General features: G+C 44.3%; 3 protein-coding genes across 5 annotated transcripts; 1 reads left to right on the top strand and 2 right to left on the bottom strand.

Annotated features, from left to right (window-relative positions):
* Nucleotides 1-367: 367 nt before the first annotated feature.
* LOC306933709 (transcription initiation factor IIB-like) lies at nucleotides 368-1,327 on the bottom strand (the record flags this gene model as incomplete). The annotated part of the gene is made up of 1 exon (XM_079516019.1): nucleotides 368-1,327. One exon carries the CDS (start codon nucleotides 1,325-1,327, stop codon nucleotides 368-370), a length of 960 nt encoding a protein of 319 aa, XP_079372145.1.
* Nucleotides 1,328-3,216: 1,889 nt separating this feature from the next.
* Nucleotides 3,217-8,271, bottom strand: LOC306933169 (uncharacterized protein). Its single transcript, XM_079515255.1, has 2 exons — nucleotides 7,947-8,271; nucleotides 3,217-5,843 (listed from the first exon to the last, which is right to left on the bottom strand). The coding sequence occupies exons 1-2, from the start codon at nucleotides 8,113-8,115 to the stop codon at nucleotides 5,002-5,004; spliced, it is 1,011 nt and encodes a 336-aa protein (XP_079371381.1). The 5' UTR covers nucleotides 8,116-8,271; the 3' UTR covers nucleotides 3,217-5,001.
* Nucleotides 7,428-57,299, top strand: fgf5 (fibroblast growth factor 5). 3 transcript variants are annotated; one of them, XM_079515256.1, is made up of 5 exons: nucleotides 19,947-20,727; nucleotides 38,488-38,575; nucleotides 41,606-41,720; nucleotides 43,846-43,949; nucleotides 56,481-57,299. In XM_079515256.1, the coding sequence occupies exons 1-5, from the start codon at nucleotides 20,486-20,488 to the stop codon at nucleotides 56,880-56,882; spliced, it is 951 nt and encodes a 316-aa protein (XP_079371382.1). In that variant the 5' UTR covers nucleotides 19,947-20,485; the 3' UTR covers nucleotides 56,883-57,299. The 3 variants fall into 3 exon arrangements, with proteins under 3 accessions (XP_079371383.1, XP_079371382.1, XP_079371384.1); XM_079515257.1 differs by lacking the exons at nucleotides 19,947-20,727; nucleotides 38,488-38,575 and adding an exon at nucleotides 7,428-7,538; XM_079515258.1 differs by lacking the exon at nucleotides 19,947-20,727 and having other exon boundaries at nucleotides 38,539-38,624.
* The last annotated feature ends 3,649 nt before the right edge of the window (nucleotides 57,300-60,948 follow it).

Genomic DNA, 60,948 nt, shown 5'->3' with positions numbered 1-60,948 from the left:
CGTCTGTGTGTACCCAATATCGATGATTTGTTTGGCGGAATGTGATGTATGATGACGTTTGTTGATAGGAGCGCCCCACACCTCACACAAGTGTGATTCTTTTATACACCATTGACTCTGCAAAAAGCACTCGTGACAATGCATGGAGGATATATCTCCTTAGTATACTGGCAGTGTTCACAAGGAATTCGCTGCTCATCAATCCAGTGGATTTAGCAAGATTAGCTACAGAGACCCTCTTATAGACAGCTAGTCCCTACACAGCCATGCCGTATCGGTCCAGGGCTTTACGATTATAGCTACGGACACACACGTGCACTGAATAAAGATCTATTTTATCTGGACGGTTTGCCTCATACTGGCATTTTCACAGTTGGGGCAGCTTGTCCACCACGCGCGTGTCAAATCTAGGGAGGAGGTTTGCGGCATGAGGGTAAATGAGCTGGTAGGACTGTTTGATCGTGACGTCCGCCACGCCGACAACGTCTCCGATCTCTATCTGGGTCTTCTTCTCGGCCGAGGCCTGGGAGGCCATGTAGATGGCGGCCGCGGCGATGGAGATGGGGCTCTTGCCGGCCAACAAGTCCAACTCCACGATCCTCCCGGCGATGAAGGTGGCGGCCATCTGCACCTGCTTCGACAGGCCCAGGTTGGTGCAGAAGCGCGACATGAAGTCCCCCGTGGTGATGAGGTCCACGCTGGTCTTCAGTGCCTTGACGATCAGCTTGAAGCACCGGCCGACCTCCTTCTTGGAGATGCGGGAGACGGCACAGATCTCTTTGAATGTTCTGGGAACTCTGTCCTGTCTGCAGGCAATGTACAGGCAGGCTGAGGCGATGGCATCATTGCTGCGCCCATTCAGGATCCTCTGCTCGTAAACCTGTTTGAACAGACAATTTGTTTTGTCTACGATGTCCGTCGGTAGGTGGATGCGGTCCGCCATGGTGGCGATCTCTCTGAAGGCATTGAGCATGGCCCGGTTCGAGCTGCTCAGGTTGCGGCGGTTGTGGTACTTGGAGTTGCCGAACTCGTCGAAGCTGGCCGCGCCCGTTCCCCTGCTGATCGAGGTGGACAGGTCGTCCTCGTTGAGAAGCGGGTTCTGGGAATATCCCACCCTGGACGGGTCTTTGGTGGCTTTCTCGTCGGTGAAAGTCCGCCACTCCGAGCCCACGTCGATCACGCGGTCACACACCACGAGGCCACACTGCGTGCAGATCATGTCCCCTGCTCGGTAGTCCTCCACCAGCTGGGCGTCAGGGTGGTTCTTACACTGAACCTTGGAAAAAGACCTGGCGCCCTTTTGACGGCAGCCACTTGTCGACGCCATGTCAATCCCTTTCTCTTATCTCTTATATATATACACAGTATATACTGTATATATTAATTAAATATCTATCCCTGGCTGTATGTTGGTCGTCCTCTGACCATATACAATACTACTCAAAGGGACTGGTTGTCCGAGTCTAGGACCCGATGCAGTGGTGTCCGGTAAGAAGTTAACCAAGATGTCAACCCTGGTGATTAAGAAGTGGATATGAATATCTATCTATATATAATGCAGCGATGCCTGTGTTGTAAGGCCAAATACCCTGACTCGTACGGAAGGTGCTGTCGGGCGTTGAACAAGAACTTGGCGGTTGAACGCAATATAGTCTGGAGAAGCTATGTCTCAGAGATAAGCAAGAAGTGGAGTGAATACTGCTTGCATCTGAACGCAAGGAGTAATGACCAGCCTTTATATAGTGCTTGGCTGGATGCTTGTGACATCTCTCTGATGTCACGATAAGTCAGCTATATCCAGATATGGAGTTTTACATTAGCATCTTTTTTAGTTTCTTCGAAAGCCTGCCTGCCTGCCCGCCTCCATATGTGGCGCTCTGAACCTGGGGTATTTGAAATGGCGAAGAAATGTATCATGATGCTCAGGAGGACCCGGACCCACCGACTCTCACTCTCCAGCATGCTTCCCCAGCTTGTTGAGAGTGAGATGACTTCAGCATCAACAACGTTGATGCGCGTTCATTGCCAAGACTACCCGCCGTTTAGTCATGGCAGTCATGCAGTGTTTTGTTCAGTTACGGCCCTGGTACATGTGTGGTTGAGAGCTTGTAGATCAGCTATTTTTGCAGACTATCATTGTACAATGAATATTTATGTAGAATCTTATTCGATTTATTGATATATAAGAAAAATAAAACCTTGCTTCTTTATTATTCTATGAACTTACATGAGCAAGATTAAGTGGTGAAATTAATTGGTTCTAAATTTCGGTTTGGATATATTTTTGGAGAGCAGCCCAGATGATGTATACTTTTTATATAAAACCTTTACATGCCCATTACAGACTTTTTAAAAACATTTTTAGACACTCCAGAAAAACATGCACATGGGCAAAAAATTATTATGCAGGTTTTGAAATCTGTGATCAGTGTGATGTGATTTTACGCAGTGAATTATGTGGTAAGTTGCGAAATATGCGGGAAGTGTGCGCGATTATGCGCCCTTAAAAACATACATACATATACATACAGACATACATACATATATACATATATATATATATATATATATATATATACACATACATACACACACACACACAGTACACACAATACTCCTGGATAATCTGCACCGTTTGGCTAATTATGTCGTAAATTATGCGATCACATACATTTTTCTGGAGTGTCTAAAATCTAGTATCTAGAGTAGCCAATTACTTTGCCCGTTAGTTACAGTAGGGTTAGGGTCGTTATGCCAATTCATTGACAGGAGGTATGATCAGAGGAGAATGGTGCAGGTTGAATAGCATTTTGTACACTATACTCCCGTGCTATAGTTTTATACAAAGATAAGATGAATGCATTTTGCAAGAATTTCACTCTATTGCTTTTATTCTATGTGAAACAATCACTAAAATGTACAGTGACAGTGAAACATTCTCTGTAGTAAAAAACACTGCTTTCTACAACAGTTCTCTCATTTCCACCAGGAACACGACGGGAGAAAATCTCAAAAGGAAAATTGTCAGTCTTCGCGGAATCTTTGTGACATATCTTTGTCTTTGTGACATGTGTCACATCAGGGGTGGGCAACTTTGACGATGGAGAGGGCCACTATATTTCCACACTCACTCCCTAGGGCCATATATTACTGTTGTAGCAAAAATAGCCGATCTACAAGCTCAAAACACGTCGCAGCGCGACGCGTTTTGAGCTTGTAGATCGGCTATTTTTGCTATATTCGAATTGAAATCTTGAATTTTTGCTATTTTTTAATTGGAATCCTGAAAATTAACATTTTTATGTAATTTCAAATGCCTTTAATTATACTTGTGTTGAAGCATTGAGCTACTAATTTAGACTGAAGTAATTAAAGCGGGTCATGTTTGCATGTCGTAGAATTGTAAACAGCTGAAACCAATATTATATCATTCTGACATTAACCTGAGGGCCACATTAAGTGAAGGTGGGGGCCGCATGTGGCCCCCGGGCCGCCAGTTGCCCACCCCTGTGTCACATGAACATAATGTTAATCTACAGTATGTGTAAACCTGAAGGTGTCCAAATGCAGATTAAATGGTTGCTTTGTCTACTTAAAGATGGAGTGTCGTGATTTCCTTTTCACTCTAAAACATGATCATCAGGTATTATCATTATATCTTTTACATTTTTTGTTGAAATGTCGTTTTTATGTGGACAAGCCCACCAGTTCTTTAAGTTTGCCTGGTTATTCACCTGAACTGAAGCCGTAGCCACAGCTGTTGTATGATGAAGGGGGAGGGATCATATTGTGACTTATATCACTTTTTTTCATTGGTACGTTTGACTGTCAAGGTTTCAGCCTCCAGGAAGGAACCCTAAATACCCCAGCAAGCCAAATTACGTCATGATGACATTATGATGACGTCCTCCAGTGACGTTCAGGACTAGGCCAGATCACAGTCCATATGGGGATGATCTTTACGTCATTTCCAGGACGTCTTCACCAGTTAAAATAATATAGCTTATTCTGGGCTAAATCTGACTAGTTATGATATGACTTAAGTTGATGTGGCCTCTATCAGACTCTCTCTGATTCATCCAGGGACATCTGTCTTAGTGGGCAGAATTTATGTTGGTTGAAATCAGGTGATATTCTGGGCCAGATCTGACTAGTCTTGATTTGGCCCCAATAGAGACGTCACTAATAAGTCAAGGTCCATCATTGCACATAACAACCACACCAAGGGGTCTAATGAAGTACTGTCACCTCATAAACACATGACATAACAACCACACCAAGGGCTCTAATGAAGTACTGTCACCTCATAAACACATGAAAACCTGGAAAAAAATAAATGCAGCACTCCATCTTTAACTAAAACAGTCCTGTTTGTAGTATTATCCATAATATATGGTATAACAGTAAACACAACTGCATAGCCAGACATTAGATTAAATCTAAACACAAACTAGAAATGCAGCAGCAGAAACTACCTGAAATAAAAATACAAACTGAAAATGTTGTTTCCATTGATTTTTTGAAATATTGACTTCTCACCAGTACACCAGTACCAGTATCTGATTGTAGGTGAGCAACCGGGGCTCACAATAGAGTATGTTTTGTGCTAGTGTGCTTGTAGACAAATCCACAGAGCGCTGCCCTGTAATTGCACTCTCATTATTGCCGCTCAACACCGCAGTTATTTGTCTATTGCACTACAACTACACAAATACACACAAATTAACTCATTGACTGCCACAGTCGACATAGTGTGTTTTTTTGTTTTTATGCTAGATACCAGTGCTCTTTGCTAACCTGAGTCACTGTTTGATTCTCAGTAAAACAAAGGTATCCTTGGCTTGGCACTGCCAAATAATGTCACTGGTAGGCTGTCCACAGCCCTCTTCTGAGACACAGAGTAGACACAAATGGTGCCATATTATCATGAGCATTAGTTGAGGACAAATTATATGAAGATACTAAGATAGGTTGAAAATGGGTCCAGTCGTCCTGTAATATTTACATAATCATTTCCCCTGTATGAGTCGTTATGTGTCTCTTCAGATTTGCAAATACAGAAAATCCTTTGCCACAAATTATACAATTAAAGGGTTTCTCACCTGTATGAGACCTCATGTGTGTTTTAAGATTTGCATTTAGACCAAATCCTTTGCCACAAACTGTACAGCTAAACCGTTTCTCCCCTGTGTGTATTATCATATGTCTATTCAGACCTCCTCTGTGATTAAACAGTTTGCCACAAACGGTACAGCTAAAGGGTTTTTCCCCTGTGTGCGTCATCATGTGAGTCTTCAAGTTGTACGTTTTACCAAAGACTTTGCCACAAATGTTACACATAATGGACGTGTCCAAGGCTGGACTGCTCATGTATAGAGTTTGTTTTGTTGATGTCAGATCCTGGGACAGGTTGTTGCTCATAAACAATCCTTGTCCTTCCACGTGTTGCGTCTTGTATGATGTCATTGTGTTTACAGCTGTCTGATCTTCCCTGGTCTCCCCCCACACATCACTGTCTTCGGTGTCAGATTCAGAACAGTGTGAAGAGAGGAGCTGAACATCACTCGCTGGTTGTGATGCTCCTCCACAGTCCTCTACATAATAAGCTTGTGTTTTCATGTGTTCAGCAGCTGAGGTGCTGGCTAGAAGTTCTGTCTCTCTGTTTTCCTCATCACCTTCTGCTTTCACCGCTAGTAGTGGCAACGATGACCCATCAGCCCCCTCTGGTCTTTGAAGGAACTCCTGTTCTTCTTTAATCTGTTCCTCCTGGACCGGACTGGGGCTCCTCTCCTGCTGTCCAGGAGAAACCTCATCTTTACCAAATGGATCTAATGGAATAGAAACTGAAATAAACAGTAATCTGTTACTCTCTTACAATTACCTTATTATGTAAAATAATAACATGTATTCATACAGAGACTCTCAATGGGCATTCTAATTACACTGTCATGTGCCAAAGTATAACACAGGCTTTAGGGGCACGTAACTGAAATTGACAGTTTTCTGAAAAAGCTATGTTTCTATGTCAGTGGTTCTTCGATTTTTCAAAAATAGCAGACCTACAAGCTTGTAGATCTGCTATTTTTCAATAGCTAAAGCATAACATAATGGTAACACCAAAAGGGGTTCCCGCCCAAAATGGGTTAAATAATAATAAGAATCACACCCATGTGAAGTGAGGGGCGTTCTTATCATCGTACATCATCATCATGCATCATCTCATTCCGGCCAATCAGAATTTGCGTCCTCACTCCTCACCTTCGTCTTCAATGTTTGCGTTACACAATGATTGTGTTTACACAAACACTCAAAATTGTCCATTCATTGTCTGTGGCATTCAATGTTTGTGTTGGGAGTTAGGACAAAAGTTGTGTAACACACACCAAAAGCTGGACATAGGAGGGCCTATCGCCCCTCTAAAAGAGGCTGAATTATCAACGTTTTTGAGGGGCGCTAGCCCCTCCTACGCCCAGTTTTCCGGGTTTGTGAACACAAACATAGGCTGTTGAATGGCTGATCACCCCATAGCAATGATTTGATTGGCTGAGCAAAGTACAGTACTACATATTGAAGATAAAAGTGAAGACGCCAAAAGTGATTGCTCGGAATGACATTTGTGATGATTTGATTGGCTGAGCACGGAATGTGATGTATAAGAGCACGCCCTCACTGGTGTGATTTTGATAGTTATAATTAGATGGTTACAATGGATCACTAGTATTTTTAGCCCATTAATTTAATCTGATCTTTTTAATTAATCTTAAATGTAATTCATCAGGTTCCCAATGGAGACACAACAAGTCTAATTTGTGTCTCCATAGGGAACTATACTGCCGGTGTTTTTCATTTACTGTGAATAAAACAGCTTGGAAGGCACTCATTGTATCAACTCAAAGTTGTGTTATTGATTAAATTAAAAAAAGTCTACTATCCTGCCAATAAATATCGTTATTGATTGATTGATTGAAATATGTATTAACCGTTTGCAGAATTACAGTACATTTCAAGCACAAACTCAATACAAAGGCTGTTAACTGTGAGTGGACGACCCAATTAAGCATTACACTTGTTTACAATAGGGTCCACCATGTTCAATTCATCAAAACATTTAGAGACGTACAAATAGACACTTCTAAATATAGACAAAGAACAGAACAGGAATTCATCATAATGGTAGTAGTTACACTACTACACAGTACACAATCATGTTTAAAAATAAGCCAATTCTCAGAAAATGTTCTTTGGTAGTTGAAGAACTCAATGTTTGGCTGTTTCGCATGTATATATTTATCTATAGACTATCGCACACGTGCACTCACAGAGTAACGTCAGATCAGCGACACGCCCCCTGACGCTCGTTACGTTCCCTTCCGTTTTATGAATGGAACAGTAGCCAAGATGGCCCTGACAGAGAGACGGCAGGGGAGAGAACAGTGGTCGGGAGTTTACTACAGTCCGCGCAGTGCGTTTGTATGAATGAAGACCAAGCTGTAATCGGATCCTGGTGGAGGAGAGAAACCCTAAGAAGTGAATCCTTGGTGCGTTTTCTCTCACTGACTGGTACCTACCTGCCTAGTTATAATATTCTGTGTGAATTTACTGAATTACTGTTTATTGAGTGAAGGGCTTGCCTTCACTTTTGTCCAAACGGGACTAAAATTGTGTTTATGCATTTTGCCTAACTGGCACCCCAATGCCGGAGCGGTTGTGCAAAGACCCGCCCCCAGCAGCACTGTTTATTTGTGCGTGTAGTATTTTTGTTGACAAAGTTGTAAATGTCAACAGTATACAGCCTATATCCATATTCCATGCAAAAGCAAGCAGCACGCTAGCAGACTAGTTCTGTCTTTCAACAATTGTATTATTATTTTCACTATTACATTACCTGATCATCTTCTTCTTAATTAAAATGTGATTAATATTATGAAATTGTTACAACAACAAACCTGAACCGTGAGCTCTGATTGGAGCATTCATTAGATCCATGTGTCTTCGCTGCAGCTCTATGTGTTGTTGGTATTGGACCAGGGTTCTGACGAACACAGCTAGGATGTCCTCGGCGACGGCAGTCAGGCGTTCATTGACGAACAGTCTCAATGTTTCTATATCAGCCATGTTCGGTTTTAACAGCAGTAAAGACTTGGCTTTAATGTGTGTGTGCTGATAAAACTACTAGAGTTACCAGACAGATGTTTATCAGAGATTGAAACGAAACGGAGCTGCAACACACTAAAGACTGATATCAAAACAAACACAGGCACTTCCTGACCGACAACGTTTCTGCGCATGTCAGGTATCTTCTTCTCTCGGTTTAAATGGCGGGCGGGTTACTACCAATAAGGGTGCATACCGCCACCTACTGTATGAAGTATTGCATTCATTGATTGAAGTATTTATTAACAGTTTGGAGAATTACAGAATATTTCAAGCACAACTCAATACAAAAACTGTTAACTGTGGACGACACCAGAAAGCATTACACTTGTTTACAATAAGGTCCACCATGTTCAATTCATCATAACATTTAGAGATAAACACTAAGCACATTTTCGTTCAAAGGAAGTCATTGAAATTTGTATTGTGTTTTTATGACATAAAAATACACAAAGATGGAAAATATCCAATTGTTTTGGCATACTTTTCATTTACCTACGTCTTTAGGTATTGAACCTGCCCACTTTCTTTTCTCTCTTTCAGTTTATCTTTTCAGGTTTCTGTATCTCTGCAGGTCATTATCTCTGGTCTCTATCTCTCTGTATCTATGGTCTGTATCTCTGCTGGTCATTATCTCTGGTCTCTATCTCAGGTCTGTATCTCTGCTGGTCATTATCTCTGGTCTCTATCTCAGGTCTGTATCTCTGCTGGTCATTATCTCTGGTCTCTATCTCTGCTGGTCATTATCTCTGGTCTCTATCTCTGCTGGTCATTATCTCTGGTCTCTATCTCTCTGGACTGTATCTCTGCTGGTCATTATCTCTGGTCTCTATCTCAGGTCTGTATCTCTGCTGGTCATTATCTCTGGTCTCTATCTCAGGTCTGTATCTCTGCTGGTCATTATCTCTGGTCTCTATCTCAGGTCTGTATCTCTGCTGGTCATTATCTCTGGTCTCTATCTCTGCTGGTCATTATCTCTGGTCTCTATCTCAGGTCTCTATCTCTGCTGGTCATTATCTCTGGTCTCTATCTCTGCTGGTCATTATCTCTGGTCTCTATCTCTGCTGGTCATTATCTCTGGTCTCTATCTCTCTGGACTGTATCTCTGCTGGTCATTATCGCTGGTCTCTATCTCAGGTCTGTATCTCTGCTGGTCATTATCTCTGGTCTCTATCTCTGCTGGTCATTATCTCTGGTCTCTATCTCTCTGGACTCAGGTTTCTGTATCTCTGCTGGTCATTATCTCTGGTCTCTATCTCTCTGGACTCAGGTTTCTGTATCTCTGCTGGTCATTATATCTGGTCTCTATCTCTGCTGGTCATTATCTCTGGTCTCTATCTCTCTGGACTCAGGTTTCTGTATCTCTGCTGGTCATTATCTCTGGTCTCTAGCTCAGGTCTGTATCTCTGCTGGTCATTATCTCTGGTCTCTATCTCTGCTGGTCATTATCTCTGGTCTCTATCTCTCTGGACTCAGGTTTCTGTATCTCTGCTGGTCATTATCTCTGGTCTCTATCTCTCTGGACTCAGGTTTCTGTATCTCTGCTGGTCATTATCTCTGGTCTCTATCTCTCTGGACTCAGGTCTGTATCTCTGCTGGTCATTATCTCTGGTCTCTATCTCAGGTCTGTATCTCTGCTGGTCATTATCTCTGGTCTCTATCTCTGCTGGTCATTATCTCTGGTCTCTATCTCTCTGGACTGTATCTCTGCTGGTCATTATCTCTGGTCTCTATCTCTCTGGACTGTATCTCTGCTGGTCATTATCTCTGGTCTCTATCTCTCTGGACTGTATCTCTGCTGGTCATTATCTCTGGTCTCTATCTCTCTGGACTGTATCTCTGCTGGTCATTATCTCTGGTCTCTATCTCTCTGGACTCAGGCAAACGGACAGCATGAGGACATTTATTGAATTGTATTAAAGGGGCATTCCACTCATTTTCAACATTTTACTATGTCATTAATATACCTTAGAGCTGTTGTGTGGAAATAATAAAAAAGCCCCCCCATTCTGTTTCCTAGAACTGTAATTATGAAAAAAAATCATTAACATGGTGAAACACATCTTGATGACATCATCAAGATGTGTTTCACCATGTTAATGATTTTTTTCAGACCTCTAGTTCTAGGAAACACAGAATGGGGGGGACTTTGTTATTATTTCCACACAACAGCTCTAAGGTATATTAATGACATAGTAAAATGTTGAAAATGAGTGGAATGCCCCTTTAATAATAATAATAATAATAAACTATATTTATAGAGCACCTTTCATGACACGAGTGCAGCGCAAAGTGCTTTACAGGAAAAAATACAAAAGACAGACAACATAAAAATCAAGGCACAGTCAAAATACATTCAAAATACACAGGGCTCCATTTTCGTCACCGCTAAACCCCTTATCCCTAAACTCTTTTCCTTTTTTTTTGTATTATTTTGCAAAACATTTTTGAATAGTTAAAATTGCCAGTCTACAAGCTTTTCAGGCTATCATTTATAAACGTGGGACTGGAGACCCTCAGCCATTCGCTGGGCTAAAAATAAGAACTCTGGTACGGCTCATCTTCATCCTCAGTTGGTGATGGAGGAGTGCATGGCTTTACCCGAGGGAAGCGCCGGGAGGGTGGCGGGGGTTTAAAGGCAGGCGGGGGTGTTGAAGGAGGAGGCAGCTCTCCCTGTGTGGAGGGAGGGCTCATCATGGAGGTCTGGAGCCGAGGGATGCACTGGGGGGGTGGCGGGGCAGGAGGAGGCAGCTCTCCATGTGCGTAGGGAGGGTACATCATGGAGGTCTGGAGCCGAGGGAAGCACCGGGGGGGTGGCGGGGGTTTAAAGGCAGGCGGGGGTGTTGAAGAAGAAGAAGTGGTTGATGGAGAAGGAGGAGGTAGCTCTCCCTGTGTGGAGGGAGGGCTCATCATGAAGGTCTGGAGCCGAGGGAAGCACTGGGGAGGTGGCAGGGGTTTAAAGGCAGGCGGGGGTGTTGAAGGAGAAGGAGGAGGCAGCTCTCCCTGTGTGGAGGGAGGGTACATCATGGAGGTCTGGAGCCGAGGGAAGCGCCGGGGGCTTGGCAGGGGTTTAAAGGCAGGCAGGGGTGTTGAAGGAGAAGGAGGAGGCAGCTCTCCCTGTGTGGAGGGAGGGCTCATCATGGAGGTCTGGAGCCGAGGGAAGCACTGGGGAGGTGGCGGGGGTTTAAAGGCAGGCGGGGGTGGGGGTGTTGAAGAAGATGATGTGATTGATGGAGAAGGAGGAGGTAGCTCTCCCTGTGTGGAGGGAGGGCGCATCATGGAGGTCTGGAGAAGGGCCGCGGCCACTAACGGGACATACAGAATAAGAACAACAAACATGTTAGGAGATATTATTTAATTGGAGCTCACAATGAGATGTGCTGAATAGTGCATGTTTAAAAACTAAAAAGAAAGGCCCAAAAGGCCTCACAGGTTCACACATTGGAGGGCCCCGTAAGAATTTTCACTAGGATAGATAGCACCTGTTGATGCTGTTTGGATGTGCTTGAGGCTGCATGTTTATCATTAACCATAATGTGTGTCTGTTTCACTTGCTGTGCTGAATGCCCTATTGCAGATCAAACTTATCCCTAATGGCAAATCTACTGACACATTCATCTTACATTTATTATGTGCATCATCATCCCTTCTTAACTCATTCTGTGACACGGTCATGCACAGTCTAATGGCGTTCGACTGCGCATGGAAGTCGACAACTGCCGATGTCTTACCTCCTTCGCCGTGGAAGGTCTGCTCATCGAAACCATCTACTTGTCGTCCTCCTGTCTGTGAACATTTTGAACAATGTGGAATTGATATGAGTATAGGTCAGTGATGAAACCCTTTCCTCTCACAAACAAATGTTCAGTGGAAGCTTAGACTAGTAACGACAACTCAGAAACGTCTCAAACATCAATGATATACAAAGTGGAGTTAATACCTGCTGAGGAATCACCATCGCTGTGGCCTCTGCCTGGTCTCTCAGTCCTCTGCGGCTCTTTCTGCATCTGAGTAGACATCTTGAGAGAGAGGGAGAGAAAAGCATGTCAACAATATTGTTTAGTTAAATGATTAAGGAATATTGTTTAATGTTTCAATTAAAAAATGAAACATAATAGAGAGATTATAGAGAGATTGTAACACTGCACCTGATACAATGATATATTGCAGTCAGAGCCACAACACCAGCCAGAACCGCAATGACGAGTATGACAGAGTATGTCAGAAACTCCATCTTTTCCATCTTCCATCTTCCATCTGAGGGCAAACAAGCACAAGTTTCACTATAAAATCACATGAAAGACAAATGTGTATAAAAGAAAAGTGAAAATAAATGTTTCCAGCAGCTCAGTACAGTGCTTACAGGCTACAGACTATAAAAGTAACAATAGTTCATACCTGTGACTATGATGTACTTTTTACGTATAGTGTTTATTCGATGAGGGCGTCCATTCCGTTGCCCAGTAACTCCAATTTGATACAATCCAGACATGGAGATGCTGAGGTCATTGATGCGGACACTGCAGTTATTTTTGCTGAGATCTGGCTCCAAGAGCCCAAACGGGCCCTTAGCTGCATTGGCATCCTTGGAATCGAAGATGATGTCATCCTTCCCACATAGAAGTTTAGATTCACACTTCATCAGAATTACAGACGTGGCTTTGACATCAGCACCATGCCTGAAACTACAGCCAATTACAGCACTGGTCCGACGCTCAGCTGTAATGGGGTCTCCATTGTCGTAGATGATGTCATCATCAGCACTGGTCCGAGGCTCAGCTGTAATGGGGTCTGCATTGTTGTAGATGATGTCATCATCAGCACTGGTCCAACGCTCAGCTGTAATGGGGTCTTCATTGTCGTAGATGATGTCATCATCAGCACTGGTCCGAGGCTCAGCTGTAATGGGGTCTCCATTGTCGTAGATGATGTCATCATCAGCGGTCATCAGTGGTACCTGTACGTAGCCTACTGTAAGCAAATATCTTTTAATTATATCATTTTATATTCTTATATTCTAAATATTTCATGATGAATTGTGAGATGGTTAAAAACAAAACTTAACTAAATATACATTACAAACATAACTAAATATAAAGTGTACTGTACACTGTACATGTTTGTGTGACTGTGACAACAACACTATAAAGACTAGCCTACCTGTGTCACTTATCACAACAGCATGGAGCAGCAAGATGAGAACCAGAGTCTTCATTCTTCTACTGTAGTTCCACAGTCCACCGTCTTCCTTTAAAAAGCACACACATAATCTGTAATTAATTCAAATGTATTACCTGGGGTGATCTTATTGCGACCGAAGGTCCCAGTTAACTATGGAATCTTGGGTTTATCGTAACTCAAAATCCCCATACAAGGGGCGTTTTTCGTCACTCAAAATCCCCATACATGGGGAAAGTCCCCATATATTGTGCCCAGGCCCACCCCAAAGTTATTAGTGCAGCCGGCAGCCGGAGTTCTCAACAGGCCCGGAAATTAAGGCTCGGCCCTACCTGGGCCCTCATCAAACCCTGTACATTCAAGACACTGCCACCGCTGCCACCCTTAGACCTCTATATATGGAGCTGACCAGCCTGACCTGACCTGACATTCCATATGTTGATCCGACCAGGTGAGGTCAGATCAACATATGGAATGTCAGGTCAGGTCAGGCTCATCAAACCCTGTATACTCAAGACACGCAACATATTTATGGCGACCTCACCCTTTAGGGTGAGGTCGCTTCTCGTCCTCAGGCGTCTTACTGGTTATTATTATTATTATTGCTGTTAAATCAAGCAATTAGGACATCGGAGGTGCAATTTGAACTTTTATTTTGTTGACAAACTGCACAGCAATCTGAGACTTTGTGTGTGCGAGGTATTGAGCATATGATTAAATAAAGAACAAAAGGCGAGTGTGCTACTGTATGTGTAATATTATGATGTCTCGAACATGTTGTTTCAGGGACATGTGGTATTTTGGCCATTGCTATGGTTGGCCACTAGAGGGTAATGTAAACCTATACATGATGGACCAGAGAGATTCCTTTGCAGGAAAGGCCTGCTGCCTGTTACACTGTTACATAAATTCCTGCTGCCTGTTACACTGTTACATAAGCCTGTTTGATTCCCTCTGTGGGAAGGAGTAGTGTACTGTGATCATTACTTCATACATTGTGGACATACATTGATTTACATTTTACATTTTTATTCCACATTCTATGACAGGCTACTTTTGCCTATAGTTGTGTATATTCGTACGTCTCTAATTGTTTTGATGAATTGAAAATGGTGGGCCCTATTGTAAACAAGTGTAATGCTTTATGGTGTCGTCCACTCACAGTTAACAGTTGTTGTATTGAGTTGTACTTGAAATGTACTGTAATTCTGCAAACTGTAAATAAATCAATCAATCAAGAGGTGAAATATGAGATGTATATGAGTCACTTAGACTTTTATCTAACTAATAGTGTGTCCTATATATAATTTAATTTGATATAATTTGAGGGCGAAATGTCTCTTCTCTCACAGAGGGAGGGAGGGGGAGAGAGAGGTAGGGATTGGGTCATATCCCTGATGAACGGGTTTGGAGTCTTTGGACTAGTATAAATGTTCTTTTGGTCCTGGACCACCTAAATATACCAACCTGAAAAACTAGTATGATAAGTAATGGGTTGAGTTATTTTCTCATAAAATCAGAACCGGATGGAGACCTTTCATTCTGGGTGAAGTGTTGTTGAATCAATGGGAGAGAATTGAATAGCCTACAGTGTGCAGAGATGACCTTGCTTTACTTCAAATCAGATATTCACCCTGAAACATTGTTGTGTATGGAGACAAGCCATTTCACACTCACAAGGAAACACTTTCAAATCAGCTTTTCACAGACATTTAATTTCTCATCAGGCCTTGAAGGTATGGGGGGATCTGCCACTGGCACTGCATCAACCAGGAGCCAATAGAGTGAAGGTATGGGGGGATCTGCCACTGGCTCTGCATCAACCAGGAGCCAATAGAGTGAAGGTATGGGGGGATCTGCCACTGGCTCTGCATCAACCAGGAGCCAATAGAGTGAAGGTATGGGGGGATCTGCCACTGGCATCAACCAGGAGCCAATAGAGTGAAGGTATGGGGGGTTTTGCCACTGGCTCTGCATCAACCAGGAGCCAATAGAGTGAAGGTATGGGGGGATCTGCCACTGTCTCTGCATCAACCAGGAGCCAATAGAGTGAAGGTATGGGGGGATCTGCCACTGGCTCTGCATCAACCAGGAGCCAATAGAGTGAAGGTATGGGGGGATCTGCCACTGGCTCTGCATCAACCAGGAGCCAATAGAGTTTATTGTCATGATTTGTCAACTCGACTATGTTGGCTTTGTCCGAGGCTTAAAGGTATTTAAATAAATACTTTTTGAAACGTCTATGGGAAAAATGGGATGGGAAATTCTCTTCTGGTGCCCTTGTTGTTCTGAACAGGGGCAGCACTGCGACGCTCTATGGAGGGAGTGGTAAGCATTTAGCTGGTTGAAGACAGACCAGGCATGCTGTCATTTGGACACAAAGAGCTATTAGTGACCTTGACACACACACACACGCACGCGCTCGCGCGCGCGCACACACACACACACACACACACACACACACACCAGGGCAGCCAACACCCCTGGATCCTGCAGGACAACTGCATTGTAATTCTCTCCTGGATTTGGTATCAAAGCCCCAAACATCACCAAAACACAGGAACTTACATCGGCTATGTTAAAAGGTTTCTGGGGGGAGACCCACAGCTTAATCGGGGCGTCTGGGCAGTGCATGCAATCATACAGAGATGCTCAGTTAAATAATGAATGCGTATTATCAGAGATGGGTCTTACATTGTTTCAGTCATCAAATCAACTTCTGTATTATAAATGGTAAATGGTGCATTTATATACCTTTATCCAAGGCGCTTTACATAGATTGTGCATTACATTCACCCATTCACACACACATTCATACACCGATTGCGGCGGAAGCCATGCAAGGTACCAACCAGCACATCGGGAGCAATTTGGGGTTCAGTGTCTTGCCCAAGGACACTTTGACATGTAGCCAGGAGGAGCTGGGATTCGAACCGCCGACCCATGGATCATTGGACGACCTGCTCTACCTCTTGAGCCACAGTCGCCCCTCTTGAGCCACAGTCGTATTATAGGCCTATTTGTGTTGAAATGGATGAAACTATACGCGTCATTTTACAATGCGAAAGCAAAGCAGGCCTGATAAAAGTATCCAGTCCAATGTTTGCAGCCCTGACACACACACACACACACACACACACACACACATTCAAATGACTTTATTTGGATCTGCACAAGAGGCGCAATACATTAGATCCAAACACTGTTCAGAAGAAGCTTACGGTCAAACCAGATACAACTGCTGCACATGCTTAACACACAGAGGAATACATATAATTGATCACATACATACTACTACTTCACAGATAGACAGATTTTTTTTGTTTAAGCCACTAAAGGATAAATTAAACATTGTCTTCTCCAGATAGATAGACTGCCCGCATGTCTATAATAAGCTACAGTCCATAATAGCTACAGAGACAGAACAGTATTTAGCCAACTTTTTTACATTCATTAGCCATTTTACATTCATTCCACCAAAGGCTGGTATTTCACAAGTTTGGATGTAAAACAAGTGTCCGTACACACACACACACACACACACACACACACACACACACCATGCAATTTGCCTAAACCAAATTACACCAAAGATAAAACATCACATTCATAATAATAATAGGCTAATATAATACCTATATATCAATGGTTCAAAATAAAACATATAGGCCCTGATTAGGGCTATGGACCAGAGCTAGGCCCTGATGTATCAATAGGCTGCCTATACCCTCCTCGTCCTCCATAATTATTCCTTTTAGATGGACGAGTTTTAACACTAGCATGACTGAGAGGTCATTTTCACTGTTTTTTTTTATTATATTGCCCATGCAGCTTTCAGAAGGTTCCCCTTCCATGACCATCATCCTCCATCATCCTCCATCATCTCAGAAATGTTTGACATCTGAAACATTTTCTAAATGTGAATTTAAGCTGCTATAGGCATATGGAATATCCATGCAGGCCTCTTGTTTATAGCAGATTAATAACAAAATGTATATTAGGCACATTACCTTTCTGTGTCTTTCTTCTCTTTGCTCTTCTCGTCTTGTCTTCTGGCTGTCTTGTCTTCTCGCTGTCTTGCAGGGGACCAGAATGAAACTGAATCTGAATGGCATGTATTGTGTGAGTAATCCGTGAGTAATCCGTTGCGTCCAGTGATTGGTGGTAAAAGTTTGATAAGATAAGAAACACAATTGTCTTTTCATGTCTCATGATGCGATCATGACGATCATGACGTGACACCCAGGTGTGTGTGTGTGTGTGTGTGTGTGTGTGTGTGTGTGTGTGTGTGTGTGTGTGTGTGGCGTGCTTGAAGCCACGTTTTGATCACGTCAAAAAACAGTAGGTTACTAAAGGTCATTTGACTATTCGCTTTCGGTTCTAAAAAATCAACCGAACCGAATATGCATTTGTTCTGTTTTGCCACTATTTGGCCGAATAGTTCCAGCTGTGGAAACGTTGGTTGTTGTGTGGTCAGACACACACACACACACAAATTATGATGAATATGGGTCTATTACAGGTCTGCTAAATGTTGTTGTCCCTGGTTGTCAGACACCCACCCACACATAATGCCTACATTATACACTATTTATTCATAAACCATGAATGTGTGTGTGTGTGTGTGTGTGTGTGTGTGTGTGTGTGTGTGTGTGTGTGTGTGTGTGTGTGTGTGTGTGTGTGTGTGTGTGTGTGTGTGTACCAAGTACAGTATGATACTGTACAGTATCATGGAGTTATAATAAACTCCTGTAGGCCTACATAGGCTTGATGTCAATGTATGTCCTTTCCTTGCAATTATCAATATTATATTGCCTTTTTGAGTGGTGCAAACCACTCCAACAACTGGCTTTGTACCCGTGTACCTGTGTTTGTTTGTACCAAAACAACGAGCATGGTTGCTATGGTTAGCAAGATCTAGATTCTGCCAAACCAGATGCTTTCCTGGTTCTAATGTACAGTAACTATAACAATAAATGTCTAGTTGCACCACTCAGTTCACACGGGTGTGATTTTTTTTTTACAATAGTATAGCTTCTATTTACATTGCTTTATCACACTTTATCATGTCAAGGACCCCCAAAATGACACGGGGACCCCCCATAAGAGAAGGTTTTTACGGCTCTAGCTGCATGTGATTGTCAACCATTTTCATGTCAAGGGCCCCCGTGGTTTGACCTGAATTAGGCTACGGTCCCCAATATTTAATGGCATTTCTATCTCTGGGACCCCAATGTATATTGTAAAATCAATGTTAATTTAACTCTGAGAGTGTACACATGGAACCAAATGGACCCTAACAGTGTACAAATGGACCCATTTGTACACTCTCAGAGTTAAATTAACTTTCTTGGTTACAGACCCATAAGGGTCCAACTCCCTCAAGGACCCCTATAGGGGTCCCCGGACCCCACTTTGGGAACCACTGGCCTATAATGCATGTCTGAAGTTTTCCTGTCTTGTTCTTTGTCTATATAGAAGTGTCTATTTGTACGTCTCTAAATGTTTTGATGAATTGAACATGGTGGACCCTCTTGTAAACAAGTGTAATGCTTAATTGGGTCGTCCACTCACAGTTAACAGCCTTTGTATTGAGTTTGTGCTTGAAATGTACTGTAATTCTGCAAACTGTTAATAAATATTTCAATCAATCAATCAAAACTCTGAACTCTATTGTCGCTACACGATGAAAGCTGTCCACTAGATGGCAGCATAGGATAGATTTAACTTTGTTTCAGGTAGAGTTTGTAGAATGGGTTCAGTTCAATGAGAGTAGGCCTACAGGTCAATGCAAAAAGCCCTAAGACTTGTTAACATAAAGGTCCTCCATTTAAAATGTATCAGAACATTTAGAAAATTAGGGAATACATGTGACAAAATAGGAAAATCACACCCGTGTGAAGTGAGAGGCGCTCTTATCTTTGCTCAGACACATACGTAAATTATCCATTCATTGTCAATGGGAATTTGTAGGACAAAAACAGACGATTTGCTCGTCCACATATGACGTAAATTCTCCATTCATTGTGAATTGGAATTTAATGTTTGTGTAAGACAAAAGTCTACACGTGAATATAGGAGGCTCAAAAATGGTTGTGGGGGGGGATTTTACTTTTTTGCAGAGGCCAATTTCGAATTGCAGCTACCCGGCGTATGTGCTCTTTGACAGCTGTTTTGAAGGGGTCTAGGAATTCATATTTCTTAACGGCTGCTGGTAGGGCGAGGGCGTTCCACATTTTAGTGGCATAGGAGCGAAATATTGTTTCAACCCCTTGTTTGTTTGAGCCGAATCTGGGTTGAAAGTGGTGTGTGGAAGTCCCTCTGTGGACTTTGTTGACATTGTAAATGTAGCCTAATGTAAATGTGTTTTAGATGTGTTTGGTTTTTGTGATTTTTATGTCAGTCGTTTGTTAATTACTTTTATTGTGGAGTTATATTTTGTATAACCTTTCATCTTTCCACTGGCTAACCAAGCATGCGAATCAAGGACCTGCAGCTATTAAAGGCCTGCACCTGGGGTGGGCGTGGCTACCTAATTAAGCATATATATATATAGCAGTGTTTGCAGGAGAAGCAGCAGAGAGTGTTTGGAAGAGGAGAGAGAAGTAAAGGAGTTGGGCAGGGCAGGGCCCGGCCCGGCCCGGCCCCTGACTGACCATGCATGGGCTAATAAGGGCCAGGACGGCAGCTGTTGACTGTTGACAATTATTAGTAGGGGCCGTAAGTGCCACGACCCCCGTGGGGGCCCAGTGGAGCAGCATATAGATGAGAGAGTTGTGACAACTCCGTTCACTTCATGGGGCCAGTCCAATGGCGGCTATCTTCTATTGGCGAAGTGTGACAAGTCCTGGGCCGGAAGTTGGCAGAATGCACTGCATGGACTCAGGCAACAGCCCTCATAGTACAACATAAACATTACAGAGACTTTAGCTGCCAGCCTGCCACTGTACAATATTTTAAAACAGTCAGACGTTGCACACATTCCTATAAAATTGCTGATATTTGCGCCGCCCTCGTTGAAAACGATGTATTTCAATATCCAGCTTGTCTCACTCCAGTGCTGCATGAACAGCGCTCATTTTTTTGTGCCCCCTCAATGGCGCAACTCTCCAATGGCTCTGGGCCAGTGGTATAGCCAGACCCTTCGAAACGTATGCCACGACCCCCAGAGTGTGTGCCTGCCCGGCCTTGCCCGTGGTGGGCTGCCCAGAGATGGAACGCGGACAGACGCGAGACGAGAGGAGACACTGAGACGAGAGACGAGCAGAGACAGGGTACTGCAGCGTGCCGTGGACAGACAGTACGGCGACCACCGCTAGGAGTAGGACGGCGACCACCGCTGAGGAGGACCAGGGATGACCAGGGAGGAGGAAGAATCACCGCTCTGGCTCGCCGGTAGGTCTTCAAACGACACCAATACTCGTGGTCCCTGCAGGAGCTTGTGTTAGCTGGATATAGAATTCACTTGTCTCGAATCTGTGACTGGCGTCTTCCTTGTCCTCCCCAGCCCACTCCCCCCTGCCTTTTAATCATTCAGTTGTCCTACGAACCAGTGTTGCCTTGGTTATATTTCTATCATTTTAATGGAGGACCAGGCCTCTTAAAAAGGTGGCGTGGGCGGCTGTTTTTAAGCTATGCAACCTCTGCACTTTAACCCAATTATTTACTTGTATTTTTATCGTTCATTTATAAGTATACCACCCCTTGTAAGACCAGGCCCATTGCAAGTTGCTGCACTGTCGTCAACCCTAAGCCATTCCAAGTTCCATCATCAAAATGAGCGTTTGGAACATCCAAATGCCCTTCCTTTCAGCATCGTTGCGACGTGTTGTGAGCTTGTATACCAGCTATTTGTTTCCCCGCTGAATGTTCGCCTCCAAACAGGGATGCTACTGTAGGTTTCAAGCAGTTTAACCTCTCTTTGCAGACCTGATTTCTTAACAAGACACGAAGATCCACTTCTATTATTTACAGCCCGTCAATAATGCATGCAGAGCATCTGTTGGATGATTCACATTTCCTGCTAAGCCGTTATCGCGGCGTGAAAATACATGATCACTCTTTGTCACGTCTCTCGTAGGCAAAAAGGTCTTCATCAATATATGCATGAGCACCTTTTTAACACTACAGAGATGTTACATCATATACTGTACATGCTGAGACTCACCTTTGGACATACAGAGAGCAACTCGTTTGGGGACCTAAAATGGCCGATACTAAAAATGCCGATACTGGTACTGGCACCGATGTAAAAAAAGAAAGAAAAAAAAAGTTCCTATCACACAAAGATTTGATGGCACCCTTCTAGTAACTCTGAGGACCCCCCCTAGGGCAGTGGTTCCCAAACCTTTTCATGTCAAGGACCCCCAAATTGACACAAATTAGCCGCCATTTGAAAATATATGCCAAGGACGAGGGACATGAGAGAAGACTTTTTACGGCTCTAGCAGTGATTCTCAACCTGTTTAATTTCAAGGACCCCCAGTTTGACATGCATTAGTCTACGGACCCCCCCATTTAATGGCATTTCTATCTCTAGGACCCCCAATTTATATTGTAAAATCACTGTTAGTTTAACTCAGAGTGTACAAATGGAACCAAATGGACCGGGTCCATTTGGTTCCATTTGTACACTCTCAGAGTTACAGACCCATAAGGGTCCATTTGGTTCCAAACTATCATTTAGCTGGGGACCCCCTGGAACTCCCTCAAGGACCCCTGGGGGTCCCCGGACCCCACTTTGGGAACCACTGCCCTAGGGGTCCCAGACACCCTGTTGAAGACCCCTGGTCCAGCCCTGTTGAAGACCCCTGGTCCAGCCCTGTTGAAGACCCCTGGTCCAGCCCTGTTGAAGACCCCTGGTCCAGCCCTGTTGAAGACCCCTGGTCCAGCCCTGTTGAAGACCCCTGGTCCAGCCCTGTTGAAGACCCCTGGTCCAGCCCTGTTTGAAGACCCCTGGTCCAGCCCTGTTTGAAGACCCCTGGTCCAGCGGGGAGGAGCACATTTGCAGTCATTGGGGCCCCAATAGAACCACCACCAATAGAGGTGGTGCCAGTTAAGCTGACCTCCAACATTCAGGGCTTGGTTACCTTCGTTAAGGTGTTGGAGTAGGTTCAGGGTGCATGTTATAGTAAGGATAGAAAGGGCAGTGGGTTTTAGAATAGTGTAAATGTCTGGAAAAACATGGTTTAGGCCTACTTATTGCAGACTACATTGTTCATTTGTTATGTGCATGAGGCCCACGATGGAAATAAATAAGTCATGTGAGCTCATGTCCTCGCATAGTTTTAACTCGTGACCTTTTTCAAAAAAACTAAACTAAACCAAACACAGGGATAATTTATGGATTCGTAAATATGTACAAAATCAAAATGCACTAAATGAACCCTCCCTTCTCGGTCAAATTGGTTACATTTATTTTGTACACTTTCAGAGTTAAATGTAGGCTACAGTAGGGTACGGTAAGTGATATTTTTTTTTGTTAAAACAAAACTCCCTCGTCTCTCCAGCTCTTTGGTAACAAGTTTCCGGAGTACCCATTTTTCAGCTTCAGTTTTGTAGTGCTCCAGTTTCAATGTTGTCTGCCCATAATGTAGGCCTATATGTGGAATCACTTCCAAATCCACTTGTTTGTCCTGTATCCTGTATGACTATATGAGTTATCCTGATTGGATACAATGATTAGTACCCTGACCTGAACAAGCTGGAAATATATGGGGAGACCCTAAAACTACACTGTCACTGCAATGGGTACTATGGCAGTGTACTGAGTGTAGAGCTTTGATTGATTGATTGATTGAAAATTGTATTAACAGTTTGCAGAATTACAGTACATTTCAAGCACAAACTCAATACAAAGGCTGTTAACTGTGAGTGGACGACCCAATTAAGCATTACACTTGTTTACAACAGGGTCCACCATGTTCAATTCATCAAAACATTTAGAGACGTACAAATAGACACTTCTATATAGTCAAAGAACAGTACAGGAATTCATCATAATGGAGGTAAAAAGGAAAAAGAAACATACAGTGAGGGGAAAAGGGGGGGGGGGGGGGGGATTCAGATTTTACGGGGGCCAGTTTCGAATTGCAGCCATCCGTAGGTGCCCTTTGAGAGCGGTTTTGAAGGAGTCAAAGGAGCTCTACAATATCACCTATACGCTACCTTTACAATGGGTACTATGGCAGTGTACTGAGTGTAGAGCTCTGTCCTACACAATGGGTACTATGGCAGTGTACTGAGTGTAGAGCTCTGTCCTACACAATGGGTACTATGGCAGTGTACTGAGTGTAGAGCTCTGTCCTACACAATGGGTACTATGGCAGTGTACTGAGTGTAGAGCTCTGTCCTACACAATGGGTACTATGGCAGTGTACTGAGTGTAGAGCTGTAATAATAATAATTTAAGTGTAATTCAAAGTGTTCAAGAGGTTAATGCATGTTTTAGTCTAAAAGCGCCATACGGTTTGAGTAAATATAAAGTGACTATTATGCTCATAATTATGGCCGTGTTCGGAAATACCGCACCGGAGCGCACTGGTCTATTAGTTTGCATTGCACAGTGCGCTCAGTGCGCTATTCCCGAACGCGCCATATTATGATCACTATAGAAACAACCTCTGTTCCAGTGCAGACTTTCTTTTCACTGACGAAAACTAAATAAAAAAAACTAATTAAGCTGCGATGACTAAAACTAAGATATACAGACAATTTTGTTAACAACTAAGAAACTATAGACTATTGTTAGGAAGGGACTAGTGGAGAAGAGATCCAGTAGAACTAAAAGACAAGTCATTTTATATTTGGTTGTGTGCAGGTACGCGTCACTCTCCGAAAATAGCCCATCTATCAGCTCACAACATGTCGCATGCAGTCAGTGCGACATGTTGTGAACTTGTAGATCTGCGGTTTTCGGCACACAGCTGAGTATAAATCAGACACTTCAATGCTAGATCACGGCCAGCCGAAATACATTTAAGTCGACTAAAACATTATGGTATTTACTAGTCAACTGAGAGTAGAGTAGAGTTCAGATGACTAAGTTATGACTAAAACTAAATCAATAATTGCAAAAATCAACCCTGGTGTGACTGTATAACTATATCATATACAGCAGTGGTTCCCAAACTGTTTCATGTCAAGGACCCCCAAATTGACACTAATTATCCCACAGACCCCCATTTGAAAAGATATGCCAGGGACCCCCATAAGAGAAGATCTTTATGCCTCTAGCAGTGTTTCTCAACCCGTTTAATTTCAAGGACCCCCAGTTTGACATGCATTAGGCTACGGACCCCCATTCAATGGCATTTCTATCTCTGGGACCCCCAATTTATATTGTAAAGTGCATTTAACTCAGAGTTACAGAACCATATGGGTTCCATTTGGTTCCAAACCATATCATTTAGCTCCCCTGGAACTCCCTCAAGGACCCCTGGGGGTCCCTGGACCCCACTTTGGGAAACACTGCTTTATACAGGCCAGAGTTTGGCACCGGCCACATGGTCAAAGTGCCAGATGACAGAAGAGCCGTCCCGCGCTGAGTGATGTCTTGACAAATGTGTTTGGGGGCTCACAAAACGGATGATGACACCCGCACTGAAGCATCAGGGGCAATAAATATCTCAGGAAGGGGGGCACTGGAGTCAGGCAACGGGACGCGTTGTAAACTTGTAGATCGGCTATTTTCGGAAGAGAGATTTGGTGGTGAGGGGGGGGTGTATGTATATAGAGGATTTAAGTGGTTAAATATTAATAATGTGACTATTATTTCAATTACATGTGTACACTTCACTGCCAGTATACTGCCAGTTTGATTGTTTTCAACTGAAATGAGCAGTTGTTGGCAGCAAATCTAGGAATGAAAGCATGCAGACAATTTGAAAAGAGTTGCGACATTTACATGTAATTCATTATGCGTTAAATTTATTATACGACTTTTCATATAGCCTAGTATGTGATTTACAGTAGGTTTGGTTTTGAAATGAATGAACGTGTTGACATCCTATTTCTAGATTATTTTAAGAACCTGCCCACGTGTAAAAGCAGCTAGCTATACAGCACTTGCGATGCTAAAACAGAACATACCGGTACGCATGCACACACACACACACACATGCACGCACACTGAAAGCAGCACGCGGTACCGTTTTCAGATGAGTCTACTCTACACATCATCAGCTATCGTCAAGGCCCAAATGGATCCATTTCAAATGTCAACATTTTGACCTCGTCCTAAATGTACACACTCAGGATTGGAGCGTGTACTGTTAGCCTACAAGCTTCATGAGGTCATTACATCTATGTCATGCTGTCTGTCTGTCTGTCTGTCTAGGTCAGCCAACTGATTACGACATTGGCTGCGACGCTAAATATACATCCTGCATTGTGTGCCGGACCTATTTCCACCGCAGGAAGCTCATCCACAGGTCGCTGACAGGCGCAAACTGACACACGATGGATCATGTCCACTTCAGGATGGCCCGCTGGCGTCCGTCTGCATCATCATCATCATCATCATCATCATCATAACCTTTATTTAAACTCGGAGTACAATTGAGGGGAAGGCCCTCATTTTTAATGTAGCCGAAATACAAAACACAAAAATCAACAACATACACAAATACAGCAATATCAAATATATGAATTGTAAAACAGAAAGTGTAAAAAATAAAATAACTATAATAGATAGATGAGAATCAATTAAAACAGTTACATTGTTGAGTAAAAGTGCTAGAAATCATTTCCCTGAATTGACCTAGGGAAGGCAGTGATCTGATTTTTAGGGATTTTTGGAGTTTGTTCCAATCAAATGGAGCACTGACAGAAAAAGCTGCTTTACCTAGCTCTGAGTTAGCAAAAGGAACCTTGAGGGTCAGGAAGTCACTCGAGCGGGTCTGATACAGACTCTGATCCAACATAGAGCAAATGTAAGAGGGGACCATTCCTGAGATGGCATTGAAAATGAAAATATACCAGTGCATGTCCCGCCTCTCGGACAGAGAGGACAAGCCTGCGTTCCTATGGAGTGTACAGTGATGGGTACCATAGCTGTCACCAGCCTGCGTTCCTATGGAGTGTACAGTGATGGGTAGTTGGGTACCATAGCTGTCACCAGCCTGCGTTCCTATGGAGTGTACAGTGATGGGTACCATAGCTGTCACCAGCCTGCGTTCCTGGAGTGTACAGTGATGGGTACCATAGCTGTCACCAGCCTGCGTTCCTATGGAGTGTACAGTGATGGGTACCATAGCTGTCACCAGCCTGCGTTCCTGGAGTGTACAGTGATGGGTACCATAGCTGTCACCAGCCTGCGTTCCTGGAGTGTACAGTGATGGGTACCATAGCTGTCACCAGCCTGCGTTCCTATGGAGTGTACAGTGATGGGTACCATAGCTGTCACCAGCCTGCGTTCCTATGGAGTGTACAGTGATGGGTACCATAGCTGTCACCAGCCTGCGTTCCTGGAGTGTACAGTGATGGGTACCATAGCTGTCACCAGCCTGCGTTCCTGGAGTGTACAGTGATGGGTACCATAGCTGTCACCAGCCTGCGTTCCTGGAGTGTACAGTGATGGGTACCATAGCTGTCACCAGCCTGCGTTCCTATGGAGTGTACAGTGATGGGTACAATAGCTGTCACCAGCCTGCGTTCCTATGGAGTGTACAGTGATGGGTACCATAGCTGTCACCAGTGACCTGCGTTCCTATGGAGTGTACAGTGATGGGTACCATCTGCATCACGTGGTTCTCAATGTGGGGTCTGTTTTGTATACACTCTCAGAGTTACACACCCGTATGCGGGGCCGTTTCTCACTCAAGGACACTTTGAGACCCACCGGTGTAGCAGAGTGTTTCCAGGAGGTGGCGGTGGCTCAGGGGTAGAGTGGCTGGATGGCAACCGCAAGGTTGCCAGTTCGAACCCGGGCTCCCCCAGAGTTGGTGTCGAAGTGTCCTTGAGCAAGACTCCTGATGTGCTGGTTGGTGCCTTGCATGGTTTCTGCTGCCATCAATGTATGAATGTGTGTGTGAATGTGATGCACAATCTATGTAAAGCGCCTTGGATAAAGGCGCTATATAAATTCACCATTTTTATATAAATGCACCATTTTTTTCCCAGTGAGCCAACACACACAATAACAGCACCCCTGACTCTGTTTGACCAGAATGGAACGGAGCCTTCATTAGCATCATTAACACTGACTCTGTTTGACCGGAATGGAACGGAGCCTTCATTAGTATCATTAACACTGGCTCTATTTGACCGGAATGGAACGGAGCCTTCATTAGTATCATTAACACTGGCTCTGTTTGACCGGAATGGAACGGAGCCTTCATTAGTATCATTAACACTGACTCTGTTTGACCAGAATGGAACAGAGCCTTCATTAGTATCATTAACAATGGCTCTGTTTGACCGGAATGGAACAGAGCCTTCATTAGTATCATTAACACTGACTCTGTTTGACCGGAATGGAACGGAGCCTTCATTAGTATCATTAACACTGGCTCTGTTTGACCGGAATGGAACGGAGCCTTCATTAGTATCATTAACACTGGCTCTGTTTGACCGGAATGGAACGGAGCCTTCATTAGTATCATTAACACTGACTCTGTTTGACCAGAATGGAACGGAGCCTTCATTAGTATCATTAACACTGGCTCTGTTTGACCAGAATGGAACGGAGCCTTCATTAGTATCATTAACACTGGCTCTGTTTGACCGGAATGGAACGGAGCCTTCATTAGTATCATTAACACTGGCTCTGTTTGACCAGAATGGAACGGAGCCTTCATTAGTATCATTAACACTGGCTCTGTTTGACCGGAATGGAACGGAGCCTTCATTAGTATCATTAACACTGGCTCTGTTTGACCAGAATGGAACAGAGCCTTCATTAGTATCATTAACACTGGCTCTGTTTGACCAGAATGGAACGGAGCCTTCATTAGTATCATTAACACTGGCTCTGTTTGACCAGAATGGAACGGAGCCTTCATTAGTAGTATCATCGGTAACAGGAAGTTACAGGAAGTAGGGAAGTGGCCCCAATTAAGTTCTTTCCAAAATGGCGTGCTGCATACAGCCCATTGTAAGCGCCGGTCTAGTTGGCGAGCGAGCAGGTGACTGTAGGTGACTGTAGGTGACTTGACTGTAGGTAGCAGGTGACTGTAGGTAGCAGGTGACTGTAGGTGGCAGCGAGCAGGTGACTGTAGGTGGCAAAGCCTCCACTGAGAATCAGCTCAAGGCGGGTTCATGGCACCACTTAGCACGCATCCCTCCGACTTCCTCCCGTCCGCATGCCTCGAGTACTTTACATTTACGGAACCCCTGTGTGTGTGTGTGTGTGTGTGTGTGTGTGTGTGTGTGTGTGTGTGTGTGTGTGTGTGTGTGTGTGTGTGTGTGTGTGTGTGTGTGTGTGTGTGTGTGTGTGTGTGTGTGTGTGTGTGTGTGTGTGTGTGTGTGTGTGTGTGTGTGTGTGTGTAGGCATGGAAACATCACACAGCTGTCCCAGTATAAGCCGCAGTGTGAGTGGTCTGTCACTCTGTGCTGTGTATAATGTCATTCAACAGAGCTACTGGATCACATAGACCTGGAACCCAAGACTCCTTTTCAGTGGTGTGCACAGATAGACACTAGGGGGTGCTAAAGTACCCTGCCCTTTTGGCAATGTATGTGCCCTTTTGAAAGAAAAAAAACAAAACGTTTTTTATTTTTTGTACAGTGTATGTGGACCATGGTGACATTGATCAATTCTTGATTAAAACTTCTAATATATTATTTAGGCCCCAAAATGTATAAATCTCACACTATTAAGGCAACCGGCTGGTTCCATGTGCTGCACTAGCCTGGCTAATAAGCCAGACTAATATCACACAACACTGTCGCGGTATATCAGTCTGGGCTGGCTCCACTTGGATTTCATTTCCCGGGGAACATTTTCTCTTTGACGCAATTGGTCAGAGCTACTGTCAGTCAAAAGTCTCAAGCATTGAACGTCACTGTACCAAAGCCCGCCTATATTGCATACCGTGTCCCGATTGGTCCGACCTGTTCTCTGCTGTAGGAAAGAGGCGTGCTACTGAGCCTCGCCAGACCGTAATCCGCTGGTAGGCAACTTTTTTTTGCCAACGGCTGATTCGGTCTGGTTTATTAACCAGGCTAGTGCTGCACAAGGTGCCCTTTTTTCACTTGAGCACCTGCCCCTCTAAATGTCTGTGCACGCCACTGACCCCTGACCCCCAACCCCTGCCCCTCTAAATGTCTGTGCACGCCACTGACCCCTGACCCCCAACCCCTGCCCCTCTAAATGTCTGTGCACGCCACTGCTCCCTTCCAAGTGACTCGACTGCAATGTGTTCACAGCAGCACTGTTGTTTTCGTCGACTAAAACTAAGACGAAAAATGTTCGTCGACTACCTTTTTCCACCGACAAAAACGAAATGGAAACTAAATGAAGACTAAGCTATGATGACTAATACCGAGACTAAATATATTGACAATTTCGTCAACAAATACAAACTAGACTAAAATGTTAGCAAGGGACTAGTGACAGAGAAAGAGGACAATGATGTATTTGTATTTATGCTGGGGGGGAGGTGTGGGGAAACAAAATGTTTTGTTCTTTAAAATGTTAAAAACCAAATAAAAAGATATATATAAAAAATAGAAAAAAGGTTGGGACTAGTGGACAAGAGATTCAGTATAAGTCATTTTACACTTGGTTGCATGCTGAAAATAGCCGATCTACAAGCCCACAACGCGTCGCAGCGCGTCACGTTGTGAGCTTGTAGATCGGCTATTTTCAGCAAGTGTAATAAGACTCATTACGATGGCATCAAATACATTTTAGTCGACTAAATCTGTAGATTTACTCGACAAAATCTTATGATATTTAGTCGACTAAAACTAGACTAACACTAAAACATTGCAGGTGACTAAAATTTGACTAAAACTAAATCAAAACTACTCAAGTGCATTCTAAAATAGAAATTTGCTGCCAAAAACAACACTGCGTGACACACATCGCGTGTGCCAGTAACCCCCCCCCCCCCCCAGCATGTGGTCAGGTTACTATGTTGCACATAGTAACCCCCCCCCCCACCCCCGACGATGTTTTGCGCTGAGGTCACAACTGGCATGTTGAACACCACCCTCTCCTCTCTCTCTCTCTCTCTCTCTCTCTCTCCACGCATCAGACACAACAACGAGTGGGGGCGCATCGCCCTCGCGGCCACACTAGCTCCGGTCCTGAAATTGCGTCATGTGGCTATGGACAAGTCTATGGACTAATGTTTGTTTTACAGCCTAATAATAAATAACCGGTTGCCAGCCAAATGTAATATTTGTTTAGGGTATAGTTATTGTGATTTTTTTTTGCCAGGCAAGTCTATGGACTTTAAAGTTTGTTTAAAGGGCAATACCACCACTGAGAAAAATCAGTAACATGAAGTACATCTTTGTGACATCATCAATATGTACTTAATGTTACTGATATTTTCAGTCCTCCAGTTCTAGGCAACACAGAATGGGGGGGACTTTTTTATTATTATTATATTATTATTACAACCCTAAGGTATATTAATGACCTAGCACAGTGTGCAGGAGTTTTTTCTTAAGGATCCCTCGTTGGGTATTCTCCTACACACCTGTCGCCTTTGTAGGTGTGCAAGACTTTATTTTCCTGTCAAGGAACAGACAGACAGACAGACAGACAGACCACAGCAGATTACTCCCGGGTCCTGTGAGGAAAAGCAGACCCCCCCCCCCCCTCCTCCCCCCACTCCAGGCCACCCAACGACCACTTAGGTCGGAGGACGAAAAAGACAATCATGGCAATATGTTTTGATTGATTGAATTGATTGAAATATTTATTAACAGTTTGCAAGTTTCAAGCACAACTCAATACAAAGACTGTTAACTGTGAGTGGACGACCCAATAAAGCATTACACTTGTTTACAAGAGGGTCCACCTTTGTTTAGCTTTTTGAGGGGCGCTAGCCCCTCCTACGTATATACAGGTTTAATGTTTGTCTTTAGTTCAATGTTTCGTAAACGCCATTGACAATGAAGGGAATTTGTTTTTCCAATGGAACCAGAACACCATGCCACTGCTATGCTCTATATGATTAACGTATTTTAACAAATGTATGACGAGTTGAGGCCAAATCTGGCCACGCATCACCCGTTTGACGTGACGGGACTAAAGAGGACTTAAATATTCTTTTTCTAATGATTAATTACCTATTCAGTCATACTGTACTGTATATGGGTTTGCATCGCTGGTGTGCATTTTCTCTGGTGCTTGCAATTCAAAAGTGTCCTTTATCCACTGTTTACTTTAGTCACCGTGTCTACTGTCTACTGTTAATGCATGTGACGCTGCTCTTTCCACTCTACTGTATAGCAAGTGTCCGAAGAAGTCAACGTCATCAATTATTGAGTGGCCACAACATATGTATTTATATACTCAATCTGACCCATGGCCCAAACACGTCACTCAGAGATAACATAAAAAAGACACGTGACTCTATGGCTACGGTATGATTATTACACTCAGGTTAAGTCCCTATAACCAAACACCGTGGAGGGTGTTGGTTAGAATCCATCCAGGTGCATCCGGGCTTCGTCGAGTGTATGCACAAACACAATTGGCACATATTAAATGGAGGAGGGATGCCGGGCGGGGAGGGTGCGAATGGCCACGGCATGTATAGCTCCTACGGGGCTGGGGGGCGGCAGGACAAGTAATCCTCGCTGTCAGGTGAGTTGTTCAGATAAGTGCAGACTGCAGGGAAGATCATAGGGGTAAGACTACTCCCCTCTCTGCAGGCTACACTAAAACAGGCTCAAAACATTGTCGGTGACGTTACCCAGCATGTTTTAAATGGAGAGTTTGTACTTATGCCCTCTGGGAGAAGGTACAAAGAACCAAAGTGGAAGTACATCAGGTTTAAAAAAAAAACGTTTGTACACCAGCATCAACTAAGATGTTGAACGAGGCTCTGAAACAGCAGTGACTGTGAGGCTATATTATCCACATCATGTGTGCAATTGTGTAATGTTGTGTCTCCCTCTGTAATGTTGTGTCTCCCTCTGTCTCCCTCTGTAATGTTGTGTCTCCCTCTGTAATGTTGTGTCTCCCTCTGTAATGTTGTGTCTCCCTCTGTAATGTTGTCTCCCTCTGTAATGTTGTGTCTCCCTCTGTAATGTTGTGTCTCCCTCTGTAATGTTGTCTCCCTCTGTAATGTTGTGTCTCCCTCTGTAATGGTTGTGTCTCCCTCTGTAATGTTGTGTCTCCCTCTGTAATGTTGTGTCTCCCTCTGTAATGTTGTGTCTCCCTCTGTAATGTTGTCTCCCTCTGTAATGTTGTGTCTCCCTCTGTAATGTTGTGTCTCCCTCTGTAATGTTGTGTCTCCCTCTGTAATGTTGTGTCTCCCTCTGTAATGTTGTGTCTCCCTCTGTAATGTTGTCTCCCTCTGTAATGTTGTGTCTCCCTCTGTAATGTTGTGTCTCCCTCTGTAATGTTGTGTCTCCCTCTGTAATGTTGTCTCCCTCTGTAATGTTGTGTCTCCCTCTGTAATGTTGTCTCCCTCTGTAATGTTGTGTCTCCCTCTGTAATGTTGTGTCTCCCTCTGTAATGTTGTCTCCCTCTGTAATGTTGTCTCCCTCTGTAATGTTGTGTCTCCCTCTGTAATGTTGTGTCTCCCTCTGTAATGTTGTCTCCCTCTGTAATGTTGTGTCTCCCTCTGTAATGTTGTGTCTCCCTCTGTAATGTTGTGTCTCCCTCTGTAATGTTGTCTCCCTCTGTAATGTTGTGTCTCCCTCTGTAATGTTGTGTCTCCCTCTGTAATGTATTTTTGTTTGTCACTGATGTTTTATTTGTGGCTGCAGCTGGGGTGAAAGCCCAAGACAAATGTCCCTTATGGACAATAAAGTTGACCTTGAGGATGCAACAGCAGTGACAACAACAGGGAAATGTGTGTTGGGAGGAATTAATTGGCATAACGCCTAAATTGGCGGCGGTGGCTCAGGGGTAGAGTGGCTGGATGGCAACTGCAAGGTCGCCTGTTCGAACCCGGGCTCCCCCAGAGTTAGTGTCGAAGTGTCCTTGAGCAAGACACTGAACCCCAAATTGCTCCTGATGTGCTGGCTAGTGCCTTGCATGGTTTCTGCCGCCATCGGTGTATGAATGGGTGAATTGATGCACAATCTATGTAAAGCGCCTTGGATAAAGGCGCTATATAAATGCTCCATTTACCATTTAAATTGGGGAGGAGAAGGAGGGAATGATCCTCATTGGCATAAAAGGCAACGTCTGCGTCTCTGTTGTGCACATAGTATTCCCCACAGGAATCCGCCAAGTGTCACTGTTGCGCAGCCTAAAGCCCTAACCACACCAAACGGTCGAGACGGTTTTAGCGTTGTCCCTGCGGTGTGATATGTCCTGTTGCACGTTGACGCGCGCGTCGTCCCTAGTGATTCAACGCATGGAATTCAATGGCCCAAACCACACCAAAGGGTCAAGACGGTTTTAGCGTTTGTGTTGACTCCTTGCAACCGTTTGGACCCCAAGGAGTTGCATGGTGTGATTAGGGCTTTAGCAGATATATAGGTGCTTAAGCTCACTATTTTTAAATTTGAATCCTGAAAAGTATCTCTCTTGGACATAATGACATTTCTACCGACAGAGACAAATCATGCATAGGGTTTAATTAAGTGGTTAACCCGGTTAACTCTGAGCTGTATGTATGTCAGAGAAACAGACAGATTCCCAGCGACGCCCTCTGATCCATCAACCTCTCTAGGGGGTGGGGGGGGGGGGGGGGTACCGGACGAACAGGGGGGCCCCTAGGAAACGGACCCCCGGCCATATAGTGTCTGATCTTTGCTTAGACTAAAAAAGCTGCTAAAAGCTGGGATCAATTGGGCGGCGGTATCAGTCAGGATCATCCTTGTTTATACAGGCCAGGAGGGGGATTACCTCACTGTTACTGGAATTAATGGCCGCCGCTACACACGGTGGGACCTTACACGCTGCCTTGTACTGTTTACATTCAAGGTAATGGGGGCCCATATAGTCTCTCTAGGCTATGTTTGTGAGAAAGGCAATTATACAATGGGCCTTACGCCCGTCGAGCCGTCGTACTTATGTGTCACGTGCCGCAAATCGGTGATCTATACCAGTGGTTCCCAAAGTGTGGTCCGGGGACCCCCAGGGGTCCCCATGAGGCAGTTCCAGGGGTCCCCCATGAGGCAGTTCCAGGGGTCCCCCATGAGGCAGTTCCAGGGGGTCCCCATGAGGCAGTTCCAGGGCATCCCCAGCTAAATGATAGTTTGGAACCAAATGGACCATTATGGGTCTGTAACTCAGAGAATGTACACCAAATGGACCCTAACGAGTCCATTTGGTTCCATTTGTGCACTCTCAGATTTGATTTTTACTAACTTGCGCCAACTTGTACGGCCAATACAGTGCATTTCTAGTTGCGTACTGTAGGTCGCAGATTATGAAACTGCAAAACCTGTCAGTCAGTCCGTCTGTCACGCCACCATATATGACCGTCAGTCCATCACGCCTCGTGACATGCTCCATGGCCGTCTCTGAAGATCACGACACTGATCTCATCAAACCCTGGATAGCCATACATGGAGAAGACTGGATCATCACCTATAGATCTGCATATATGGAGCTGGCCAGCAACTCTACATCTGACCTCAAACCCTTAGATCTCCATATATGGAGCTGATGACCTGTTCTGACATTCCATATGTTGATCCTTCCCCACCCGTCCTTCGACTCCTTCCTCGTCGATGTCTCCCTTTTGACTGATACCTGTCCATCCAAACTCTAGACAGCCGGCGAAAACTAGAGTTCTCAACAGGCCCGAAAATGAAGGCCCAGCCCTACCTGGACCCTAACTGGGCCTACATTACATTACATTACATTACATTACAGTCATTTAGCAGACGCTTTTATCCAAAGCGACTTACAATAAGTGTATTCAACATAGGTAGGGAACAAAAACTACTAATCACCAGAAGTCTTTAGTGCATTTTCTGCAAAAACAAGCAACCAAGAGTATACCTAGCGCTAAGGTAAAAGTGCAATATATCAGCTACCTATTTCCTTAAACAGATGAGACAAAATAGCTAAATCAAATGAGCATGAGCTATAACAATTAAGTGTATCGACTAAACAAGATCCAATAAACAATACAACAATAGCCTACCCAGCGCCGTGTCATTAGTCAGAAGGTTCATTGTTCCTAAATTACTATCCCTATGTCTAACCCTAACCTAAACATAACCGCAAGCATGGGAGCAGTGCATGTCCGCCAACCGTAATGCATGTTCGGACTAACGGGACTTCGGATCTATGGGCAGTTCCCGCCTACCCGTCCTGAATACGTCAATTAAAGAAAGAAGAAACCCGGCCTGAAAACAGTCCATATTTGGGCATTCCCAGACCTGTTGTTTCAGCATGACCTCGCCCTTTAGGGCGTCTTACTGTAAGTACAGTAACTGGCACAGTGGCAGTGCCTACACTACATACAACTATCTCATTATCACCTTTCACACTCTCTTTCTTTGACTGCATCACATGGATTTTAAACAGAAGTGTTGGGTTTACGTTTAGTTTACAATAGAGAATTATCTCTATTGGGCCACGGACCCCCAACTCAAAATATGTTGTTCCATGCAGGGACCCTGAGAAGCAAATATTTTAGTTAAAAATGTTCGCTCTGAAACATATATTCAAAGATTTGCGCCACATTTTCAAGATTTTTCAAAAATAGCAGACCTACAAGCTCGTAGCGCGGCACTCGATCGATCAGTGCTGTGCTATGAGCTTGTAGATCTGCTATTTTTCAATAGAAAGTATAACATAATGCTTGAAACAACAAAAGGGGTTCCCGCCCCAAAATGGGTTAACAAATTGCAGAATGGGTACAGTCCATACAGGTCAATACTGTCAGTATGTGGCTCTGTGTTGCCATTCAGTATTTTAGCCGTGACGTGAGCGCCCCCTCCAGAGATACTTCCGGGTCCTACTTTTGCGTCCCCATAGAGTTGACGCTCCGTCGGACTAAATCTGAGACAAAAACAACCACGAAAGTCTCATTATACCGCTTTCCTCGCAACAACAAAGCTGCTGCTCTCCCAAATCTGGCTGTGACAGGCCGTCTGCCCCACACTGGATATCGCCTTTTTATTTCATTGTGTCAACTAAATCCTCATTAATTGCAAACTAGATTCAACGTACTCAAGCCTGCACACATTACCACCTTCAATAATAATGATAATAATAGTCTTTATTGTCTCCACATCATATATTTTCTTTGTCATGGACACTTGTACAAAACATTAATAATTCTACTCGAGTTGGAAGCATTAAGACCCATTTTAACCCTCAAAGGCTTCCTTTCTGAAAAATAACGTCATTGTAAAAAGATTCACGCGTTTAGATTTACAATGAGATGCGGACGGGAGCTGGTGCCACTTGGACCCGGACGTAACGTAGCACTACAAAATGACGTCGGACTTAAATACTGAATACTGTGGCTGTGTGTGGGCTTTCCTCCCAGCTTCCAGCCGCCCTTCGCACACCTGTCTGGTCACCTCATCGCTCTCAATCAGAGCCATGTCTAATAGAGGGTATACGCATGCTTAAAGTGAATGGCACATCGAGTGGCAAATCGAGTGGCAAAGCAACATGCAAAGTGAGTTTAACATTGTTTAACGTTGTTTAATCCATTGAGACCTGGAACGCATCCATGTCGCGTTAGCGTTTAACCACATTAACCATTAACCCATTTTGGGGCGGGAACCCCTTTTGGTGTTTTAAACATTGTTATAATTTAGCTATTGAAAAATAGCAGATCTACAAGCTCATAGCGCGCCACCGAGTGGCGCGCTATGAACTTGTAGGTCTGCTATTTTTGAAAAATCGTTAAAATGTGCCTCAAATCTTTCATGATTTAGAAAACGTTTTTTTTTAAATTTCGACGTCAGGCCTGAATGGGTTAATGCAATCAGATAGGACTTTTCTGTTTGGATGTATGGGCTGTCAAGGCCAGAAAGTAGTTTTTTGCCACTCAGTAGGCATTCCTGCATAACTTCCTGGTTTGATGATGATGTCACGCGCATACTCTCTATAGAGCGTCGCAGTCCCGCCCCTTACCATGGACCAGGAAATGAATCCCAATGCATTTTTCCCATAGACATTTCGTAAAGTATTTATTTAAAGACCTTTTAAGCGTCGTGCGAAGCCAACTCGAGTCGTGACAAATCATGACAACACACACAATATTTTGGACCAAACAAATAATTACATAGAAGAAAAACAACAAAAAAAGTGTTGTAACCTGCTGTTTTTTTCTTCTTTCTAATTATTTTTTCGGCCCCAAAAATTGTGTTTGTTGTCATGATTTGTCACGACTCGAGTTGGCTTTGTCCGCGGCGTAAACGTCTTTAAATAAATACTTTCTGAAATGTCTGAGGAAAATGAACGGAGAATCATTTCCTGGTCCATGGTAGGGGCGGGACTGCGACGCTCTATAGAAGAGTTACGACATTGAGGGGGCAGAAACCGAGCACTGTTCATGCAGCCTGAACTGAGCCAAGCTGGGGTTGGAAAAACATTGTTTTCAACGAGGGCGGCGCAAACAACAGCAATTTTAGGCATGTTTGAAACAACAACTAAAGTCTCTGTAATGTTTATGTTGTACGATTACTACAAAACAATCTAAAATGAAGGGATTTAAGATCATTAAAGCTGGGCTGTTGCCTGCTGAGTCCTACTTCCGGTCCAGGACTTATCCCTATTTGTTGTCCCCATTCTCAATAGAGGTCTATGTAGGAGAGCCGCCATTGGACTGAAGCCCCATGAAGTGAACAGAGTTTCTGTAACTCTCTTACTCTATGGCTCTGCACTCAATTGACGCACCTGCCAACCCTGGTCTTCACTTCACTCATCAGCCAGATCATTGCACAGCCTTCCTCTACTAGTACTGTCTGTAGCATGATTCTAGCCAGTTATTTCCAGTGTTTCTAGATCTAGTATATTCCTAGTATTCTCCTAGTGCTCCCGGTTATCTAGCTTGTTCTCCAGATTTTGCCTGCAACTTGCACCTTTCTCCTCTGCTTCAGAACTCCTGCTGTTGCCTGCTTACCTGCCTGCCCTGCAGCCCTTCAAGCCTACTGCCCTGCAGCCCTGACTGCTCACCTCAGCCTCCATGTTTGTTTCCATCCCTCCGAGGCTTTCCACATTCTCCAATTCACATATTGTGAATAAATAACTTAAATTGAATTGCTTCCTGTGTTTCAGTGTTTGGCTCTGCTTTTGGGTTCAACTTTCTGCAAACCGTGACAATAAATACAAAAACTGCTAAGAGGGTAAAACCAGAAAAAATACTTTGTTTGTGATACAGTGCTTTATAGCCCCGGCCCGAGCCTACACTTAGACGGAAAAGAAAAGTCACTCAAGTAGCCTCCTATAGGCTGTCAGGCCCGTTTCACTAATAGTTAAGGTTAAGGGACTCTCCTCTCTATCCTTCTCACTTCTGAATGATCAGCGTCCGCCCGGAGTCCGGACCCTGTGCTCTATTAAAACGATGCCACGGCGTGCGTAAAATGCGCCGCGCGTTTCTGGCACGGAAGAGTCGCCGGTAAACCAACGTGCGCTCTCGTCTCCTCTCTCCGAGACTAGTAGTCCGTTCCGTTTTGCTCTCGTCTCTCGGATCGATATTAAAGAAAGAAACCACGATTGGCGTTTATGTTCAATCATCAGAAAGAAACCGCTGGTTGGACTGGGAAGCGCCGCGCGTCCTTTAGAGCCCCTTCAAGGCAAGCAGTGAGATCATTGCTGTTATAAATAGCAGGACAGGAGCGACGCGACGAGTACGAGTCTCTCTCTCTCTCTCTCTTGACTCGAGCGAGCCAACTGCAGCCAGCCAGCCATCCGGGGGTTATAATGCCCAGGAGCGCTGCTGCTGTTGCTGCTGCTCCCGTGCCGTCTGCATGCATGGACCGCATGCGTGTGCGTGCGTGCGTACGTTCGTATACCAGTGGTGGCGTTTATTCTCGTGCGCACAGAAGCCGACGACAACATGCTATAGAAGGAGAAGAAGTGGCCTAAAAGTATAAGAGCGAATTCTCCCGGAGTCCCGTCTGCGGAAGAATGAATGTTCCTCCTTATTGGTACATTGTCACCGTCGTCGCTCACTGGGTGATCTACGCCGTCGGAGGAGCAGCGGTGGGCCGGCGCAGGGTGGCTGAGAGCCGGGAGGCTGCTGGGGACGAAGAGCAGGTGACAGAGTACAGACACACTGCTTACTGCTGCTGGGAGAAGTGGATTGGTTTATTGAGGATTGATTATTTTATATTGATATTTTTTGCATAAAAGTAGCAATGCTATAGATATAGTATAGTGTAAGCCTACAAATACAGCTGTTACAAGCAAAAGGGCCTGTTTTGTATAGCTATTCAAAATTCGAGTAGACCTACAAAATATTGTTAAAAAAAGGGTAGGCTACTTAAAGTAGAAAAAGCAATGCAGAATTGTACCATTTTGGTTTGCGCAAAAAAATACCGGTAGCCTAGGCCTATTTCAAAATTCTCAAACATTTAAAAAATAGCTGATCTACAATTTGACTTATTATTATTATTATTATTATTATGTTGTAATAAGTAGTAAAATGTAATCTACTAAAACTTAAAAAAACATGCCTCTAAGATAGTTAGATAGATCAATTGTAAATTGTAAATTGTAATTAAAGTGTCGAAAAATGGAAAGGAAATGCTCATCAAGCACAGTCAGAATTGTGACTCGCTCAGTACTGTATAGGCCTGCCTATAGCTCTGGTCCATAGCTCTAATGCCGTCATTAGAGCTATGGACCAGAGCTAAGGCCTGCCCTACAGCATGACTTGAGCAAATCTATAGTTCCTTTCCCCATGCCATTATGCCTTAGAGCAATGGTTCCCAAAGTGGGGTCCGGGGACCCCCAGGGGTCCTTGAGGGAGTTCCAGGGGGTCCCCAGCTAAATTACAGTTTGGAAGCCAAATGGACCCTTATGGGTCTGTAACTCTGAGAGTGTACACATGTACCAAATGGACCCGTCAAAGTTAAATTAACATTGATTTAATACAATATAAATTGCAGGGGTCCCAGAGATAAGAATGCCATTAAATGGGTGTCCGTATAGACTTATGCATGTCAAACCGGGGGTCCTTGAAATTAAACTGGTCGAGAATCACTGCTATCCATCCATCCATCTTCAACCGCTTATCCGTAGTCGGGTCGCAGGGGAAACAGCTCCACCATGAGTGTTCCAGACTTCCCTCTCCAGAGCAACATTAATAACTTCCTCCTGGGGCGATCCCGAGACGTTCCAAGGCCAGTGAGTCGATGTGTTTCCTCCAACTGCGCCTTGGTCTGCCCCGGGGTCTCCTCCCAGTGGGACGTGCCTCGAGGACCTCCCTATAGGGAGACGCTCGAGAGGCATCCTAACCAGATGCCCGAACCACCTAAGCTGGCTCCTTTCCAGGCTAAGGAGCAGCGACTCTACTCCGAGTCTCTCTCGTGTGACTGAACTTCTCACCCTATCTCTAAGGGAGATGCCAGCCACCCGTCGAAGAAAACTCATTTCGACACTGCTAGAGCCATAAAAATCTTCTCTTATGAGGGTCCCTGGTAACCTGACTGCTGGGGGTCTGCAGGCTACTTAGTGCCAATTTGGGGGTCCTTGACATGAAAAGTTTGGGAACTATAATATAGTGGAGTGGCGTGGCGTGGCGTGCAGGGGATTGGCTGATCTTCATGAGTAAATAAATGGTAAATGGTGCATTTATATAGCGCCTTTATCCAAGGCGCTTTACATAGATTGTGCATTACATTCACCCATTCACACACCGATTGCGGCGGAAGCCATGCAAGGTACCAACCAGCACATGGGAAGCAATTTGGGGTTCAGTGTCTTGCCCAAGTACACTTCGACATGTAGACAGGAGGAGCCGGGATTCGAACCGCCGGATCGAACCGCCGGATCATTGGACGACCTGCTCTACCTCCTGAGCCACAGTCGCCCCAGTAAATGTACTTATAGTTCCTTTCCCCCCGTACGTGGCGTGGTGTGGCGTGCAGGGGATCGGCTGATCTTCATGAGTAAATGTACTCATAGTTCCTTTCCCCTTTGGCGTGGTGTGGCGTGCAGGGGATCAGCTGAGCTGGAGTAAATGTACTCATAGTTCCTTTCCGTGGCGTGCAGGGGATCAGCTCGGGCCGCCGGGCCTGCAGGCTCTACTGCAGGGTGGGGATCGGCTTCCACCTCCAGATACACACAGACGGGAGAGTCAACGGCAGCCATGAACCCAACCATCTGAGTGAGTTCACCACGTCTGTCTGTCTGTCTGTCTGTCTGTCTGTCTGTCTGTCTGTCTGTCTGTCTGTCTGTCTGTCTGTCTGTCTGTCTGTATGTATGTACGTACGTACGTACGTACGTACGTACGTACGTATGTACGTACACAGGGGGTTAACAAACTGGGGTGCATACTTAGTTTAGACTAGTCATTGGTTAGACATGGGTTAAGGTTAGGTTTCGGTGTGCTGCCCTGTGCACACACACACACACACACACACACACACTCAAAGTCACTTTTTTAGTACGTAAACAAACACAAACAAAGATTCAGACAATATAAAGCATCACCAAACTTCGTACATTTTTATAAAAATGTTATTTATTCCTAATAATAATGGGAAAAATAAACGGGAAGTAAAAATGATTATCTATTGTCCGAATCAACTTTGTTTGTGTTTGTTTTGAAGTTCAAAACAAAACAAGTGATAAGAAGGTGGTCTTTGGTGGGACTGAAAACTTGCAACTAAGGAAAAATAAAGTTTAAAAGCCTTTATTGACGAGGCTAGTTCATAATACCAGTTAAAAACTGGGATAAACTGCATTTCTTCTTTTTTTTAAGAAATGAAAAATAAAGAAACGGGATATTCACGATCCATAAAAAAAGATGGTTAGCAAAAGACGGTTTTAAACCTCATACACGCACAGCTTTTCATTTCAATTTGAGAGGTATAAAAATCACACCTGTGTGAAGTGAGGTGAGCTATATTAAAGTCTAACTCATGTTGATTTGGTGATGTAATGGTGATGTAAAACAAACGGGGCCAACACAAACATTAAACGCCATTAACAATAAAGAGACAATATGACGTAAACGACACATTATGACGTACATTTTCCCTTTATTGTCAATGCGTTTACTAAACAAACTTTGAACTAAAGACACACATTAAACCTGTGTATAGGAGGGGCTAGCGAGTAGCACCCCTCAAAAATGGAACCAAATGGACCTTTACTTAGAGTTCCAAGATAAATCGCTGCTCGACTAAGATCACTGACAGACAGTCAGGAACCTAAACTTAGGTTGCCTGACATGGCAGTGAGAAATAGACAGTGGTGGAAGTACAACATGTGTTACTTAAGTAAAGGTATCAATACTCTATTGTAGAAATAGTCTGTTACAAGTTCTGCATGAAAAATGCAGTATTCCGGTAAAGTAAAATCACACCCGTGTGAACTGAGTGGTGCAACTCCACGCACGCATTGCACTTGTACTTGTAGTATACCGCATACTTGAGTACATGTACTTGGTTTCTTTCTACAGCACTGTAAATAGAGTGTGCTGCGGCGGGCCGGCGGGCCACCTGGTTGACATGCCTCTCGTTTGTGTGGCTTAGTGGATGTTAGCAGGTACACTATTTGTGGAAGTGTGACAGGTGCAGTGGAATGGGAACGAGGATGTTTTGGATTGGTCTGTCATCAGGACAATGCTGTGTGTGTGTGTGTGTGTGTGTGTGTGTGTGTGTGTGTGTGTGTGTGTGTGTGTGTGTGTGTGTGTGTGTGTGTGTGTGTGTGTGTGTGTGTGTGTGTGTGTGTGTGTGTGTGTGTGTGTGTGTGTGTGTGTGTCACGCTATACTATATACAGTATAGCTCAGTGGTTACGGGTCCATTTGGTTTCATTTTACGCTCCCATTGGCCGTATAGGGCTAGTCTCCCATTGGCTTAGACTAGAGGCCAGCCAGTCATGAAAATCTCGCCACTCGCACTACATCGCTATACTATTGATCAGCTCTGCAAGCTGATAAAAAAAGACAGATGCTTTCTCGGTTTCCCATTTCGGGCAGGAACCCCTTTTGGTGTTTTAAGCACGAGCTTGTAGATCTGCTATTTCTGAAAAATCGTGAAAATGTGGCGCAAATCTGTGATATATTCTTTCAGAGCGAACCTTTTTAACTCAAATCTTTGCTGGAAGGTCCCTGGAACAACATATTTTCAGATGGGGTTCGGCTGCCATGACATGAAAATGTTTGAGAACCACTGACATTAGAAACATATTGTTTATCAGAAAACTGTCAGGATTTAGAAGGCCTTTGTAGAATCGTCCTCACGTCTAAATGGGTCAAGAAGCACTGCTTTCCTGCCCCGTGCAGGTGTCCTGGAGCTGTTCGCCGTGTCCCAGGGAGTCATCGGAGTCAGAGGCGTCTACAGCAACAGATTCCTGGCTATGAACAAGAGAGGAAGGCTCCATGCCACCGTGAGTGTTCCCCCTCAGCACACTGTTGATTTTGTTGACTATTTATTTACTCATCGGTCACATTTCTATACACATTATTATACAATATTAGAAAGATATTCTGGAACGGTTTGGAAAGATGTCACCTTACTCACCTATAATGCCCTATACATGCCCAAAATACTAGGCATGCCAGGGTTAAAGTGATTACAGTCAGTCAGTCAGTCAGTCAGTCAGTCAGTCAGCCATCCAGTTAGCCAGCCAGCCAGTGTAAAGTCACCTTGTAGGCGTGTAGATAGAAGTGGTTCTCTATTAGCACGTGTTAATGGAAGAGCAGATTAGACCCTAGTCTAGTCTGTCTGGGCTGGGATGGGCTGGGATGGGATGGCATACACAGACCACTGCCATCGTCCCACTGGGGATGGGATGGCATACACAGACCACTGGGGATGGGATGGCATACACAGACCACTGCCATCGTCCCACTGGGGATGGGATGGCATACACAGACCACTGGGGATGGGCTGGGATGGCATACACAGACCACTGGGGATGGGATGGCATACACAGACCACTGGGGATGGGATGGCATACACAGACTACTGGGGATGGGATGGCATACACAGACCACTGGGGATGGGATGGCATACACAGACCACTGGGGATGGGATGGCATACACAGACCACTGGGGATGGGATGGCATACACAGACCACTGGGGATGGGATGGCATACACAGACCACTGGGGATGGGATGACATACACAGACCACTGGGGATGGGATGGCATACACAGACCACTGGGGATGGGATGACATACACAGACCACTGGGGATGGGATGACATACACAGACCACTGGGCTGGGATGACATACACAGACCACTGGGGATGGGATGGCATACACAGACCACTGGGGATGGGATGGCATACACAGACCACTGGGGATGGGATGGCATACACAGACCACTGGGGATGGGATGACATACACAGACCACTGGGGATGGGATGGCATACACAGACCACTGGGGATGGGATGGCATACACAGACCACTGGGGATGGGATGACATACACAGACCACTGGGCTGGGATGACATACACAGACCACTGGGGATGGGATGGCATACACAGACCACTGGGGATGGGATGGCATACACAGACCACTGGGGATGGGATGGCATACACAGACCACTGCCATCGTCGCACTGGGAGAAAACCAATACGCCACATAAACCCAACAACTTTGATGCTGGAGAGGGCCACTATATAGTGCGACGCGTTTTGAGCTTGTAGATCAGCTATTTTTCCTATATTTGAATTGAAATACTGAATCATTTTTTTGCTATTTTTGAATTGTAATCCTGAAAAGTAATCCTAGCAAAAAGTGCAGATCTACAAGCTCATAGCGTGGCACCGAGTGCCGCGCTACGAGCTTGTAGGTCTGCTATTTTTGAAAAATCGTGACGCAAATCTTTGAATATATATTCTTTCAGTTTTTAATTCAAATCTTTGCTTCTGGGGAGGGGGGTCCCTGGAACAACATATTTTCAGATAGGGCCCCGCAGCCAAATACAGATCATTCTGGGGTTCCTTGACATGAAAAAGGTTGAGCACCACTGCCATAGAAACATGAGGGGTTTTCAGAAAACTGTCAGGATTTAGAAGACATTTTGAAGAATCGTCCTCAGGTCTAAATGGGTAAATGTAGTTAGTTTACTTTCCACCACAGAGCTGCTGTCCTCTGAGCCAACTGTGAGGATCCTCAGCGTCCGTCGTGGCTTACACTTTTACCAGATGTTCCTGTTGATCTTGACCTTGACCTTGGCTTGATCAACCGGGATAATGTGGCTAAGTAGCATGGCTCCCCACTGTGAGTGAGTTTACTTACTGGTGGTAAGCCCTGTTTCGGTGGAAAATAGCCAATCTGAAAGCTCAATGCAATTCAATTTCATTAGTTTTAGTCAATTAGTTCATAACGTTCTGAAACAAGTTGTCTCAAAATATGGAGCAGAGACGTGCGTGGCATTTATTGCGACGATGCAGTGTTCATTTTGTTGACTAAGGCTAAGACTAAAGACTAAGTCGACTAAGGTTTTTCAGAAGACTAAATAGGACTAAGACTAAATGGTGTGTTATTCAAAAGACTAAGAGTAAATAGTATAGTAATAAAGTATTGTGGAAAAAGTTAACACTGCAACGAGGGTACAAGACAGAAAAACACAGCTCACAACAGGCCACATGTCAAAAATGCTTGAGAATAATAAGAAGAAAGTCTAAATGTTTGGCAATTTTTTAAACATTTCCAAGTTTCTCCTAAATTTTGGACACATCAGATCCATAAAAAGAAAAATCACACCCGTGTGAAGTGAGGGGCGCTTTGTGTTGGCAAAAAAGTTTACGTAATATTTGGCGGACATTTGACCTAATTTCTCCTTTCATTGTCGATGGCAAATATGAGACGTGTCGGGACAAAAGCTGTATATAAGAGCGGCTAGCGCCCCTCAAAAAGTGAAATCTACACAGACAGTCCTCCTCCCCTCTACTATGACAGACAGCTACACAGACAGTCCTCCTCTACTATGACAGACAGCTACACAGACAGTCCTCTCCTCTACTATGACAGACAGCTACACAGACAGTCCTCCCCTCTACTATGACAGACAGCTACACAGACAGTCCTCCTCTCTACTATGACAGACAGCTACACAGACAGTCCTCCTCTCTACTATGACAGACAGCTACACAGACAGTCCTCCTCTCTACACAGACAGACAGCTACACAGACAGTCCTCCTCTCCTCTACTATGACAGACAGCTACACAGACAGTCCTCCTCCTACTATGACAGACAGCTACACAGACAGTCCTCCTCCTACTATGACAGACAGCTACACAGACAGTCCTCCTCCTCTCCTCTACACAGACAGACAGCTACACAGACAGTCCTCCTCTCCTCTACACAGACAGACAGCTACACAGACAGTCCTCCTCCCCTCTACTATGACAGACAGCTACACAGACAGTCCTCCTCCCCTCTCCTCTACTATGACAGACAGCTACACAGACAGTCCTCTCCTCTACACAGACAGACAGCTACACAGACAGTCCTCCTCTCCTCTACTATGACAGACAGCTACACAGACAGTCCTCTCCTCTACTATGACAGACAGCTACACAGACAGTCCTCTTCCCCTCTACTATGACAGACAGCTACACAGACAGTCCTCTCCTCTACTATGACAGACAGCTACACAGACAGTCCTCCTCCTCTCTACTATGACAGACAGCTACACAGACAGTCCTCCTCTCTACTATGACAGACAGCTACACAGACAGTCCTCCTCCCCTCCCCTCTACTATGCCGTACTGTCAGAAACCACAGCCTGTGTCAGCTCAAAGGCCAGAACAATGACGTCAGTTCATCTGTTGTGTCTAGCTCTGCAGACTCCGCGGGCCTCTCCCCTGAGTCCCAGAAATCAGGGGGGAGAGAGAGAGACAAAGATAACGTTGATGCCCTCAGAACAGAACTATATATCCATGAGTGTGGCTTCTGGTACGCAGGGACGACACAGCATTATCAGCTATTACTTCGGTATTATGCAGCCGATGTAAACACTCCCCCCCCCTTAAAAATAGCAGATCTACAAGCTTGCCCGCCCCCTACCCCAAAAAAATAATCTGACACCATTGTTGGGGCTCTGGTGAGCTGGGAATGTGAAAAAAACAAGGACAGAATGCGAGGACGAGTGCCATGCAGTCAGAACTGCGGCGGACACGGGCAGCAATTAGGCCAGCTGTGGCGCTTCCATCGCCGCAGAATTAGGTGGGATTGACCTCGGCGAGCCGTCTACGGTTGCACACACAGGCTTGTGTGGCTCCAGTGTTGACTCGGGGGGGCGGTCGAGAAGGAGGGGGTGGGGGGGACAGGACAGGGGTCAGAAAAATAACAAGCCAGTGCCGCGGTCGCCTTGCAGACAAGCCCCGGGGGGGCCTCACGGCACGGCCGAGTGTCCGGTGACACACTGTCTTCATCTCCTTGCGCCGTCTGTCATATTTAATATTTAGATGTTTTCACAGAGGCAATTTATTGCCCCAAATAATGGGGCGAGGAGACAGATGCACATTACGACCGTGACCTACCCCAGCAAGCCATTGCAAACTTAATCTGTTGAGGGGGGGGGGGGGGCGTCACTTGGATTTATTGAACAAACAGCGAGTGAATGCTGCGGGGGAGTGGGAGGGGGGGGAGGGGGTTCAAACAAAATGAGACGCCAGGAGAGAATGCTGGGAGGCCTAAAGACAATGGAGATGAAAACTGGAAATTTGCATAATTATGTTAACACAGGTATATGTTTTTGTTTTGTTTTGTTTTTTCTTTAACATTATTATTTAGACTTACATTTCATTGGTTCAATGTTTAAAAAAAATAATACAATAAAATAAAAAGCACGGACAGGCCATTTCCAACCTGGAAACAGTATCTTGGGTAGGCATTATGTCATTAGGCAAAAGTGCTCCAAAACGTCGAAAGATTTCCAAAATGTTCCAAAATAGAATAAATAGACGTCGCATCTTGACACATTGTGAGCTTGGAGATATGTTATTAATCATTATTTTACTTTTACTCAAAGTATAAAACGGGGCGTACAATACAATACCAAAAACAGATGAAATATGGAGGTTTCTGACCATGAAGACCAACAACCATATTAGCAAAGCTCTCTCCTGAAATGAATGGACCTGTTTTTAGTTGGCCTGGTGAGTCATTTGTTGAATAAATATTTGGGATGTCCCGATACACCTTTTTCGTTTCCGATCCGATCCCAATACCACAATTTCTGTGTTAGCCGATACCGATACAGAATACCGATACCAGAGAATAATATATATAATAATAAAAAGAGATTTTGAAGTCTACCGACCAGGAATAGTGTTCATAGATATCTAGCTATAAATCTCATGTTGTGTTTATAGCAGACTCCTCACTCAAATATGCACTTTGGGCAACTAGAAAGCAAACTCCACAGGGGGAGAGTTTCCCCGGCCGGGCGTAGTGCGTGGAAGGAACACGTTATTCCGACCAGTTCCTTTCCCCTCCATCAGGCGCCCTGGCTGACCAAGATAGAGACCAGGATTACTGCACGTTTTTTGTGAGGGTAGTGGGTACCTACCCTAGGGGACAGGGGGAGAACATGCAAACTCCACACAGAGGGGCCCTTTCGCCAACCCCGCCTCGGGTATGGGCACTGATGACGCAGAAGAGAGAGCACGCCCCCAGCGCCCACAGCGTCCCCAGCGGGAATCGAACCCAGGACCTTCTAGCTGTGAGGCGACAGCAGCACTACCGACTGTGCCACCGTGCCCCCTTATTTTATTTTTTTAAAGTTTGAGAATGATACAATTTTAAATACGTCACAAGGCGTTGCGCGCCGCTCACTAAGTTTGCGAGGCCTTGTGAGCTTGTAGATCTGCAATTTTCCCGCTATTTCGGTGCTTTCGGGCTTAACCCTGAGGATCATGGGAACGTTGGGTTTTAAAGAGTGTGACCAATCCGGCGGAGGTGGCAGGTGGTTCAACAGATGTGCACGCATGGTGATTCCGCCCACGCAGAATGTGTGGAATCCACTTTGTTCCCGTCAAACTCTGCCCAAACGCAGCAGGAAGCCCTGCACTTCTGCACTTTATGGTGCACATGCCTTTGTTTATACAAGAATCTCTCACACGGCTTAGGAAGATTAATAAAAATAACAATAAAAACCTAGCGCTGCTTCCTCACCTAACTGCTTTACGGTTTGAGCTCGGTGTCAAGGGTCAGGATTAAAGTTAACATCAGGGAAATGGCTCATTTTGTGTGTGCGTGCGTGCGTGCGTGCGTGCGTGCATGCATGCGCGCGTACGTGCGTATCTGCAGTAGAGAAGCTTGGTCAAATGCTGTACTAAAACATTGCACACCAACCCATAGCCGCCTGTCACGAGGACCCAGTGGTGAAAAGTAATCGCTTGTCGTAGTGTTCAAAAATATTCCAAAGCACCACACAATCGCTGCCATTGTAATGCATTACATACATTAGTTTCCCTTAATATATGGACTGTCTGAATCTTGTTCCTAACAATGTAAGTTAACCTTTCCATGGACATAGATGAGTGACATGCTAAGCCATACACCTATTCGTGGTCCATTCACATTTTTCCAACCCAAAGCAATTGTTTTTGATTGATTGATTGAAATATTTATTAACAGTTTGCAGAATTACAGTACATTTCAAGCACAAACTCAATACAAAGACTGTTAACTGTGAGTGGACGACCCAATTAAGCATTACACTTGTTTACAACAGGGTCCACCATGTTCAATTCATCAAAACATTTAGAGACGTACAAATAGACACGTACAAATAGACACACATAGTCAAAGAACAGAACAGGAATTCATCATAATGGAGGTAGAAAGTGCGTTTTGCCTGTAACACATGTCTATGAAATTACCAGCTGCTACATTAAAGTGATAAAAACACACAATACAATACTAATTACAATCCAGTGATATGATTGTGAAATGGACCATACTGCATACTTTTGGTACATTTGGTATTGAATGTATAATTGAATGGCAAAACGTGTTTACTATTACTCAAGTAAAGTTTTGAATGCAGGACTTTAGCTTGTACCAGAGACTTTCTACATTGCTACATCATTGCTACTTTGCTACTGCATGCTTCCACCATTACTAACCAAGGAGTCCCATTTTTATTTCTAATCATTTGTCAAAACAACAGCCAAAAAAGGCACACGTGGTGGGATCTTGGAATAACTCTTCCTCTGCTGCTGCCGCGGCGCGTTGACTTGTGACTGACACGTTGTTTACCGGAACTTAATGGCATCATTTTCTGCTATGCTGCACTCGTCAGCAAAGCAGAACCGCTTTGTTTTCTCAGAGCGGCAAGAGGAAGGTTATACAACGTCTCTACGGCCGGGCGGAAAACCTCATATGTTCAAAACCGTGAAGGATTAAACAATTTAGGCCTGAGAAAAGATTCTACAAATGCCTTCTAAACCCCGACCGTTTTCTGAAAAACCCATGTTCCTATGTCAGTCGTTCTATCGACCCCCAAAGAAGCAAAGATTTGAGTTAAAAACGTTCGCTCTGAAAGAATATATATATTCAAAGATTTTTGCCACATTTTCGCGATTTTTCTAAAATAGCAGACCTACAAGCTCGTAGCGCGGCAATGCTAGAAACACCAAAAGGGGTTCCCGTACTGAATGGATTAAATAAAAAAATGGCAAACGTAGCAGATCTACAGATCGTCGCTCGAGCTTATGGATCTTTCACTTTTGATACTGTTGAGACTACGCTGTGGTATGAAAAAAAAAACAAAAAAAGTTGAAATATGGAGATAGGAGTTTTCTTCCCAACAGCAACAACAGCAACTAGAAAAAGTGCCCTTCTGGGCACAGGTCTCCACCAGGAGGATAGGACTGTGTGAGATGTTTGGTAATATAAAGTAATATAAACATGTTTTTTTGTTTGTTAGTTTTTTGCAACAATTTTCTTCATTTTGTTGAGGAAATGCAGAGTGCCTGGTGGCACTATAATAGGCCAATGTGAAAAGGGTGCCATTTCTTCATACGCCTTTAATGGCAATTGGATGATTTGAGGCATTTTGTTCCAAAAATGTGTTTTGCAAAAATCAACCTGTTGGTGGCGCTATAACAGGCCAATGTGAAAAGGGTTCCTCAGCTTAGTAAGAAAATGTGTGAAAGATTTCACATAAATTGCATGCTGCGTTCATGATTTGAGGCTTTTGTTCAAAACGGGGCAATCTTGCAAACTGTGAAAGCCAATTATAGCCAATTAGGATGGAATATGAAATATCGGACAGATCCGACTTGAGCACATGACTATAGAGATACTGTGTAACGATTTGTGAGATTTTTGGACAGAATCTGGAGGAGTAATATCAAAAAATGTGTTTTACAAAAGTCGGCCTCCTGGTGGCGCTATAAAAGGCAGATGCGGAAAATGCAAGTCAAAGGTTTGTCCTTGGCCTCTAGGGAGTGTGCATGCAACGTTTCACGCAGATCGGTGCAGTTTTAGGTAAAACATGTGAAAAGCTGCCTCATGGTGGCGCTATAACAGGCCGTTCTGGAAAATGTGGGGCAGAGGTTCATCGTTGGCATCCAGGGAGTGTGTGTGCAAAGTTTGGCATAGACCGGGTTAGCGGTGCCGGAGATTAGCTGGTAACAGACGGACGGACGGAAGGACGGACGGACACACACACACACGGACGGACGGACACACACACACACACACACACGGACGGAGTGCAAAACATACTCTCTCCCCATGCCTTCGGCCTGGTGGAGACAACAAGGTATTATGGCCGGGAACAGGCAGACATCCCACGGTTACACACACATTATAGTTATAGTCTTATGGCCGGGAACAGGCAGACATCCCACGGTTACACACACATTATAGTTTCCCACCAGGAGGAACAGGCAGACATCCCACGGTTACACACACATTATAGTTTCCCACCAGGAGTATTTTTAGCAGCTAAACAACAGGGAACATTCAACAAATATCTGAATTTCAAAGGATGACATTGAGTTATGGGTTTTTGCGCGGCGGCGCATGTACTGTATATATATGCTGCATCGGTGCAGCAGGCCGACATGGTTACGGACGGTACATCCAACGTTTACGAGACCTTGGAATATGGACCTAAAGTAGAACGCTCTTAAAGATGGGCTCCGTAAACCTTTCTGTCCTATACCTGGAATTCGGAAGCCAGGTCTCCCTCGCAACAGACCCAACGTTCTACCTACGTACCGCTCAGACAAGCGGCGATCCCACTACAATACAATTTATAACTCAGGCATTTAGCAGATGTAATCTAGAGTGATTTTCAGTAGGCACGGTTTAAATGTAAACGCATCAGATGCAGAGAGACAGTGTATTGCCTCAGTAATGTAGGATCATTAAACCAAGAATCTAAACAGTACAGTTTAACAAATACATCTAGTACAAAGTATCTTTTGTGATCTTTGTAGAATTGGCCTCAGGTTAATTTGTAGTGAGGCCAGGAGACCAAACATCTTACAATATAGAGCGTCGCAGTCCCGCCTCCTACCCTGGACCAGGAAATGAAACCCAATGCATTATTCTCATAGACATTTCTTAAAGTATTTATTTAAAGACGGTTACGCCGCGGACAAAGCCAACTCGAGTCGTGACAACTCATGACAACACAAACAATATTTTGGACCAAGCAAATAATTACAAAGAAAAAAAACAACAAAAAAAGTTTTGTAACATGCCGTTTTTTTCTTCTTTCTAATTATTTGTTTGGTCCAAAATATTGTTTGTGTTGTCATGAGTTGTCACGACTCGAGTTGGCTTTGTCCGCGGCGTAACCGTCTTTAAATAAATACTTTAAGAAATGTCTATGAGAATAATGCATTGGGTTTCATTTCCTGGTCCAGGGTAGGAGGCGGGACTGCGACGCTCTATACAGGTTCAAGGTTGTGCTTTATTGTTACATCAAAACAGACATCAAAACAGCAAAACACAGCAAACAAAATAGAATATAGAGTGCAAAAAAGAGCAAACAAGAGTAGAAAAAGAGTATCATACATGTTTTCCTTGTAGTAGGACAATTATTATTATTATAGTATTATTATTATTTTATTTTTTTAACTTCACAGTAGACTATGTTCAATAAATATACAACAAAATAGTTTTAGAGAGGTGCAATTCGAGCTTAATAGTGCGGGGCGAGGGCAAAGGGCAAAGGTGCGGGGGGGTGCTAGCGTTTTCCTTTTCCCTGATATGCTTTGGTTCTTATCAGTTCGTTCATGTATCTGATTAGGTATTTAGCAGACACTCTCAACAGTTAACTTAATCCAGGGCGATTTACAGTAAGCAAGAACAGAAACATGGTAATACATCAAATACATAAAGCTAGTCATCATGAATAAGCTAAGAACCTAACAGTGGAATATCTATAGAATGAAGCTACAGTATGCGTATACACTATAGAGTGCTATGTCTACATAAAATGCTATCTAAGTTACATAAGTTGAGCCTATGCATACGCCTGTAAGGTCGTCGAGGCTATAGGGCTAAGATGGAGTCTGAAGAGGTGGGTTTTCAGACTATGGCGGAAGATTGGGAGTGAGTCTGCAGTTCTGATTGCAATGAGAAGTGCATTCCATAGTTTTGGAGCCAGAAGGGAGAAGAGTTTGGGGCGTGTGGAGCGCTGTTGTCCCAGCGTTTTTAGCAAAGGTACTTCCAGCCTCCCTGCGTGTTCAGCTGCTGCAGGAAACAGTCACATTGCATGTTGTTGTTTATGAGGTTCAAGGTTGTGCTTTATTGTTACATCAAAACAGACATCAAAACAGCAAAACACAGCAAACAAAATAGAATATAGAGTGCAAAAAAGAGCAAACAAGAGTAGAAAAAGAGTATCATACATGTTTTCCTTGTAGTAGGACAATTATTATTATTATAGTATTATTATTATTTTATTTTTTTAACTTCACAGTAGACTATGTTCAATAAATATACAACAAAATAGTTTTAGAGAGGTGCAATTCGAGCTTAATAGTGCGGGGCGAGGGCAAAGGGCAAAGGTGCGGGGGGGTGCTAGCGTTTTCCTTTTCCCTGATACGCTTTGGTTCTTATCAGTTCGTTCATGTATCTGATTGTTCGGGGAAAGAAGCTATTCCAGTGCTTTGAGACTGCGAAACCGCTTCCCATGAATCGAAGCCCATCACATGCAACTCAAATAGGACATCTGCATGACCACTGGCCTAGCACCTCGGTCGGCCGAGCCTCATGGCGGGTCAAGGGATATCAATTTCTCCCAATAAGCAAAGAGTACACAATATCAACACAATGATATGCACCCACTGGAGCAGGAGATTGTGGGCGTCGAATGAATGACACATCGATACAATAAAGACATGCATGTGTCTCGACTTCCAACTTCATTGTCGTGTCACAAGTTCAGAGGTTTAAAACCCCAAAATGTTCGCTCTGAAAGTATATATATTCAAAGGTTTGCGCCACATTTTCACGATTTTTCAAAAATAGCAGACCTACAAGCTCATAGCGCGGCACTGAGTGCCGCGCTACGAGCTTGTAGATCTGCTATTTTTCAATAGCTAAAGTATAACATAATGCTTAAATCACCAAAAGGGGTTCCTGCCCAAAATGGGTTAAAAGAGTGGGTATTTTATTTGCATACAATCTCCCCCCCAAGTGTGTGCATGTGCATGAATGCGTGTCGGGGCCATACTGTAGGTCGGGGCGTTCCTCGTGCGACATGCGTGGGTGTGTGCGTGCGTGCGTGCGTGCGTGCGTGCGTGCGTGCGTGCGTGCGTGCGTGCGTGCGTGCGTGCGTGCGTGCGTGCGTGCGTGTGCATAGAGCCGCGCCATTGCACTGGATTCACACGCAACTCACTGTCACCAGTGCAGATACCTCCATGATGCAGTGCTGCCGGTGTAGAGAAAATAGAGGCCATTTATTTATTTTTCTATGCCATAAAGTAATTATCTAACCCTGTGGTCCACAGGACAAAACACAGGCTTACGTTACATGCAACACTGAAAAATCCTGAGTGGATAATTTATCTCAGAGCGCGTGTGTACAAATGTGACCAAATTTTGGACCCTTTGGCCACACTTGTAGACTCTCTTGGTTAAAGGACGACTTCACCCATTTTCAACCTATCTTCAGGACAACCAATCAGTGTTGACAGATTAATTGGGTGGTTTTCCCGCTCAATTGGGATATTTTAAATCTCATTGGGTTGGAAATAAAAAGGGTCGGGCACTTAAAAATTGGGCTTGCTTTTAACATGTCTGGTGGTTTTCATTAGCCTCACATCGCCAGATTCTTTGCGCAGTACGTGTATAAAGCCTGGTTCCTTTAATAATAATAATAATAAACTTTATTTATGAAGCGCTTTTCGAAAACAATGTTTACAAAGTGCTTTACGGTGTCAAAGGATAAACAACAATCAAATGAAAATGCATAAAAATAGACAGTGTAAGACAATAATAGAACCGAAGCATATACAGTACATACATGGACATGAAAAGAAAAAAGAGCAACATGATGAAACTAAGGAAAGGCTTTAGTGTACAAATATGTTTTCAAATGCGATTTGAACGTTGACACTGAGTTTGCTAGCCGAGCGAGAGGTAGGTCATTCCAGAGTCTGGGTGCCCGGGCAGCAAAAGCCCGGTTGCCCATAGTGACTAGGCGAGTCGAGGGAACTTCCAGGAGGGCCAGACCTGAGGAACTTTCGACTGCTCAGTGCTCTGATACTTGTCTGTGACATGTTATGTATTTTCATGTTGTGTTCCTTGGGTTTTTAGTCAGTTTCGGCTATCCAGCCTTCATCAGTGTGATGAAGGCTGGATAGCCAAAACGTTTGTTCCTGTTCAAATATGAAATAAACAATTTGAACTGAAGTCTTGGTGTGTGCGAAGTCTTGATATTTTTTAACATACGACATTTCTCCCTTATTTGTTTATGTCCAGGAGTGGTTCACGGACGACTGCAAGTTCCGCGAGCGCTTCCAGGAGAACAGCTACAACACGTACGCCTCTGCGCTCCACATGAACCACCGGACGGGCCGCCAGTGGTTCGTGGCGCTCAACAAGCGCGGCAAGGCCAAGATGGGCTCCAGCCCGCGGGTCAAGTCCCAGCACGTCTCCACGCACTTCCTCCCCCGGGCGGGCATGCGCGAGCAGAGCCTGCAGCGCGGCTTCACCGTGGCGGACAGCCGGGCCGCCACCAGGGACAGGCGGAAAAACCCGCCGCCGCCACCGAAACCAACGACCCCGGCGGCCAAACCTGGCGTGTCAAAGGTCAACATCCAGGGCGGCACGGGGTCGCGGCGTGCCGAGTTCAAGTATTGGCCCAAATATCGATTTGGATAGAGTTACTCTCAACCTTAACGATATTGAGGTTTGTTATGCATTAGGCCACGGACCCCGTTTTTCTTTTCTTTTTCTTTTAATCTCTGGGACCCCAGTCTTATGTGAGAGTGTACGAATGGAAGCAACTCTCCGAGTCACAGACGCGTAGCTCCTCCATGGGGGACCGCGGATCCCACATTGAGAACCGGTACGGCCCGGGGACAAGCCTCTATGGCCAGGATACGTGATTCATCTAGAGATCGGACTGATACATGGACTCTTTGTAATCGTCACAAGCATTCCAGTTAAGTGGTTTGATAAGATGTGCTGAAGAATAAACCCCAAAAGGGGCTTTCAAATGGAAGTTGAAAGTGTTCAAGTTCAACATTCAATATTCTATTATATTTTGTATTTATTTTTTCCAGAATCGAGACCCAACATTCAACTAAGAAAAGAAAAAAACAGATGTAGGCTATTATACAGTACAGACAGGGTGACTTTCATTATATTTTCATTCAGAAACATTATAAATGTGACCATAGTTCATGTTTTTCCAGACCATGGAGACTCAAAAAAGTACGTATGTAACTTGACCAGAGCGATCCATATAAAAGTGCAAATATATTGTGTTTAAAGTGAGTTTTCTGTTTACTAAAGTGACCGTTACTGAAACAATCAATGATTGCTATCATTTATCACTCATTTTAACTAAATAACTATATCACATACAACAGGATTTCTCAAAGGGGGCGGAAGTTGGGGGATTTTGGCAGAAGTACCGCTCAAGGAAATGACGTTGGCGCGTTACAAATCGGTTTACATTCTCCGCGTATGAAACAAGTGTTGTGATTGGTCGAAAGAATATTATATCCAGGGGAAATACATCTGACGAATACAGGCATACACTCTCTGCCTTAGGTTGTGACCAGGCTTTTCTCTCTGTCTTAGGTTGTGACCAGGCTTTTCTCTCTGCCTTAGGTTGTGACCAGGCTTTTCTCTGCCTTAGGTTGTGACCAGGCTTTTCTCTCTGTCTTAGGTTGTGACCAGGCTTTTCTCTCTGTCTTAGGTTGTGACCAGGCTTTTCTCTCTGTCTTAGGTTGTGACCAGGCTTTTCTCTCTGTCTTCGGTTGTGACCAGGCTTTTCTCTCTGTCTTCGGTTGTGACCAGGCTTTTCTCTCTGCCTTAGGTTGTGACCAGGCTTTTCTCTCTGCCTTAGGTTGTGACCAGGCTTTTCTCTCTGCCTTAGGTTGTGACCAGGCTTTTCTCTCTGCCTTAGGTTGTGACCAGGCTTTTCTCTCTGTCTTAGGTTGTGACCAGGCTTTACTCTCTGTCTTCGGTTGTGACCAGGCTTTTCTCTCTGTCTTCGGTTGTGACCAGGCTTTTCTCTCTGCCTTAGGTTGTGACCAGGTTTTTCTCTCTGTCTTAGGTTGTGACCAGGCTTTTCTCTCTGTCTCAGGTTGTGACCAGGCTTTTCTCTCTGTCTTAGGTTGTGACCAGGTTTTTCTCTCTGTCTTAGGTTGTGACCAGGCTTTTCTCTCTGTCTCAGGTTGTGACCAGGCTTTTCTCTCTGTCTTAGGTTGTGACCAGGCTTTTCTCTCTGTCTCAGGTTGTGACCAGGCTTTTCTCTCTGTCTTAGGTTGTGACCAGGCTTTTCTCTCTGTCTTAGGTTGTGACCAGGTTTTTCTCTCTGTCTTAGGTTGTGACCAGGCTTTTCTCTCTGTCTTAGGTTGTGACCAGGCTTTTCTCTCTGCCTTAGGTTGTGACCAGGCTTTTCTCTCTGTCTTAGGTTGTGACCAGGCTGTTCTCTCTGTCTTAGGTTGTGACCAGGCTTTTCTCTCTGCCTTAGGTTGTGACCAGGCTGTTCTATCTTTCTTAGGTTGTGACCAGGCTTTTCTCTCTGTCTTAGGTTGTGACCAGGCTGTTCTATCTGTCTTAGGTTGTGACCAGGCTGTTCTATCTGTCTTAGGTTGTTACCAGGCTTTTCTCTCTGTCTTAGGTTGTGACCAGGCTGTTCTATCTGTCTTAGGTTGTGACCAGGCTGTTCTATCTGTCTTAGGTTGTGACCAGGCTGTTCTATCTGTCTTAGGTTGTGACCAGGCTTTTCTCTCTGTCTTAGGTTGTGACCAGGCTTTTCTCTCTGTCTTAGGTTGTGACCAGGCTGTTCTCTCTGTCTTAGGTTGTGACCAGGCTGTTCTATCTGTCTTAGGTTGTGACCAGGCTTTTCTCTCTGTCTTAGGTTGTGACCAGGCTTTTCTCTCTGTCTTAGGTTGTGACCAGGCTGTTCTCTCTGTCTTAGGTTGTGACCAGGCTTTTCTCTCTGCCTTAGGTTGTGACCAGGCTTTTCTCTCTGTCTTAGGTTGTGGCCAGGCTTTTCTCTCTGTCTTAGGTTGTGACCAGGCCTTTGTCTTTGCAGATAAGGTTACTTAGACCCTTACCTCTAGTCTAGACTCAGTAAAACAGAGTTGCACAGCATTGTTTAGTTTAGTTTATTAAGGATCCCCATTAGTCTACACTGCAGTGGAGACTAATGTTGGTGAACAAACACACAGACCTAGAGAACAACATTTATATTAAAATTATATATATGAAATTAAAAGAAAAAACAGATTTGTCTCTCCCAAAATACCAAAAAATAACAACAACCTATCTTTCTGACTATTGCTGCCTTAAGTTTCATTTTCAAACAAAATATAGGCCTATTTCTTGTTAGAGTCAAATGTGGGGGGAGCACACGCCAGTATATGCAACGGCTCTGTACATGACTGTTTTCTTAAGTGCATTAGTTTTGGGCAGAGGAAAAGTAAAGTGACCATTTAGTGCATGTCTAGTATTATAACCATGTCTTCCATTTGCAGGTAATAGCTGTAGAAACAAAGGGTTTCTGTGAGGAATGCACATTCTTTCAAAAACAGAAAAAGGCTGTATGCCAGTCTTCCATTCACCCTCATCCATGACAGCCTGGCATACATAGCATCCATGACAGCCTGGCATACATAGCATCCATGACAGCCTGGCATACATACTGTAGCATCCACACTAGTCCTGACAGCCTGGCATACATAGCATCCACACTAGTCCTGACTCCTGACAGAGCAATGCAGTGCTAGTCTTGCCGCCTTGTTCTGAGCAAGCTGAAGTTTACTAAGTCCTTGCTTTGATGCACTAGACTAGCCTGGATCCAGCCCAAAGACCCCGCCCACTCTCTGAGTGGACTCCGTCTCTTGGTCTGGTGTTGCACTGAACCTATCATTTCTTCGGTACAAAAAATTATTATCCAATGTGAATCGGTGGTGGGGGTGGGTCTAACGAACAACCAATCAGCGCCGAGTCCCGTTTTCAGCGTCATCACGCAGCGCAACGCACAGAGGAAGGAGGGAAAAACAACACCAATGGCTACTGGTTGAGGGAAATTCTAATCCCCTCCCCCTTGAAATCGCTCAGACAGGAGACAATGTCAGACTGAAGCTTCAAGAAAGCTACAGTCTGATAATCAGGCTAGCACTAGACCAGATAACAGGAAGATTTGACAGAAGATTGTATGACTAGTCTGATTGTTGTATTAGTTAGCAGATGAGCACTCCTTCTAATGGCATACAGTAGTAGATGCCATTACTCATCCTCACCACTGTATCATTGATCTGAGTGGACCATGACAGTGTTTCGTCAATATTGACACAGTTTAACTTCTTTAATCTGCTCAATCGTAGCACCCTGCAAAGAGAGGCTTACTTTCTGATCTGTCCTTTTGATACAGAGACAGTCATGGCGGCAAGACAAAGACTAAGACTTTTTTTACCGAAAATTAGTTAATAGCACAGGCAGTCTCTTCACATACTAGAGCATGTCTGAAATAAGTGTCAGAGCTGAAATCGACATGTAAATATGAAATAAATGCTTAAACATGTAGCTAGGTGTAATGTTAGAGTCCACAGAAGTGAACCTTTCAGGCCTGTTTTCTCAACTCGCTGTTTTCTGCAAGACAAGCCATATTAGAACCAATTACAATACATTTAGTTTGTAAAACTGTACTTGTTTGAGTTATTTTTCAATCTACTCCAAATCTCTCACCAAAAATAGCAGATCTACA

This window comes from Electrona antarctica (assembly GCF_951216825.1).
Source record: "Electrona antarctica genome assembly, chromosome: 12".
In the NCBI taxonomy this organism is placed as follows: Eukaryota; Metazoa; Chordata; class Actinopteri; order Myctophiformes; family Myctophidae; genus Electrona; species Electrona antarctica.
Note: the sequence above shows the minus strand (reverse complement) of the source record. Positions and strands in the feature narration are given on the sequence as shown.

What these genes read in the sequence shown, in the direction of transcription:
- LOC306933169 (XM_079515255.1), bottom strand. Translation starts at nt 8,115, where the DNA reads ATGGCTGATATAGAAACATTGAGACTGTTCGTCAATGAACGCCTGACT. An exon ending in AATCAGAGCTCACGGTTCAG is followed by an intron (nt 5,844 to 7,946) that starts GTTTGTTGTTGT and finishes TGTTTATTTCAG; the next exon opens with TTTCTATTCCATTAGATCCA.
- fgf5 (XM_079515256.1), top strand. Translation starts at nt 20,486, where the DNA reads ATGCCACGACCCCCAGAGTGTGTGCCTGCCCGGCCTTGCCCGTGGTGG. An exon ending in CTGCTCACCTCAGCCTCCAT is followed by an intron (nt 38,576 to 41,605) that starts GTTTGTTTCCAT and finishes CGTGGCGTGCAG; the next exon opens with GGGATCAGCTCGGGCCGCCG. An exon ending in CCATGAACCCAACCATCTGA is followed by an intron (nt 41,721 to 43,845) that starts GTGAGTTCACCA and finishes TGCCCCGTGCAG; the next exon opens with GTGTCCTGGAGCTGTTCGCC.